Source organism: Saimiri boliviensis, chromosome 4 (assembly GCF_048565385.1).
Source record: "Saimiri boliviensis isolate mSaiBol1 chromosome 4, mSaiBol1.pri, whole genome shotgun sequence".
Classification (NCBI taxonomy): Eukaryota; Metazoa; Chordata; class Mammalia; order Primates; family Cebidae; genus Saimiri; species Saimiri boliviensis.
Window position 1 is genome coordinate 143,471,776 of NC_133452.1, and position 59,897 is coordinate 143,531,672.

Here is a 59,897-nt window from a genome sequence, read left to right on the forward strand (position 1 = left end):
TTAACTATGTATGTTTCTATTTAAAGAACTTTTCTTGTAGGCAGAATATACTTGGGTCATATTTTTTCAATCCAGTCTGAAAATCTATGCCTTTTAATTGGGGTGTTTACACTATTCACATTTAATGTGATTACTGATATGGTTGAGTCTCTCATCTTGCTATTTGTCTTCTATTCATCCAATCTATTCTTTATTCTTTTACCTCTTATTCTGTCTTCTTTTTTATTAATCAGGTTTAAAATAATTCAATTTTATCTTTTGATAATAGCTATGATTTTTTAGTATGTCATTGTAGCCGCTGCTTTAGGGTTTATAGCATACATCTATAACTTACCAGTCTATCTTCAAGTGGTGGCGTATCCCTTTATGTATAAGAACTTTACAATAGCACAACTGTCCTTTCCTAGTCTTCAAGTTATTGTGGTCATCCATTTTACTTTTACATTTATTATAAATCCCACACTACTACTTTTATTTAAACAACTGTCTTTTAATGAGGTTTAAATAATAAATCCTACATTTACCCATGTTGCTACTATTTCCAGTGCCCTTCATTTCCTTCAGAATACAGGCATTTTCCTTCTGCTCAAAGGACATCCTTTAACTTTTCTTGCAGTGCAGACCTGTGGGTGACAGTCTTTCAGCTTTTGCAAATTTGAAAACATCTTAATTTCTTCATATTATCCTATTTTCAGTGGCATCTAGTCTGCTGTGAAAGCAACCAGTTGAACTTGCAATTTCAATGATATTTTTCATTCCTACCTTTGGTACTTTTCCCAATCTGCTTCATTATTTTTATACTCATGCCATTTAATCCCCCTTATTTCTGTAAGTATAAAGCATACTTTATGAATGTGCTTGCTAACTTTAACATCTTAAATCTGTCTATGACCTCAGGGTCTGCTTCTGCCCCTTGTTTCTGCCAGTTCTTGTCTATTTTACATTTGTGATTTTTTTTTCTATTATATGCCTTGAAACTTTCCAACTTCCTCCAAAGACAATCTGTTTTGCTTCTGCCAATTACCCGTAAGGCACTAAAATCCTGTTATCACTTGAAATTTCCAGCTTGAGATTTCTTAAGACTACCCAGGTTGTGCAAACAAACCACCCTAAAAACTGCTGGTGGTTATATATAGGCTCTCAAGCAAGATGTTTTCCCCCAAGACAGAAATCTTCCTTGCTGTTCATAGGAGTTGAGGGGATGGGTGAAGGTGGATTTATTCCTAGTTCACCCTTACACTACATCTATCCTTTTGGGGTCTCACTTTATGAGGTCTCTTCTTAGTTTTCCTGTCTTGGGCAGGCCTTGAGCTTTGTGTGCTGTTCTGTTACCCCTTCCCACCTCAGGCTATGAGAAAAAAAATTCAATTTGACATTTAGCAGATGCACTAAGGGTGAAAAGTGGCATCAGTACTCCAATTACTTCTTTGGGTCTCTGCTTCCATTTTAAAATTTTTTTTTATTTTTTTTTGCCTTTAAGAACTCTTACTTTGCAGCTCTTATTTTTTACATTAAAAAAATGGTTCTTCATATGTATTCTAAAGTTTTAGTTGTTTTCCACTGGTCCTTATCAGCCTTACTGCTGGAAATAAAATTCTTTCAACCTGTTCTGTAACAATTCACAGTATCCATTGATCCCTCTGATCCAGAGGCATGAAAATGAGAACACACTTAGGAACTAGGCTGACCTGAGATCAAGTCTCAGGTCCACTAGCACTGTAAGCTCAGTAGCATATTTACACTGTCTCAGTTTCCTCAAAGGGTTGGTGTAAGAATCTAAAGTGATAATATATAAACAGCACTTAAAACAGGAACCGGCCCTAGTGAGGATGCGATTTCTTTCTCTTATCTGAAAAAGTTGTAATGAACAAAATACATCTCACTCAATGGTCTAATACCCCTGGTCCCTGGACATCCTGGCCTAGTCTACCACGTAGTAACCCACAACCCTGTGATTATGTTGACAGAAATCAATTGTGAGCTATTCATTGGACAGCAGGCCCTGCTGCCATTACAGATGGGTCCCAAGCCCAGTGCAGACTGCTAGCAAATGCTGACTTGACAAATGCCACCATCACACAAGCCTGAGTGAACACACAGACCTTTTACCACTAAGAAATCTGAAAACATGCATAAACAAAAGTACACGTGATTTTTAATTTTGTATTTTTTAGGGTGGACAGTGATCATTTGCCCCAACAGCCATCTGAAGCCAATAGTCCTGATTATTAAAAATCACGAAGTTGTACAAATGTTCTCCTCCTTTTCGAAAACCATGTTCATTTTTTCCCCAGGAAACAGGGCTGTCTGCAAAGCCTTGAACGGACAATGTAACCCATGGAGCTAATTTTGGTTCATCATAGTAGTGACTGGAAAAAAAACAGGTAATTGTCAGGAAGAGTTAGGAATGTGCATTTTTTAAAACATTTATTCAGGATAAGTAGTCTTTCTGATATTCTAATAAAGCTTAGATCTCAGCTTTAACTTATAAAAATCAAGAGGTGTGTGATAAATTCCTGATCCCACATTGTGAATTCCATAAAGATCAACTGATATACAACACCCAAAACAAATCTCAGCTTTTCCCACCCTCATTCTGGGAGGTCTTTAAGATGAAAAGAACTCAAAACGAGGCAGGGCACAGTGGCTCACGCCTATAATCCCATCACTTTGGGAGGCCGAGGCGGGTGGATCACGAGGTCAAGAGATTGAGACCATCTGGTCAACATGGTGAAATCCCGTGTCTACTAAAAATACAAACATTAGCTGGGCATGGTGGTGCATGCCTGTAATCCCAGCTACTTGGGAGGCTAAGGCAGGAGAATTGCTTGAACCCAGGAGGTGGAGGTTACGGTGAGCCAAGATCGCGCCATTGCACTCCAGCCTCGGTAACAAGAGCAAAACTCCATCTCAAAAAAAGCAAGCAAAAAAAAAAAAAAAAAAAAGAACTCAAAACAAAGAAGCCCACCAGGTTTTAAGGACAGTTTCCCTCCTATTAAGAGTACTGTTCTCGGAGTCTCCATTAACTGAAACATTCCAGGATAATTCACCAAATATTTAAAATCCAGCCTTCTTATTGAAGAAAATCAAAGTACTAAACCAATAAATGTGGAAAAGGATGTTGGGCTTAAAAAGCAAAACCTTCGAGACTTAAATCTGGCATTTTAAAAGGGGAGATTGAGGAGACGTGCTTACTAAATAGGATTATACTCAATGTACAGTCTTTGCAATAGGGGATTTGAGTTTCCTTTCAATGTACATTTTATTTATGTATTATCTCCTAAAATGAAAAAATCAGTACCATTCTACATACTGTTCTATAGAGCACTGATGAGCACTATAAAACGCAAAGAGTTCTCACCAGAGATGTTCCAGCAGGAGACAGATCTTCTCTGGAAGTATGAAGCCAGTGATTGTACACGAATAAGCTTTTGCCACCACTGTGCTTGGTTGAGGGCAGCAATAGGTTGATATGAAATTATTAGGCTCATTATTTCTGTCACCAAAAAAAAAAAAAAAAAAGAGAGAGAACACATTTATATCCATCACTTGATCACTTCCAAAGTATTCAACTCCTATTAAAAACAAACTGCAGGCCAGAGCCATAGAACATGCCGGGAGTTCAGATACCCACAGGTCGACATTACTGAAGACGGCGCCGAGCCAGTCGAAGAGCTCCAGAGCCCGGCAGGACACGTCCGGCGTTCCCTCGAGCTCGCTGCTCTGCAACACCGGGCACTGGAGATCTCTCAATGTGCTCAGTGCCACTTTTGGCTGATGCTCCTGAATTTGGTACTTGGAAAAGTATGACATCATTGTTGACTCTTCTGACCCTTAAAAACACACCACACAAGGCCATTTGAAGCCATCTGAATATCATAAGCAAGTTTAGTGACTCCCTGAACCCACCCGTTCCCATTTGAGAGCTGCAAGATTAAGTAAGATGCAAGCTGTGGGGAGCTGCATTCAAATTAAAATCATTTAAAGCTGTTTTCAGCTCCTTTTGCCCAAGTTCTGTCAATGTTCATCTTTTTTTCACACTTTTCCTGGAGAGGCACAATAGTTTCTAATCAAATCCAAACTAGTTTCACTGTTGGTGCTAATAAAAAAATTCAACTTCACACTTAAAACCAAAAGCATTCCTGATGTGTGAATATTAGTGAACTCTAGAGAGAAGGAGCCTATCTGCACAATCTCCATTAAAGGAAAAGAAGAGGAACTCAGTGGTGACGAAACCTCATTCAAGCCTGACTGTGAAAACCCAGTAAAATCCAGCCTATCTTTTCAGGGATGTTTGTGTAGCCAATGGCCTTGGAAGACAGAGATAGTACTCCCTCCACAGCAAAGGGCAGGTTTGCTTACTTTCCATTGTAATAGAAATACTGTCTCCCTCCCTTTCTCCAGGCAGAGATCAGCTGGCTTACTGCCCCTTATAAGGATTTGAGTTCTGTTAACTTCAGGTTTCTCTCCTGTAATGCAACCTACTGCAGTACCAGCATCACTTGGTGTCACTCTATGGCAAATGGAACTTGGTGAGCTAGTACAAACGGTGATATTCGGTGTGATGGTTAATTTTAGGTGTCAACCTGACTGGACAAAGGGTCATCTAGATGGCTGGGAAAGCATTATTTCTACTTGCAGACAGCCCATCATGAGACTTCTCAGCCTCCATAATTGCATGATCAATTCCCCTAATAAACCAACTCCCTCTTCCTTCCCTCTCCCTCTCCTTCTTCCCGTTCCCCTGCCCCTCTCCCTCTCCCTTCCTTCCTGTCTTTTCTCTCTGGAGAACCCTGACTAATATATTCTGGCTGCTGCCCAGAGGAATTAAGTCCTGTGTCTCTAACCCAGAGCTTGTGTGTCTTCTGCCAGCATCCCTGAGAGTGTGGCAGGCTACCTTGTTAGTCTGCAAGTATGAGGAAATCTCAGGCCTTTTACAGTTTTTGACAAATCCTTAAAGTAGTTAGGAGCTTTAGGAACAGGGAGCTATCCAGAACCCAATGCCTAGATGATGCAGCACATAAAAGACTTATGCATCAAAACTTCAATAAGCCTTTCTGCCCTCTTTTCTATCTACCATATATAAAAGGCACCAAAGGCCGGACCGAGGACTCATGGAAGCAACTTGGAGCACCCAGTGACCAGAAACTGTCCATGAGAAGCAGACAGATGGCTTTCCTTCTAAAACAAACCACTATGCCTCCTATCCTCCAAAAGAGAGTACTACCCCATTATAATTCCTGATTACTTGATCCATTATTATCTGGGCCAAGGATACACTTCTAAAAGGAACAACCATCATGCAAGTTTTAGGCAGATCACCCCGCTTGATGAATAGTAAACTTCAAACTAAATTTAGTGTCCTAATCAATTAAAAGTTATAACAAATCAGTCTGACATTTAATGGTAGGTCTGAGTTAGGACCACGTGATAATGAATAAGCAGATTGTATATATAACTATAATTGGTGCTACTTCAAAAAAAATATAGCCAAGGCTGTTTGAGGTAAGCTGGAGAGAAGAAAGGGAAAAAAAACAGATAAAATCTGGCTGCTCTGAAGCCACTCTCAAGATCTCTGGATCTGCATATAATTCAAAGAGACTGAAGCAGAAGGCTTGCATGCCTAGATTATCCTGAACTATGGTTTGCAGACATGTCAGAAGGGCTAAAGTGGTTTCCTTAGTAATATTTTATATATACCTATACAATATTCCTTGACTATAAGAGTCACCATTCAACCCTCCATTACTCCTCTTTGGTTAACAATCATTTCAAAATCACTGTATCATTACATAACTTATTTTTCATACCTGTATTATGCCAAGCCAAAAGAAAATCAAATTTCAATGGCTTCTTTTCTTTGAAGGACCAAGATATTCTTTCATACTTCTTAGAATCCAAGTTTAGAGATAATTCCATCAAATCAATGGAAACAACTTGAAAAATGAAAAAAGGAATATATATTTCATTCATATACATACAGCTGGTACTATGGAAAAAGTGTACATTTTTAAAAATTAGAATCTTGGGAAGTTTTATGGACACTAAAAACGATTTTCTGCTTCTTGTACTCCCTTTCCTTTACCAAATAAGAAAGATCCCTTCAGTGGGCACTTCTAACCTCGAGAGCTAATAAAAACAGACATTTTAAATTTATATATTTCCTAGGTCAAAGACCAAGGGCAGAGAACCTTGAGAGGTCAAGTTTACTCTACTTATGGATGTGGCAGCCTTAACTATTGATGTTTGAGACAGACACTGGCAGTAAAATATCTCTTCACTCATAGCTGACTTTCTACTAGCAATCATAAAGACCTGGGGAAACCGAAGGAAATTCCTTATTAAGAACAAGTCGTAGACTTGCAGATTCTTATGTTGGATTCGCTACTTTGAATTTTTAACCCACAACGTATCTATTTAATTGACCAGTCCAAGTCTACAATCTTTACCAAACAAAGTCTACGGCTGATAAGAAATGGACTTAAAAGCAACATCATCCTATCCTGTGTGAACCTCGAGTCAGAAGTTTGACAGATATTTTTTAAAAGCCACATTTTTCTGGACAAAGAGATTAGAAGCAATTCAAACATTTTAATTGAAATTGCCATAGGAAGATTATGGACTTTTTAGAAACCGATGAAGCACACATGATACTTACTAAATTTCATAATTTTTCTGCCAGAAAACTGAGATGGACGACCCTGAAGTCCAGTTTCTTCGTAAGTGTCTTTATCCAATGACAAAAGTAATGTCCCTATAAATCAAATATTATCTCCCATAAGATATAACACAGATATGACTTATGTTGTCTGACTAAAAGAAACCAAGGCAAATTGAGCAGTTAGGTATTGATGTAACAAACTGCATACAAAGATCTTATTTATCTCAAAAGAATACTGTTTATATATATTCATGTCATGTAACACAGATATTATTTACACATTATACATCCAAGGATATTATTTATAATAGTGAAATCGGAAATAAGCTGAATTTCTACTAAAGATGAAATAAACAAGTCATGGTATCATCATTCTTTTGAATATCTTTTTTTTCTTTTTTAGACAGAGTCCCACTCTGTCACCCAAGCTGGAGTGGGGTAGCGTGATCTCAGTTCACTGCAACTTCCGCCTCCCGGGTTCAAGCTATTCTCCCACCTCAGCCTACCGAGAAGCTGGGACTACAGGCACCTGTCACCACATCTGGCTAATTTTTGTATTTTTAATAGAGGCAGGGTTTCACCATGTTGGCCCGGCCGGTCTCAAACTCCTGACCTCAAATGATCCACCCACTTCAGCCTCCCAAAGTGCTGGGATTACAGGTGTAAGCCACCGTGCCTGGCTTGAATATCTTAAGCCATTAAAAATAGGAAGTTGGAACTATATGGACTAATAGGGAATGATGTCTATCATATAAAGCTTGGGAGAGGAAAAAAGCACATTGAGACACAATGCAGCATGATACAATTCAGGTTAAAAAAAAGAAAAAAAAAAAAAAAAAGACCTTGGCTGGGTGCGGTGGCTCACACCTGTAATCTCAGCACTTTGGGAGGCCAAAGTGGGTAGATCACGAGGTCAAGAGATCGAGACCATCATGGCCAACATGGTGAAACCCCCTCTATACTAAAAATTAGCTGGGCGTGGTGGTACATGCCTGTGATCCCAGCTACTCAGGAAGCTGGGGCAGGAGAACTGCTTGAACCCGGGGGGTAGAGGCTGCAATGAGCCGAGATCGCACCACTGCACTCCAGCCTGGCAACAGCGCAACTCTATCTCAAAAGAAAAAAAAGAACTTGTATGTGTGTTTATAAACTCACATAAAGTGTCTAGAAGAATAAACACCAAAATGTTAACAAAGGGTCCTTCTAAGAAGCGGAGTGAGTTTGGAGGGAAGAAAATAAAAGCACCTTTGCTTTATTCTGTATAGATCTGTATGATTTGACTATTTGTGTGTGTGTGTGTGTGTGTGTGTGTGTGTGTGTGTGCATGCGTGTGCACATGAGTGATGGAATTTTCCTCTTGTTGCCCAGGCTGGAGTAAAATAGCTCAATTTTGGCTCACTGCAACCTCTGCTTCCCAGGTTCAAGCAATTCTCCTGCCTCAGCCTCCCAAGTAGCTGGGATTATGGGATTACCACCATGCCCACCTAACTTTTAGTATTTTTAGTAGAGATGGAGTTTCATGATTTTGGCCAGGCTGGTCTTGAACTCCTGACCTCAGGTAATCAGCCTGCCTCGGCCTCCGAAACTGCAGGTATTACAGGAATGAACCATCATGACTGGCCAACTATTTTTTTTTTCCACAGTATGCGTTTTTTTAATAATTAAAGATGAAAAAATAAGTGTTACCATTTGGTAGCAGGGCAACAGTATTATCTTCATCAATATTTGTATTGTATGTTAGTGCACAGCAAGAACCTGCAAGAGAAAATCCAGAGGAAAAATTTAAAAGAAGAAATTATACTTGCAAGATGTTAGTGGTTTGTTTTCACAAGATAACGAGTCTTCCAGGTAATTAAAGGTCAGTTTCTACTGCCGCTCCAGGTCACTCAATAAACCCAACACCTGCTAAAGGTAAGCCGAAGCACACAGAAGACCAATCTCCTGCTAGTTCACTCCCTGACCAAGGGCCTATTTGTGTAAGTTTACTATCATCAGGCAGAAAATTGACTCAGAATGGAGCGTGACCCTTGGGGATGCGGGAAGAGGGGCACAAAGTAGAATTCTAGATAAATATACACATCTTAGAGGCAGAGTTCCAGGTGAAGATTCAAAAGCTACTCAACCTCTCCAAGCCTCAGTTTCCTCACCTCTTAAGTGAGGATCATAGGCCTGCTTCATAAAGTAGTTGCAAGGGTTAAGTTCGGTAAGATATTTAACAGTGTCCACTACGGCCAGTTTCCATGTTATTCACAGAGTGGTATCTAAATAGATGAAAGGAATAACGCTAATGAGACCAGACAAGACGCCCAGCTCGTAAACAGCTCCAGCAATGCCAGAATGAGAGGAGCTACTGGTAACTAGACTTCTTCATATCTTCCCTGGAGAGGAGACACGTGAGGACTACCACAAGGTCAGCATGTGGCCACTGTACAGGTTGTCACCTTATGTAGTGTGGGTGGAATCCCTAAAGATCCTCTAAAGTAGTTTCAAACAAACGGCTCCCAGGAAATAACCGAAACAAACCAGTCCCACCCAGCAGACTATGGGCAGAAATGGGGTGAGCAGAGGGGGGTTATGGCTACAAAATCTAGGCAGAAGACACTGGACCCCAACCACTACTTGGCTCTGTGAACAGTAGCTGTGGCTGCATCTGGAGACCCACCCCCTGAGACAGCTGCTGTGGGACCGCTGACAGCATAGTGTCTTTGCTGCCACATCAACAGCAGTGCATCAAACACAGATTGCAAGTCTCTCCTCTCCATTAGTCCTCATTTTAAGGGGATGGATATCCTCGTGTTACAACATCCCGATCCAACACTTGTGGGCAATTGCAATCAGAAACCACCACCTAAAGGGGGCTTAAGAAAGAACAGGGTAAGAATGGTGGAGGGGAGCGTGTGTGTGCAGCTGACCGCAAAGGCTCTCCCACAGGCCCTGTTCAAAACTTGAACAGCCCTAGTATTGTGATGTGGTCTCCCTATACTTCCTCATCTTGCTTTGTTCACAGACATTTCAGGTTTTTCTTACCTTTCTTTATAAAGGTACTGATGAATTCGTGCGTAATTAATTCATGAAGAGGTAAACTCTTCACAAAGTAATAGGGTCCAGTTTGCATGACCAGGTTTTTCAGTTCTTCCGATAGTATCCCACATTCAGGAATGAGAAATGAAACCTATCAGAATGTGTAATACAAACAAGGTCTTACTTCTATGAAGATGAACACCCAGGTTTTTAGGAATGAAATAAGATCATGAAAATTGTTATTTCTCCACCAGTTTCACTGGAACATATAAACACAGGCAACAAAACTCTTACACTAACTTATCTATCTCAGGCAAAGAGAAATCTGACTAAAGTTTTTAATTTCTGCATTCAAATGCACAGTACAGGAAAGGGATTGAACAGAAAACTTTTTTTTTTTTTTTTTTTTTTTTTTTTTTGAGACGGAGTTGCGCTCTTGTTACCCAGGCTGGAGTGCAATGGCGCGATCTCGGCTCACCGCAACCTCCGCCTCCTGGGTTCAGGCAATTCTCCTGCCTCAGCCTCCTGAGTAGCTGGGATTACAGGCACGTGCCACCATGTCCAGCTAATTTTTTGTATTTTTAGTAGAGACGGGGTTTCACCATATTGACCAGGATGGTCTCGATCTCTTGACCTCGTGATCCACCCGCCTCGGCCTCCCAAAGTGCTGGGATTACAGGCTTGAGCCACCGCGCCCGGCCCGAACAGAAAACTTTTAATGGAAAACTCTTTCTTGCATTTTATCTTTTGCAAATTAGCAATGCTGCATATTTTATGTCCTGTTCTTTGCACTATTTTCCTTTCAAGGAAATACAGTATAATTGAATATCCCTTGATTTGTTTACCCTGGTGCTACCCTGGAATGAAAAGAACTATCTGTCAGGGGATAAGGAATTTATGAACATCCAATTATTAAGAGTCTATGTGCAAGCAATGGTGCTCCTGTATGTTTCCATTTTCGAGCCAGAAAAATGCAACAGGTGAGTTAAGGTATACATCCCTGACAGCTGTGATGAGATTTCCATCCAAAACAAGTGTTAAAAGCAGGACAGGCTTCAAATGTTGCCACATTGTAAAAGTCATCGCTGTCCCAAGGATCAAACACCAGCCTGTTCTGACTGATCGGGTCATCTCTTAAAATCTCTGAGACACTGCTCAGTCAAGTCTGAGTTATTAAGCCGAACAATTTAAAGTGTAAAATGTTTAATCCCCCATTGCAAGGTTGGTTTCTTGAAGTTTTTCGGATATCAAATTAGTTTCCGCAACCAATTTAGAAAAGCAGGTCATTTCCCGGGCCGGGCCTAGGCAGGATGCTCTGGAGAGATCCACAGGTAAACAGGCGGGAGAGGGATTGAAGCCGGGGAGGGAGGCGGTGGTGGGGAGGAGGCGTGAGACCCGTCCTGATACGGGGGAAAAGTGAGGTGCACGTGCCTGCCCGCAGCTGCACATCGCAGTCGTCACACCGCCCTAACAACCTAGTCTCGGCCCTGGACTCACTCCCCGTTTCGCGGGAAGACACAAGTGAGCAGCTGGGACACTCCTGCTAACGGAACCCTCCAGGACTGGGTGCCGCCCCCACGCCCTGCGCATCCTCGGAGTTGTAGTCCCGCAGCCCTTTAAGCCGCTGGCCTGGAGAGGTTAAGAAACCACAACTCCCAGCATGCCTGGCGGTGCCCCGCCCCCTCGCGCACTCTCTGCCCCGCGAAGCCTAACACTCTCCCAAAACCTCTCTCACACGCGGGGACCGAGCACAGCCCGAAAAGCTGAGGACAATCGGACTCACCCTGTAGTTATAATAGTGCGTCTGAATGATATGCCGGTGGCGCGACTTGTGGTTGCCGAAGTTGGATTTCTCGCAAACCAGTAAGTGCCGCGGCACCTCCCGAAGCCGGCGCAGCGTGGCCATGCTCTCCCTGGTTCCTGGTCCTCCCGGCCTCCGCGGGTGGGGAAACGCCCCGCCCCTTCCCCGCCCCGCCCCGTCCGGCCCCGCCCTTTCCCTCCGGCTGCCTACCTGCTGCCGTGCGCCCCTGGTGGCGGTGGAGTGGGGCTGTCGGCGCCGGATTTCTAAACAGTTTTTACACTTCTTAGGAGCCCACGCAGCAGCTCCCTGGTGGATGTCTGAAACTGCAGATTCACTGCCTCAAGGGGAAACATCCATCGCTGGGAGCCTGACTCTTGCCTTTTCAACTTCAGCTTTCCTCCGTCCCCGCCACCCCTCCGAGCTGGAAAACCCTTTCTATGGGCCCCGCCTTGGAGCGCCCCTGGGACCCTGGCCTGGCGCTGGCGCTTACCTCGGTCAGGCCCCTCAGAGGGACTGCTTCCTGCCACCGTTATAAAAGGAAAACATCACATGGAAAGGCCCAGTTCCTTTATTATATGGTCAAGAAATGTAGCTGCACAGTTTAGTAACCGCCTAAGCTGCTTTGGGGGATCACAACCAGCTGCTTTTCTGACTCCTCACACTGTTTGGTTCACAGGACTCTGATACCCACTGGGGACCTCTGGCCATCCTTAACACAGGCCAGCAGGACTAAAAGTTTGCGTTGATCCTCTCCAAAACAAGAAAAGTTTGTACGGCAAGGTAAATTTTGCCTCCTTCGAAACTAGTATTGATTTCCCTTTTTAATAGCCCTTCAGACCCACTTTTAATAGTGTGTTGCTTCTGGGGGTTATGTTGATAATTCTCTTAAGTCATTTTTCCATTTAATTTTACTGCCACAGGCTTGGAGTGGTTAAGAGACTGCGGCTCCAGGTATGCCATACGTTACTGATTCAGAGCAAAGTCAAGTATGTTACTACATGCTTCTCAAACTAGAGAAGGCACAGCCCCATTTCTGCACGGGCAGGATACAAAACAGCAGAATAGTGGTGATACATCTTCCTGGAGCATCAGTTTTTTTGTGTGAGATGGAAGAAATGGAATTAAGTTGTTTACAAGGTAAATAAGAATTTAAAACTAAGCCTGTCACAGTGGCTCATGCCTGTAATCCCAGAACTTTGGGAGACTGAGATGGGAGAATCACTTGAGCTCGGGAGTTCAAGACCAGCCTGGGCAATATAATGAGACCCCATCTCAAAAAATAAAAATAAAAATAAAAAACTAAGACAAGGCTGGAAAGTCATCTGCCATTAAAGACATCAGTAATCTGGCCAGGCGCTGTGGATCATGTCTGTGATCCCAGCACTTTGGGAGGCTGAGACAGGCGGATCACAAGGTCAAGAGATCGAGACCATCCTGGCCAACATGGTGAAATCCTGTCTCTACCAAAAATACAAAGATTAGCTGGACATGGTGGTGTATGCCTATAGTCCCAGCTCAGGAGGCTGAGGCAAAGAATCACTTGAACCCAGGAGGCGGAGGTTGGAGTGAGCCGAGATAGCGCCACTGCACTCTACCTGGCAACAAGAGTGAGACTCCATCTCAAACACAAAAAAACAAAAACAAAGAACAGTAATCTGGCCAAATGCCCATGGCTCACGCCTGTAGTCTCAGCACTTTGGGAAGCCAAGGCATGGGGATCACCTGAGGTCAGGAGTTCAAGACCAACCTGGAGAAACCCCATCTCCACTAAAAATACAAAAATTAACCAGACATGGTGGTGCACGCCTGTAACCTCAGCTACTCAGAAGGCTGAGACAGAAGAATCACTTGAACCTGGGAGGCAGAGGTTGCAGTGAGCCGAGATGTGCCACTGTACTTCCAGACTGGGAGGCAGAGTAAGACTTAAGTCTTACTCTGTCTCAAACAAAGAAACAAAAGAGTAATCTATGACTGCAATGTCACGTTTTTTTTTCCAAGAGGAAAACCTAACAAGAACCTGTTTCCCATTATTTTAAACAGAATTATAAGGCATGGCAAGTTAATCGGAAAAACCTTACCAATTTCCAAGATCACAATATGGCAGTTAGATATTTTATGAATAACAGCTACGAATAACATGTGAAGATGTGAAAGGCTTAAAGCATTGCTTCTTGGTCACCTCACATTTAATGTGGCTGTCACAGACAGTTGCTTTGTGTGTGGTAGCAGTGCCCCAAGACTGAAACATCACGCATGCACCTCTCCTTCGACCACATTCCAGAACTCCACAAAGTGACTGGCATAATCCTGATGCTCTACCAACTGTATTTGGAAGCACTATGAAGTTTTTCCAGCAAACCGTTTAGTTTAAAATGTTGCGTATTTTGAAGATGCAAAATAAATTTTATCTATATAAATATCAACTGAAAAATGTATTAGAGATACAAGATGCACTCTTCTCAGAGCGACCCCACAGAGTCTCTCAGCCCTAGGTCCTTCTGTCTGCCTGCTGACAACCCCTAGGTGTGGAGCCTCTTCCCTGAGTGGAGCACCCAGATGACTCCAGCACAAGGACTCACCCCTGACTCTCTTCTTCCCTTCTCACCCGCCATGCAATCCCACAGCAAGTCCTGTGGCTCGGCCTGCAGTGGGCACCCTGATTGCAGCCTCTTCTTGCTGTCTGCATTTCTATAGTCAGTTTCAGTCACCTTCATCACTCCCTGGCCTGCTGCCCAAGTCTGCCTCCAGGCCTTCTCCCTCCTGCCTCTCTTCCCCTCCCACAGTCCATACTCCACTCGGCATCCAGAGTGATCTCTAAAAACATGAAAAACATGATATACTCCTGCATCCCCGTTTAGACCCTACCACTGGCTTCTCCCTGCGATCGAATAAAAGCTTACACACTGGCCCATGCCTGCCTCTTCAGCCTCATCTCCTTCCCTTGCTTGTTCATACTCTTGTCTGCTAGACTTTCTGGTCTCTAGAGCTGAAAGCAGTCTTAACTGATGAACAGATATTAGATTATAGAATCTAGAGCACAGGATATAGAAGGAAAAGTGGAAGAAGGAAAGGCCAGAAATGATTAAAAAAAAAAAACATGAAACTGAAAACGTAACTGAGCTATATGTATACCCAAAATAGTAACATAATTTTTAAAAAACTGAGCTAATAGACTTGCAAAGAAATAGAAATATCTTCGATTATATTCTAAGAACAAAAAAAATACAGACTTAGTAAATATAAAAGGACAAAAACTTTACACATTCCATTTCTGGGCCATAATGCAATAAAGATGCTCAACTCTTTGACATTGTTAAACTATTAAATACATGAATGCCTGGGTTAGGGTGCAAATCCAAAACGCAATGACTGTGCACATAAACATATGTGCTTGTAAATATACCATAACCATATCCATGCAGTATTGGTGAAAGGAGAGAGCTGTCTCAGAAACACAGGGAGTGATCAGGTTATGTTCATTAGGATCCTAGCACTGCCCTGGGGTCATTTAACATCTTCTCTTCACAGTTAAGAGCAGCACTGCAGGGAATTGTAACCTGCAGACACCTGTTCTAAATCAGGATGCCCTCCTCCTGAACCTGAACTTGACCTCACAGTTCTTATCTGCACAGGGTTCCAGGCAGCTGCTACAGATCAGTTGATACTGGTTTACAGAGGGAAACTGCCCTCAAACAGCAGAGTGGTAACTGGCACCAACAGCTCCAATGGAGAAAAGTAATGGCCCATGGGCTGGGCAGGGTGGCTCACACCTATAATCCCAGCAGTTTGGGAGGCCAAGGCAGGTAGATCACTTGAGGTCAGGAGTTCGAGACCATTCTGGCCAACATGGTGAAACCCTGTCTCTACAAAAAATACAGAAGTTAACCAGGCATGGTGGCACACGCCTGTAATCCCAGCTACTTAGGAGGCTGAAGTGGGAGAATCCCTTGAACCCGGGAGGTGGCGGTTGCGGTGAGTCAAGATGGCGCCACTGCACTCCAGCCTGACCTGCAGTAATAATAATAATGGCTCCTGCTATGGTCTGAATGTTTGTGTCCCCCCAAAACTCGTGTTGAAACCCAGTCACCAGTGTGATGGTATTAGGAGGTAGGGCATTTGGGAGGTTAGGAATGGAATTCATGCACTTACAAAGGAAGCCCCAGAGAGCTTCCTTGCTATATGAGGACAGAGGGAGAAGATACCATCTATTGAGGAAGAAAGCCGCCCCTCCCCAGACACTGAATCTGCCAGTGCCTTGATCTTGGACTTCCCAGCCTCCACAACTGCGAGAAAGAAATGTCTGTTGTTTGTAAGTTACCCAGTTTATGTTATCTCTTATAGCAGCACAAATGGACTAAGATAGCCCCCAAGAAGAATGTATGACCCACCTAAGAACCAGACAGCTTCATTTGTCTCCTGGGCTGCTCTCTCTGTGACTGGTGTGGAGATCAGTGAAGGACACAGACATTAACCATGGCAGCTACATAAGCCATATCACTACGTGGAGGTGTGCAAATGAAGTCATTCTTTAGAAGCAGAACATGGCTGGGCACGGTGGCTCATGCTTGTAATCCTGACACTTTGGAGGCTGAGATGGGAGGATTGCTTGAGCCCAGGAGTTTGAGACCAGCCTGGGCAACATGGTGGGACCTTGTCTCTATAAAAATAAATTCTTTGGGCCTGATGGTGCATGCCTGTACTCCCAGCTACTCAGGGCACTGAGGTGGCAGGATCACTTGAACCTGGAACTTCGAGGCTGCAGTGAGCTGAGATCACACCGCTGCACTCCAGCCTGGGTGGCTGCGTAAGACCTTGTCTTAAAAAAAAAAAAAAAAAAAAAAAAAAAAGGAACACAAAACAGTTTGTGATCTGATTAAAGCTTTGTCACACATGTTCATAAACAAATTTGGAAGAGAATTTTAAAATGGCTGACTTTTATTTTTAAAAGTCATTCTTTTAATTTGTTTAAATTTAAAAACATACATTGCTACATAAATGAATTGGTACATGAAAAACTCAAACCTTAACTGTATAGAAACTTTCAGTATCTAGAATGAGGCATTTCCCAAAGGCCTGCTTAACTTGGATTTTACTACATTTTGAAAATATTAAGGGCTAATGTGGTTGATTAAATAATATTAATACACATTCACAGAGAAAGGAGCGATTGCTATAATATATGCAATTTTAACAATTATGTAATATTTTGCATATGTAATACCTCTAATGAATCAGGCACTGCTATAAGCATATTATACTCATTATCTCACATGAATCCTCTGTGAGGTAGATTTCAGTATCTTCAATTTAGAGTATTGTTTTTCAAAAACAATACACAAAATTGAATAAAACACAGAAGGCTCTTAAAAATGCAGTGTTGACTGAAAAATGCATTTTGCCAGTGTAGCAGATACATTTATAGAAAAGTTAAAAAACTTACGAAGTTAAACTATATTACTTAGACACACGTACATATATAGTAAAACTGTAATGATAGTCAAAGGAATAATTTTTTTTTTGAGACAGTGTCTCATTCTGTCACCCAGGCTGGAGTGCAGTGACACAGTTTCGGCTCACTCTAACCTCCACCTTCTGTCTCAAGCGATCTTCCCACCTCAGTGCCTCCACCCCTAGTAGCTGGGACTACAGGTGTGCATCACCAGCCTGGTCAGGAATAATTTTTTAAACTTTAGATGAATGGTTCTCCTAGATGGGGAGGCAAAGGATTATATTTGGGAAGGCCATGCAGAAGGCTTTGTGGATTGTGGTGAGATTGTATTTATTAGGCAAGTGATAGTTACAGAGTATTTATTTTATTTTTCTTTATATCATATATGTATACATATATACATATATACAATTTTGTCTTTAGGATATAGTTCATAATTAAAATTTAAACAGCTGTCTTGAGATATATAGTTAACAGACCTTATACTTTGCTTATTTAAACTTGTACAGTTCAGTGGCATTTAATATATTCACAGATATGTGCAACCAGCACCAGTCAGTTTTATAACTTTTTTTTTTTTTTTTTTTTTTTTTTGAAACAGAGTCTCACTCTGTCATCCGGGCTGTAGTGCAGTGACACAGTCTTGGCTCACTGCAGCCTTGAACTCCCGGGCTCAAGCAATCCTGCCTCAGCCTCCTGAGTAGCTAGAACTAAAGGTGCACACTACTCAGCCCGGCTAATTTTTGTATTTTTTTTTTTTTTTTTGGTAGAGATAGGGTTTTGCCATATTGCCCACGCTGGTCTCGAGCTCCTGAGCTCAAGGGACCCGCCCGCCACGGCCTCCTGAAGTCCTGGTATTACAGGTGTGAATCATGACGCCTGGCCTAGAACATTTTCATCAACTCAAAAAGAAACCAGTATGCTTTAGCTGCCACCTCCTGTTCCTCCAGTCTTAAGCAACCACTAATCTGCTTTCTGTAAATTGGTCTTTTCTGGACATTTCATGCGAAAGGAATCGTATACTATGTGGACTTTCGTGACTGGCTTCTTTCACATAGCACAATATCTTCGAGGTTCATTCAAGTTGCAGCATTGTGTCAGTACGTTATTCCTTTTATAACCATCATAATTTTAAAAAGTTTTTTATTTTGAATACTAGTGCTTGAGGGAAAATAGTTTAATTAAAAGGAAATTAGAAAGAAAGGTTTTCTTTGAGATCCTAAAGGACTTTCAATTACTTCCAATATCTCTGGAGGTGGTTGACACTGGTTTTTGTTCCAGAATGTGACTTTTTTCCTTTTTCTTTCTTTCCTTTTCTTTTTTTTTTTTTTTTGAGACAGAGTCTTGCTCTGTCAGCCAGGCGACTTTTTCAAAACTGGGGATGTCATGCCATGGGGTGGATATTTGGTTTCCAATGAATGAGACGGGGAGTGGAAGAAGAATTATTTTACTGAGGGAAGGAAACAAACATATTGAAAGAAAGAGACACAGCAGGAGGAAGGAGGGAGGGAGGGGAGCTGCTTGGAGTGGAATGAGCAGAGCTGTGGGCAAGGAAAGGCTGGTACTGGCCAGTGCAGGCACTGAGGGGAAGGGTGAAGGGAATGTGGGAGGATCATCAGGCCATAAATCCCCAAATTCCAGCAGCTGGAGTTGTGGGCCCCAGGGTCCTGGTGATCCCCTCACAGGTGGGGGATTCGGCTAGGGGCCGCTCAGGCTCAGGCAGGGAGTCAGGACACAGTAGGCATGGATGTGCACATGGAAATCCACAGCACTAGGTGTGTGACTTGAGGCAGAACCAGAGATGCAATGTCACCCCGTTCCTATCTTCCAGGGACTTTCCATCTCATAGGCACATTTGTCATCTCTTTTCCATCTCATCACAATTCCTAGTTGCTGGAAGTGTATTTTGCATAGACTGGGAACATTGCAATTATTGATTAATAAGTGAAGAAATGAAGCTTTTTACATTCAGGGTTTTTTTTTGAAACCAAAAATGCAGTTTCTGAATGGATCGAGAATTTCAGCTTTTCAAGATGAAAAAGCTCTGGAGATAGGTTGTGCAACAATGTGAATACCCTTGACACTGATGAACTGTACACTTAAAAATGGTTATGATGGAGGCCGGATGTGGAGGCTCACACCTGTAATCCCAGCACTTTGCAAGGCTGAGTGTGGTAGATTGCTTGAGCTCAGGAGTTTAAGACCAGCCTGGGCAACATGGTGAAACCCCGACTCTACAAAAAATACAAAAATTAGCTGGGTGTGGTGGTGCACACCTGTGATCCCAGCTACTTGGGAGGCTGAGGTGGAAGGATCACTGGAGGCTGGGAAGTCTAGGCTCCAGGGATCCTCCCACCTCAGCCTCCCAAGTGAGGGAAGTCAAGTGAGTTGTGGTCATGTCTGTGCACTCCAGCCTAGGTGACACTGAGACCCTGTCTCAAAAAAAATTGTTAAGATGGTAAATTTTATGTGTAGTTTACCACAATTAAAAATAAAAAAAATGTGATATCTCAGATATAAAATTATACATCTTTGGCTTTTTAAAAGATGACAATATAGACAAAATGGAAAATGAAAAAGAATCTAATTTTCCAGTATTAATGTTCACATTGATGTTAACAGGAGGTATTCTGTTTTGGGGCTTTTTCCCTCCATAGAAAATAATTACATACTTTAGATGTTTGAAAAACGGGAGGGGTTGAGAAAAAGAAATACATAATAAGTGACACATATTGTAAAATTTTCTTGCATTCCAAACTACTATGATGATTAACATAGTAGGTATATAGTGGTCTATATACATAGACTTTTGGATCTAAGGTTTTTTTCCAGGGACACATTTGTTTACAATTAAAATGTGTAATTTATCTCCTTTGTTAATCTTGAATTCAGTCACGTTCCTGAGCAGTCATCAAAGCATTCTTCATCCAGCCTGGACTTCTCTTCCTGAAAATGTTTTTTATTGGAAAAGAAAAAGGAAGTTGCCTTGAGTCAGCTAAGCTTCGCCATCCCACTGCTGTCACTAGAGCTGTTTTTATTTAAGCTTTGCTCCCTTCCTAATACTGTAGCCTCTGTCTTCCTGAATTCATCAAACCAGTCCCATTTTAATCCCAGTAACAAGTAGAGGGGCACCTTCTCAGTGCCCCTGGTGTGGATGATGAGTCTTGGGAACTTACTGGCATTGTTGGAAGACATGTCACTGTTTAGTAATGTGCATCCCTATGAATATTAGGTGAATGAGACTTAAGGCTCAGTTCATCGTGTTCTTTGTCCCCGTTGTGTCCTCCAATTAGTATTTCTTTGTTTTTTTGAAACAGGGTCTCACTCACTCTGCTGCCCAGGCTGGAGTGCAGTGGCACAATCACAGCTCACTGCAACCTTGATTCCACAGCTCACTGCAACCGTGATTCCCAGGCTCAGGTGATCCTCCCACCTCAGCCTCTCAAGTATATGGGATTAAGGCACATGCCACTACATCCAGTTAATTTTTGTATCTTTTGCAGAGATGACGTTTCACCATGTTGCCCAGGCTGGTCTCAAACTCCTGGGCTCGAACAATCCATCCACTTTGGCCTCCCGTAGTCCTGGGATTATAGGCGTGAGCCACCACACTGAGCCACAATTAGTGTTTCTGATGCTAGAAACTAAAAGTGCTGGTAAGCCTTGGAAAGAAAAATCCTGTGGTCTCTGCGAGCTTCAGATTTAATCTTGGCCTCATCCCCTAATAATCACATCAGAAGAAGAGAATCTGTGAAAAATGGAAGTGATCAAAGAACGATGGGGTCCCAGGAGAAGGGAATCTCATGTCTTTCAGATCTATTCACAGATTTGACCTGCAGACTTTAGATATGGAAGGAATAGACTAAAAGTAAACTTTGTCATTGTTGTTATTGTTTTGGAGACAGAATCTCACTCTATCATTCAAGCTGGAGTGCAGTAGCTCGATCTCAGATCACTGCAACCTCTGCCTCCCAGGTTCAAGTGATCCTCCCACTTTCGCCTTCTGAGTAGCTGGGATTACAGGTGTGTGCCACCACACTTAGGTAAATTTTGTATTTTTTGTAGAGACTGGGTCTTGCTATGTTTCCCAGGCTGGTCTTGAACTCTTGGACTCAAGTGATTCCCACCTCAGTCTTCCAAAATGCTGGGATTCCAGGTGTGAGCCATTGCACCTGGCAAAGCATATTATTTTGCAATTTGGCCTTGGGGCCTGAGTGGCCAGGTTTTGATTGTCTGTTTCCTCTTTGGAGTGGGGAAATGTGTGATTTGAAGCACCAATCACATACACACATATCTATATAGATTTCCATACAACCCAAGACATCCAACTTTAAATAAGGGGAAAAGGAAATCAGAACATAGAGGGGGCCTGCTCTTTACCAGGTAACTTGTAATCAACATGTCATTGAGTCCCATCTGCAATGGATGTGTATATGAGTTAGTTATTGCTGCATAATAAACCATCCCAAAACTTAATTAGGTCATAATTGAGCCAGTTAGCAATTCAGGCTGGGCTCAGCTGGGCCATTCTTCTGGTCTCAGCTCGGCTGTGTGTGTGTTTAGCTCTGCTTCTGGCGGTAAGCTGGCTGTCAACTGGGGTACCTTGGTTCTCCTGCTTATGGGATCTCTTTCTCCAGCAGACTAACATGGATTTGTTCTCATGGAGATGGCAGGGTTCTGAAAGAAAAAGCAGAAGCATATAAGCTCTTTTGAGCCTAACCCGTCATACTCTCTGCATTCTGTTGGCCAGAGTAAATAAGGCCAGCCCAGATACAAGACGATTTGGGGAAACAAATTCTGTCTATGGGAGCAGCTATAAAATCTCGTTGTAAAGGATATAGATGAGGAAGTATGAAGAATTGCTATAATTTTTTCTATCAGTATCATTATGCCTTTTCTTGCAGGTGAGGTTTCCCTGATTATTCCAAATCAAATTCAAAACATTGAAGTTACTAAGTGACTGGGCTGTAACTCAGTAGTATGAATTATACTTGACTCCAAAGCCCAGACACCTTTATAGACTACAGTACTCATGCAGCTTCCTTAGGCCTTCAAGGTTCTGGAGTGTACTGCTTCTGTTAATGCCCATCCAGGTCTCTTCATTTATACTCGTTGGATATAATTCCCTCTAGAGAATGCTGAACTTTCTTGGAAGAATTTAAAATAACTTAGGGAAACAGCTGAGAGCTGAGTTTAGGAATCAAGGCTCTAGCAATATATTTTTTATTTCTAATTATAGGGGAAATTTGAAAACACATATAATGTGCTCCATATGTTTGCAAATTCTTTTCATCCATTTTTGGTATTTGTAGGCTATTTATGATTTTCAGAGCAAACTAAATAAAACTGTGCCTGAAACAACCTCGTACTTTGAAAAGCAAGCAACATAAAGATAGATCTGCTGAGAAGACATTTCCTCCTGCTGCAATTTAGCCAAACAGCTGACTGTATATTGAAGCAGTCCTTTGATTTTAACATGGCAAAGCTGTTTCCAAGACCCCAAACAGAGGAACTGCCATGAGGGCACACATGGAAATCACACACAGCTAATGCATTCCTCACCCTGAACCAGTGGTCCGTATCCATGGCTGCACATTAAAATCACCTGGGGAGCTTTTAAAACTCCCAAAACCCACGTTACAACAGACTTATTAAATTGGATTCCCGGGAGTGGGACCCAGGGCAGCAGTGTTGTTTAAAAGCTCTCCACATGATTATAGTGCGTGGTCAAGGCTGAAAACCCACTGCTTTAAACCAGTATCTTTTGATGAACTCCTTGCAAATAATTTCTCAAACAAATGTAAACTGCTGAGTTGTGGGCTTTCAGTCTTATCTGCAGTACCTAATATCTTTGCACAAATCGCTCTCTGCTACTTGTTTTGTTCCTGGTTCAACCCAGTTCCATGGATACTGAGGGCATTTTAGGTGCAGGACAGTGTGCTAGGTGCCATGGCCTTGGTGAGCATCATCATTGGGGGAGGACTTTGCTGGGAAAAACAAATTGTACTATAAAAACTCCAAACCATGCCATTTATAATCCTTTGGATATATACCCAGTAATGGGATTGCTGGGTCAAATGGGATTTCTATTTTTAGGTCATTGAGGAATCGCCACGCTGTCTTCCACAATGGTTGAACTAATTTACATTCTGATCAACAGTGTAAAAGTGTTCCTATTTCTCCACAATCTCTCCAGCATCTGTTGTCTCCAGTTTTTTTAATGATCGCCATTCTAACTGGTGTGAGATGGTATCTCAATGTACATTGTTTTGATTTGCATTTCTCTAATGACTGGTGATGATGAGCATTTTTTCATATGTCTGTTGGCCTCCTGTATGTCTTCTTTTGTAAAGTGTCTGTTCATATCCTTTGCCCACTTCTGAATGGGCTTGTTTGTTTTTTTCTTGTAGATCTGTTTTAGTTCTTTGTAAATTCTGGATATCAGCCCCTTGTCAGATGGGTAGACTGGAAAAATTTTTTCCCATTCTGTTGGTTGCCAATTCACTCTAACGACTGTTTCTTTTGCTGTGCAGAAGCTGTGGAGTTTGATTAGGTCCCATTTGTCTATTTTGGCTTTTGTTGCCAGTGCTTTTGGCCTTTTGGTCATGAAGTCCTTGCCTACGCCTATGTCCTGAATGGTTTTGCCTAGATTTTCTTCTAGGGTTTTTATGGTGTTAGGTCTTATGTTTAAGTCTTTAATCCTCTGGAGTTAACTTTAGTGAAAGGTGTCAGGAAGGGATCCAGTTTCTACTTTCTGCACATGGCTAGCCAGTTTTCCCAACACCATTTATTAAACAGGGAATCCTTTCCCCATTGCTTGTTTTTGTCAGGTTTGTCAAAGATCAGATGGTTGTAGATATGTTGTGTTGCCTCCAAGGCCTCTGTTCTGTTCCATTGGTCTATATCTCTGTTTTGGTACCAGTACCATGCCGTTTCGATTACTGTAGCCTTGTAGTATAGTCTGAAGTCCAGTAGTGTGATGCCTCCTGCTCTGTTCTTTTTGCTTAGAATTGACTTGTCTATGCGGGCTCTCTTTTGGTTCCATATGAAGTTTAAGGTGTTTTTTTCCAGTTCTGTGAAGAAGGTCGTTGGTAGCTTCATGAGAATAGCAATGAATCTGTAAATTACTTTGGGCAGTATGGCCATTTTGACGATGTTGATTCTTCCTAACCATGACATGTGCACACGAATGTTCGTTGCAGCACTGTTTACAATAGCAAGGACCTGGAACCAACCCAAATGCCCATCGATGATAGACTGGACAGGGCAAATGTGGTACATATACACCACAGAATATTACACAGCCAGAAAAAACGATGAGTTTGTGTCCTTTGTAGGGACATGGATGAACCTGGAAACCATCATTCTCAGCAAACTGACACAAGAGCAGAAAATCAAACACCGCATGTTCTCACTCATAGGTGGTTGTTGAACAATGAGAACACGTGGACACGGGGAGGGGAGCACTACACACTGGGATCCACTGCGGGGAAATTGGGGAGGGATGGGGGGTTGGGGAGGTGGAGAGAGGGAGCATGGGGAGAAATGCCAGATATAGGTGAAGGGGAGGAAGGCAGCAAATCACACTGCCATGTGTGTACCTATGCAACAATCTTGCATGTTCTTCACATGTACCCCAAAACCTAAAATGCAATATCAAAACAAAACAAAACAAAACAAAAAAACCCATGCCATTTACCAAACTGAGGCAAAAATGCAAATACCCAGGTGGTCAACTGAGAGAACATGAATAGATACCTTGGAATTTTAAAATCCGTCTGATGACACCGTAAGTAAATGTATTCCACTTTGAAAAAATGCTGCCATTATTCTCAGATATGGAGTGAGGATTTTTGTGTCAGCATGATGCTGGCTGGCCTCATAACTTGGGTTTAGACGTGTTCTCTTCAATTTTTGGGGAGAGTTTGAAGAAGATTGGTGTTCCCCATTAAAGGTTTGGTAGAATTCACCAGTGAAGCCAATAGGTTCAGAGCTGTTTGTTTTTGGTGAGGAGGTCTGATGACCGATTTAGTCCCCTTGATTACGGATCTATTAAGATTTTGTATTTCTTTGCAATGCAGTATTTTTTGTCTCTAGGAATTTGCCCATTTTATCTAGGTTGGCCAGTTTATTAGCATACAGTTGTTCGAAGGGTGCTCTTATAATCCTTTTTATTTCTCTAGAATTAATAGTAGTCATGTCCCCACTTTAATTTTCATTTTAGTAACTTGTTTCTTCTGTCCTTTTTCCTTAGTCAGACTAATGGCTTGTCAATTTTGTTAATCTTTTTGAAGAACTGACTTTTGGGTTTGTTGATTTTCTTGTGTTGCTTCTATTCTCAATTATTTATCTCTGCTCTAACCTTTACTACTTCCTCCTTCTACTAACTTTGGATTTAGTTCTTTTCCTCGTTTCTTAAGTTGTAAAGTCACGTAGTTGGTTTGAAATCTTTTTCCCTTTTTAGTGTAATATAGCTATAAATTTCGCCATTATCATTTCTTTCGAAGTGTCTTACAAGTTTTAGTGTGCTGTTTTCATTTTCACTGGTCTGCAGTATTTTCTAATTTCCCTTGATTTCTTCTTTGACCTGTGGTTAAGAATGTATTGCTTAATTTTTTAGTTTTCCTTCTATTATTGATTTATAACTTTATCATGTTGTGGTGAGGGAAGGTACTATGTATGGTATCTTTTTTTTTTTTTTTTTTTTTTTTTTTCTGAGACAGGATCTCACTCTGTTGCCCAGGCTGGAGTGCAATGGTGCAATCTCAGCTCACTGCAAATTCCGACTCCCAGGTTCAAGCAATTCTCCTCCTTCAACCTCCCAAGTAGCTTGTATTACAGGCGTGTGCCACCACACGTGGCTAATTTTTGTATTTTTAGTAGAGACAGGTTTTCACCATGTTGTTCAGGCTGTCTCGAACTCCCGACCTTGTGATCCACCCACCTCAGCCTCCCAAAGTGCTGGGATTTCAGGCATGAGCCACTGTACTTGGCCTGATCTCTATCTTTTTAAGTCTATTGAGACCTAATTTGTGGTCCAGTATATGCTCTATCCTGAAGAATTTTCCTTGTGCACTTGAGAAAACGGTTTATTTTGTTATTGTTGTTGTTGGGCAGAGTTTTCTGTATTTTTATTAGATCTGGTTGTTTTATAGTGTTGTTCATGTCCTCTATTTCCTTACTTATTTCTGCCTGACTATTCTATCTATTCTTGGGTAGGATACTGAAGTCTACAATTGTAGATCTGCTTCTCCCTTCAATCTGTCAATTTTTATTTCCTATATTTTGACGGTATATAATAAGGTATATATATGTTTGTAATTGTTATCTCTTCTTCCTGTATTGAATATTTTGTTAGGTAATATATTTCTTTTAATTTTTAAAATTTAAAGTCTATTTTGTCTGATATAGTATAGTCACCCATGATTTCTTTTTTTTTAAATGTATTTGCATGGAATATCTTTTTCTAACCTTTCACTTTCAACTTATTTGATTGGAGGGACTTCTGTCATTTTGTTATTTGTTTTCTATCATGTTGGTTTGAAAATAGTTGCAGTTTTCACCATTACTTTTATTATTTTATTTAATTTATTTATTTTGACATGGAGTCTCTCTCTGTCATCCTCTGTCACCCAGATTGGAGTGCAGTGGTGCAATCTCAGCTCACTGCAACCTCCCCTCTTGGGTTCAACCAGTTGTCCTGCTTCAGTCTCCCGACTAGCTGGGAGTATAGGCACCTGCCACAATGCCCAGCTAATTTTTGTATTTTTAGTAGAGACAGGGTTTTTCCATGTTGTTCGGGCTGATCTCGAACTCCTGACCTCAGGTGATCCACCTGCCTCAGCCTCCCAAAGTTCTGGGACTACAGGCATGAGCCACAGCGCCTGGCCTTTCACCATTACTTTTAGTATATCCCTGAGAGCATTGTGTCCCACATTTCCTGCATTCTTGTCTTCTATTGTATTTAGCTGACTATTTTGTAGTGAAAATTTTAATTTCCTTCTCTTTTATTTTCGGTGTCTATAGTTGTCTTTTTTTTTTTTTTTTGGAATGGGTTACCACCAAGGGGATCACATTTAACATTCAAGTCTTTTCATTTAATTATTGCATAGTATTTAATTATAGGAATATACTGCAATTTGTCCATTCTAGTCTTGATGGTTATCCATTTTGGTTTGTTTTTTTTTAATAGACTTTTTTTAGGGCAATTTTAGGTTTATGGAAATATTGAATAGAAAAATACACAGAATTCCCATGTAATCCCTACCCCCAGCAGTTTCCCTTACTATTAACATCTTATGACAGTGTGATACATCTGTTACAGGTGCTGAACCAATTTGAAAACATTATTATTAACTGAAGTTCATAGTTTATGTTAGGGCTTCTTCTTTGCATTACACATTCTATGGGTTTTGACAAATAGATAATGACATGACATGTATTCACCATCACAGTTTTATTCTCTTAGGGTACTTGGTGCTTTATGCATTTATTCCTCTTTTCTCCTCTCTGAACCCTTGGCAACCATTGATCTTTTTCTTATCTTCATAGTTTTGCCCTTTGCCAGAATATCATATAGTTGGAATAATATGTATGATCCTTTTTAGCATAGCTTCTTTTATTTAGCATTATGCTAAAGATTTCTCCAAGCCTTGAAGGCTTGATAGCTAATTTTTTGTATCACCAAATAGTATTACATTATATGCATATATCATAGTTTATCCATTCACCTATTGAAGGACCTGTTGGTTGCTTCCAAGTTTTGGCAGTCATGAGTAAAACTGCTGCAAACATTCATGTATAGGTTTTTGTTAGAGGTAAGTTTTCAATTCATTTGGGTAAATACCGAGGAATGTGATTGCTGAATCGATAACCACATATTTAACTTTGTAAAAAACTGCGAAAGTATCTTTCAAAGTGGTAATACCATTTTGTATTTCCACCAGTAAGAAAGGAGAGTTCTTGTTCCTTCACATCCTCACCAGTATTTGGTCTTTTTAGTGTTTTACATTTTAGCCATTCTAACTAGGTGTGTAGTGGTATCTCATTGTTTTAATTTCCAATTCCCTAATACCATATGATGTTGGACACTTTTTAATATACTTATCTTTTATCTGTATCTTTTCTTTGGTGATAGGTCATTTGCAAATGCCATATCAAAATGTCATTTTTCTCCCACTCTGTGGTTTATCTGTTCATTCTCTTAACAGTGTCTTTCACAAAGGAGAACTTTTAATGCAGTCAAGCTTATCAATTTCTTTCTTTCATGGATCATGCCTTCGGTGTTCTATTAAGAAGTCATTGCCAAACCTAAGGTCGTATATATTATTTCCTATGTTATTATTTAGAAGTTTTATAGTTTTGCATTTTTCACTTAGATCTGTGATTCATTTTGAGTTAAATTTTCTGAAAGATATCTGTCAAGGTTCATTTTTTTCTTTTCTGTGTTTTGTTGTTGTCTGTTTTTGACATGGGGATGTTTGGTTGGGCCAGCACCATTTTTCGGAAAAAAACTGTCCTTTCTCCATTGAATTGCCTTCACTTCTTTGTCAAAGACCAGTTGACTCCATTTGTGTAGGCCTGTTTTCCAGCTCTCGATTCTATTCCATTGAGTTGTCTTTCTGTTCTCTCACCAGATTGCCTTGCTGTTTAGGGTCTTTTGTGGTTCCATATGAATTTTGCAATTTGCCACTACCAAGCCAACACTATAAATTTATAAAGCAATTACCAGCAGACCTAAGAAATGAGATAGATGGCAACACAATAATAGTGGGGGGTTTAATATTCCGCTGACAGCGCTAGACAGGTCACCAAGACAGAAAGTCAACAAAGAAACTATGAACTTAAACTATACCCTACAACAAATGGACTTAACAGATATATACAGAACATTCTACCCAGAAACTACAGAATATACATTCTATTCATCAGCACATGGAACTTTCTTTAAGAGAAACCACATGATAGGCCACAAAACAGTCTCAGTAAATTTATGAAAATCAAAATTATATCAACTATTCTCTCAGACCACAGTGAAACAAAGTGGGAAATCAACTCCAAAAGACACGCTCAAAACTATGCAAATGCATGGAATTTAAACAACCTGTTCCTGAATGATCATTGAGTCAGCAATGAAATCAAGATAGAAATTTAAAAATTATTTGAACTGAATGATAATAATGCCACAACTATCAAAACTTTTGAGATACAGCAAAAGCAGCACAAGAGGAAAGTTCACAGCCTTAAATGCCTACATTGAAAAGTCTGGCTGGGTGTGGTGGCTCACGCCTGTAGTCCCAGCACTTTGGGAGGCCGAGGCAGGTGGATCATGAGGTTAAGAGATTGAGACCATCCTGGTCAACATGGTGACACCCCATCTCTACTAAAAATACAAAAAAATAGCTGGGTATGGTGGCGCGTGCCTGTAATCCCAGCTACTCAGGAGGCTGAGGCAGGAGAATTGCCTGAACCCAGGAGGCAGAGGTTGCAGTGAGCCGAAATGGCGCCATTGCACTCCAGCCTGGGTAACAAGAGCAAAACTCCGTCTCAAAAAAAGAAAGAAAAGAAAAGAAAAGTCTGAAAGAGCACAGACAATCTAAGGTCACACTTCACAGAAACAAGGACAACCAAAACCTGAATCCAGTAGAAGGAAAGAAAGAAAATCAGAGCAGATCTAAATGAAACTGAAACAAAAAATACAAAAAATGATAGATAAAACAAAAAAACTGGTTCTTTAAAAAGATAAATAAAATTGATAGATAATTAGCAAGATTAACCAAGAAAAGGAGAGGGAAGATCTAAGCAAGCTCAATGAGAAAGAAAACAGGAGCTATCACAACTGAAACCACAGAAATACCTAAGATTAGCCACTATGAACACATTTACACACAAAACTAGGAAACCTAGAGGAGATGGATACATTCCTGGAAATAGGCAACCATCCTAGATTAAACCAGGAAGATACAGAAATTCTGAAAAGACCAAAAGCAAGCAGTGAGATTGAAATGGTGATAAAAAAAATTGCCAACAAAAAAAATTCAGGGCCAGACAGAATCACAGCTGAATTCTATCAGATATTCAACTCGAAGAATTGGTACCAATCCTATTGGCACTGTTCCAAAACACTGAGAAAGAGGGAATCCTCCCTAAATCATTCCATGAAGCCAGTGTCATACTAATGCCCAAACAAGAGAAGAACATAACAAAACATAATGACAGACTAATATCCTTAATGAACACAGACCCAAAAATCCTCAAAAAAATCCTAGTGAACTGAATTCAACAACATATCAAAAAGATAATCCACCATGACCAAGTGGGGTTCATACCAGGGATGCAGAGGTGGTTGAACATAGAAAAGTCAATAAATGTGATACATCACATAAACAGAACTGAAAAAAAAATCACATGATCATCTCAATAAATGCAGAAAAAGCATTTGACAAAATCCAGCATCCCTTTCTGAATAAAACCCTCAGCAAAACTGGCATAAAAGGGACGTACTTTCAGGTATTAAAAACCATCTATAACAAACCCACAGCCAACATTATTCTGAATGCGGAAAAGTTGAAAGCATTCCCTCTAAGAACTGGAACAAGACAAGGATGTCACTTTCACCACTTCTATTCAACATAGTACTAGAAGTCTTACCCAGAGCAATCAGACAAGAGAAAGAAAAAAGGGGCATCCACATCATTAAAGAGGAAGTCAAGTTGTCGCTGTTTGCTGATGATATGATTGTATACATAGAAAACCCTAAAGACTCCTCCCAAAAGCTCCTAGAACTTTTCCTAGGCATTTTCTGTGTGTTCTTCTCTTCATCAACTAACAACTGTGTAGATTTCTGATTGGATGATAGAATAAATGTGAAGTAATAACTGTGCTTGCCTTAGCGCAGTGCCTATTGAATGAAAGATAGTAATTTAACATCAGTTTGTTTTCCTTCTTTGTGTTTTTAGGGGAGGTGGTGAGTAGGGGTTAACTCAGCCAACTGTTATAAAGGTACAATTTCCCTGGAATTTGTTAATCAAGCTATCACTCCAGTATAAGGAATCAGGTTTATGAGTAGCTATTGCCAGCTGCATTTGTGAGGGGCCTAAGCTGAGTTACCATTGTCATGATGATGACTTTACAAATCTGTTCAGTATTTAATGTATCTAATGCCCTCAATGCTGGATTGGGTTACAATAGTAGATAGCTCTAATAACTAACTCCAAATACTCTTCTATGAAAATACTCTTCATAAATACAAAGAATTGGTATCAATCCTATTGACACTATTCCAAAACACAGAGAAAGATGGAATCCTCCCTAAATCATTCCACGAAGCCAGTGTCATCCTAATGCCCAAACCAGAGAAGGACATAACAGAACAAGACAAAGACAGACTAATATTTTTGATGAGCATAGATGCAAAAATCCTCAAAAATTACTATGAATTCATGGAAGAGTATTTGGAGTTAGTTATTAGAGGTTGATTTGTAATTTGAAACTAAGTTATATAAATAGGTTTCTAATTACGAAAGTTACCTCTAGAGAAAAAAATCCATAGCAAAACTGTCCTGTGATCCCCATTCCCCACTCTATCCATGTGATGACACTTGCACATGAGGAAGCCATTCAGCATGACAGAGCAGACTGACTCCAGAGCGTGTTTTGAGGAGGGTGGAGGGAGAAGGCTGTTGCTCCTGGAACTTGAGGCTTTAACGAAGGTGACACAGGAGGAAGGAAAGGAGGAGCCTTGCTGTTTCTCTGGGCCCCAGGCCACTCAGTCTCTAGTCCTGGCTGGTGCCAGTCAGGGCAGGAGACCAGACCTCCCCTGACTAAGCACCTGCAGGTAGATCTCAGAGCAGACATGCTGAGTCCTGGGGAGAGCAGCCACATGGGCCAGGCTCTGTCTGCAGAGATGACACAACTGCCCTGTGCTGGACGTTAATGACTTGCTTCAGGGAAAGGCAAAGTGAATGCTCCTAGCCAAGTGGCAGGGCCCCTGCTCTAGAATCTGTGACTGTTCTACCCGGAACAGAAGAAATGGCCTTTCAGTCACCAGCTGGGTACCTTGAGCTTGCTCTGGGGCTGTGAATAAGCCCTAAATCTAGTGAGTTGCACATCAGAGGGAACAGGAGGCAAAACAGGCTCTCTACTGACAGCACAGGAAATAAATCACGCTGCACTCAGCCATCCTGGGCCAGTCTCCCTTGGGGTTTGTCTACTTATCTTAGGATCAGTTAAGTAAGAAATTCTCATGTCAGAAAATGAGTGCGCATATTCCAAACTATCATCACCTGTTGTGAAACAGCTTTACAAAAACATCCCTGGGAGTGCTCCGCCAATAATATGTGAGAAAGGACATTTCCCAGTTCCTTCTTGCTATAGTGTGTTGTGAGTTTTTTCTATCTTTGCCAATATGATGCTTAAAAAAGTATGCTTTCATATTTACCTATAATATTAGTAATGCTTAAAATCTTTGTTAAACTTTGGTACTTCATTTTTGTTAACTGTCTATTCATGACTTTTTGCTGTCATCATGTCGACTGTTTTCTTATAGTAATTTAAGTACAGTATAATTTATCCATCATATATATTGCATATATTGAAAACATTTGATCACTTATGTTTCATCCTTCCTTATGTTCCTTAATAATTAAGATTAGTCATTTAACATCACCAAAAAGCATAAATTCAGGCATCTTTTTAAACAAATGGCTTGCATTTTTTCATGGCTGGCTTGATCATGTATGCAAGTAGTTCTACCTGACACGTGTTTAGGAGTCTGTTGCTTGAGCTGTAGGAAGGTTACTGGGCCCACAATAAATTACCACAAATGCTTGTGGCTCCTGCTCTTCAGTGACTGAGTGATCCTTTGTGCTTGAAGTTTGGAGGCTGCACACAGCTGAAAATAACCCCTGCACAGACAGACAGTCGAGGCAGCCAAGCAGTGGGGACCATGCCAGTCCCTGCCACCACTGGATAGCAGGAGGGGGCAGTACTCAGCATGCCTACGAGGTGTACTTAGCACCAGGGAGCAAAATTAGTGATATATCACTCTGGCAATTTCCTTACATGCTCTGTTCAAGCTAGGAATAGATTTGCTTCAGGTGCTCCGGCTTACAGGATGTCAGCAGTTCCTCTCCCCTTTGACTCGAAAAAGGAAAGTAGATTTGAGAAGCACCCAATAGAGCTCCCAGCTCACAAGGGGGTGAGGGATCCAGAAGGAGCTGCTCTACCGTGCATCTGTGGAGTAGCCAAGAAATGATCACCCATTCTTCTTAACTAAGAGCTGAACAAAACCAAAAGGGAACAATTTAACACGGAAAGCTATCTTTGATAAATGCTCAAGTTTCTTGAGATCTGCAGCTGTGGGATCTATAGGAAGCACAAGTAACCAGATGTTTGCCAGAGCTTGCTAACAAACTTCATCCTGTGACAGGGATGGAAAGACAATCTCAGGAGGCCGGGATGAGGCAGGGGAGGGAGAGCCATGTGACTCTCTGTTTTTGGTGGAGAGCCATGTGACTCTCCCTCCCTGTACAGGGTGATCTTGGTGCACTTCTTCCTAGAAGGGGACTGAGACTCAGGGGCTGCCAGCAAAGCCCGGAAGGGCTCAAGTCCAGCATTCATTTCATCAGATCGTGGTAGGAAACAGCCAGGTTTCCTCAAACACTGTCCGCAGTTCATAGTCTACCCATATTTGCAGAATGTGTTCTCTTCCTATGTCAGTCAATGGAAGCTCATCTCACAAAATGGCTCAACTGCTTCTTCACCGACATCTTCAAAAAACTTGCAAGAAGCAGAGCAAGAACTGAGAAAGGGAAGGGATGATGGTTGAGAGGTGGGAGCATCCACATTTTCCCAAAATAATAGGATGGAGTTGTAACCAACACCTTGGTAGAAAATGACAGGCTCTTCCTCACAACAATCCCTAAAAAGAGCAATGGTTGGCAGGTAAAGAGAGAGAAAGATGGAATAGGTTATAAAGCAATTGGTAAAAAGAATAAATCCCTAAAGTAAATTGTCAGCCAGTTTCAAGCACATAAAACGTACCTGCAATTATCCCCACTCTTCTGAATAATTGCACAGCCCTGTGCTATAGGAGCTGCTGTCACTGCAGAACCAGAGTGAGCTGGGGAAAGTCCTCGGTGAAGCCAGCTTCCTTCCAGCTCTTCCCTCGGGCCCAGCGGGGATGAGTCCTTCCCCTACTGGGTCAGTCCACTCTGTCCTCTCAGGTGGTGGCAGGAACCCTGGTAAAATTCGGGGATGGCAGCTGCATTTTACTCATTTGGGGTGTAATGAAAGCAGTAAGAGGTTTTTCAGCATCTGTCAGTCATAATGCAAAAACATCCCCATTTTCAAAGGCTTACCTATTGTGCAAAGGAGGCGCAGTCCAAGATGGCATAAAAGACAGCCTGTGCACCGTTTTCTTCTAACAGGGATCCCTCACCTTAAGCAATACGGCGGGTCTTTAAAATAAGCACATCATAGAGCATAGAATGACAAACTAGCTTGAAAGAAAATTTTGCAGATCAGAGAAAAAAACCTTTTAGAATTTTCACATTGTATAATGAATTATATGCCCTATTCTATTCTTGTGGTTATATCATCAGTACCTTCATAATAAATACTTTTGACTTTAGGCTCAAAAATGCCCAGCTACTTATTTAAAAAAGGCACAGAAATAGGCTTAAGCAGCTGTTAAAAGTGGCTTTTAACATGCCAGGGACTTCCAAAGGAAATGTGGAAGATGGGAGCCATCACTGTGAAATGATGAAACGAATCCAGAACAATGGAGATATTTACTAATTACATAGGTGTTTAATCAGATGCTTAGGAACACTCACTTGAAAATCAAACTCTCATCAACATCACTGGAAACATTTCTTAGAACATTCTCCTTGGACACACGTTTTTGCCTTCAAAAATGGCAGACAATGCTGGGCATGGTGGCTCATGCTTGTAATCCCAGAACTTTGGGAGGTCGAGGTGAGCAGACCACTTGAGCACAGGAGTTCAAGACCAGCCTGGACAACATGGCAAAACTCCATTTCTACGAAAAAAAAAAATACAAAAAAATATTAGCCAGGCATGGAGGTGCACACCTGTCGTCCCAGCTACTTGGAAGTTGAGGCAGGAGGTCCTCAACCTGGGAGGTCAAGGTTGCAGTGAACTCTGATCATACCACTACACTCCAGCCTGGATGACAGAGTGAAACCCCGTCTCAAAAAAAAAAAAAAAAAAAGCGCAGACAAAACCCATAACCAGACAACAAACTATTGCCAGAACCACACAACCCAGCTCAACAAATGCTTGGCGACCTTCACCTTACTCCTGCCCATCAGAGCCTAATGGAAAACAACTGGAGAAAGAATCCATGCTAAAGCTTTAAATCCTCATTTAAAGCATGTGAAGCGTCTAATTGTAAATTTAAACAATGGAGAAACAAATCCACTTGCCTCTTGGCAAAACATCCATCCTTAATCAGAACATGCTCTATGCTTCCTAATCCATCACCAGGGAAAACCACTGTTCATTGTGTTTATAACCAGTTTTCCTATCATAGGCAAACATGCATTTATTTTTATAAAATAGAGATTATATTCTGTATTTTGTTATCCAATTTTTAATATACCAGTGTTATTGTAATAATTTTATGATTCTTTGAAACAATTTCAATGTCAATATAGCATTAAAATAAAAGAACATGTCACAGTTTATTTCACCATTCTCCCGTTGGACATTTAGGTTGCTTCTCATGTACATTTATATTTGTTTCGTGATTTTTTGGTGAGCGTTCATCTGCCTCACCAGATTGTAAACCTTTGTATTTGTTTTTGGTCATCATTATTTCTGATTCTATAGCAGAACCTAAAATATACCAGGTGGTTATAGTATCTGGTGAATGCACCTGTCCTTCAATTCTTGGCTCAAATCAGCCTCATCTACAAAACATTTCTGATCCTCACTTCGGCCACACATAATTGTCTCTGTTTCTTCTAAAGTTCTTTTTACACCCTTGAAAGGAAAAGAGGTAAAATGCTATTAATTGAGTACTATTATGTGTCAGGCACTACACTAGTCATATCAAAGGAGAAAGTGCCAAAAAAGGTTGCAACTTAGCCTTGGGGACAGGCCAAAACAACTGCCATGAAACGTTCAATTAAGGACCTTTCTAGAACTTTCCAGTGGCTCTATCAACTAGTCTGGCTCTGGAAAAAGCTCCAGAGTCCCACCACTAATGAGGTCTCTGTCCCCTCTGTGTGAGGACAGTCTGAGAGGACAGAAGCTTAGGGTATTTTCCCTCATCTTAGAAGACTGTGGGCACTAGAGTGAGTTCTGCACAGCTCTGAAGATCACAGAGGGTGTTAGCAGAACCTTTTGACATCATCTGCAAAGAGAAGGGGAAAGAAAAGGCGAAAGCCTGGACGGGAGGTCGTCAGCCCGCTATGGAGAAAGCGAGCAGCCAGCAGTTATTTTGACTTTCTTGCCTTATTAACACATGATACTTCTACTCAGAGGTTCCTGCCCAAAGTAAAGATGATTCCCTTCCCGCTTCAAACTGCAAGCCAAAAATAGTTGTGTGAGGTTTCACTTGCTCAAGTGCACAGAGGTCTCTCTTTTCTTCCTCCTTTAAATGACACTTTTTAAACTAATGAATTTCCCACGTTTTTTCCCATCTCACATATTGGAGACAAAAACACCCACAAGACTTCAGTACCAACAGCTAATTGAAAATAATACAAGACATTTACGTTCCTCCACACATACACATTTGTAGCTTCATTTTTGTGTGTGTCATAACACACGTGTGAAAGCAGCTGAGCAGCCATCGAGTTCATCTTGACTAAGGATTCTGGGAAAAGCTACTTCATTTCCTAAGGACAGCAATGTATGAGAGGTATGTAGGGAGGGAGGGAGAGGGGGTTGAAAGCTGGAGGGTCCCACATTTAAACAGATTTAATTTTAGAGACAACATAACTTTTCAAAAGTTAAGCAGTTATATGATAGATTCCAATGTGAGTGAAAAATGACTCTAGGGTATGAGCTAAACACAAAAGAACCCAGCCAAATGGGGACAAAGTAGACACAACAAAGCTTAGTGCAAAATCTTGCTCTCTACACATGGCCCTGTCTGAACACCCTCACTTCTTCACCCCTGCACAGTTCTAACCCTGTCTGCTACAAGGCACAGAGGCCACGTTCAATTATGACAAGAGAGAAAGATAAATAAACACAGGAACGCCCCCCCCAACACATCCCACAGGCCACACTCCACCCTCTACTCACACTGTTTCCTCCCTTCTGCTCATGCCCAAGTCCTACCCATCTTTCTAGACCCACCCTAAGAGCTACTTCTACTAACAGTGCAAGAACACATCAAACCCAATGCATCATCTGCTATCCTCCGTAAAGACTTTTTTTAACCCATAGAATTTTAGAAGTCTATGAGCATCACGAAAGACACAAACCAAATACTCACTGAAATTAACACCTAGAAGGCATATTGTGACATCAGGAGAGTGACTGCGGCAATGATAACCTTTTACAGGTGACCTGGGAGCAGAGGCTCTTCAGAATCCAGAGAAATCCATTGCCTTTTTTCCTATCATGTCTGAGAGTAGGTCAGATCCTCTCTGAAAGACCAGCCCTCACTGATAACGCTGACATTTCTAGTATAGATGAGAGATAGCTCTGAAGTACTTTTCACTAAAAAAAAGGAAAGTTATCTTGTGTTGACTCTCAAAACCATATTTATCAGAAAGCACAATTTTCTCGAGTGTCAAAGAACCCAAACAGATGAGATTATTTCCCCATCAACCTCTCCTATCCCTATCAGGAATTTCTTTCTCCCAACCAATATTCCAGCTGTAAAAATAGCTATTACTCCACTGTTCATGTGAGTCTCTGTTCCACCTTAAGAGGTCAGAAGAATGCAAAGAAGTTGAGAGAAGAAAGGAGCAGATTTTTTTTAGCCACAGCAGAAAGCCAGCACTTGGGTAACTGAATGGCTCAGTCCCCAGTACAGAACAGATGAGCAGTTGGTAGAGGTGAAACTCAGTCAACGACAGCTTCTCTTAATCTGTTTTTGGCCTCCCATTATTAACACATCTGCAGTCTCCCCCTCCAGCCGCTTCTAGCTTGTGTCCATCCCTCAGAAGAGCAGTGGGTCTTCATGGAGATCCAGACCAATTAGACCAGCCAGGGAGCATCCTTGCCACTGGAGCACTGGTAAGGCATTTCCCAAGGCGTGCCCAGTTTCTCCAGGTGTGCAGGTGAAAAGCTGTCCAAGCATTCTGGAAAGCCATGGAATTTCCCCTTTTCAAATTCCCAATGGACATTTGCATTTTTGAACCAATTTTACCGTGGGACCTATTTGTCAAGTAGCAAACATTTATCTTGTGTCACACAGAATGTGTTCTGGAAAGCATCATGTTTATGTATCTGAAATCTTAATCATAGCCTGCATTCCCGGCAACCCAGTAAGGTGAATAAAACATGTCTGTTGCCTCCATTGATCCCCAACAGCCTAAAACTCATTTCCTCTGCCCTATTTTTCCAGGTGAAAGAAGTGCTGGCCGGGCGCAGTGGCTCAAGCCTGTAATCCCAGCACTTTGGGAGGCCGAGGCAGGTGGATCACGAGGTCAAGAGATCGAGACCATCCTGGTCAACATGGTGAAACCCCGTCTCTACTAAAAATACTAAAAATTAGCTGGGCATGGTGGCGTGTGCCTGTAATCCCAGCTACTCAGGAGGCTGAGGCAGGAGAATTGCCTGAACCCAGGAGGCGGAGGTTGCGGTGAGCCGAGATCGCGCCATTGCACTCCAGCCTGGGCAACAAGAGCGAAACTCCGTCTCAAAAAAAAAAAGAAAGAAAAAAAAAAAAGAAGAAGTGCTGTTTTTACCATCCACTTAGCCCTGTGCTCACTGCTGGAATGCACTTTCTACTGTCTTTCTTGGTGCTAGGTCTCTGAAAGCCTGCCCTCTTCCTTCCCTGGTCAGCTAACTTCCACCATCCAGCTATTCAATCGTCACTCCCTATAGGAATCTAACTTCCCCCCTCAGACTAAATTAAATGCCCCCCGCTGTACTTATCTCCATTATTCAACAAAGAAAAGCAGAGAAATGCTGCCTTATTACTTGCTTGTTGCTAGGCACGGAAAGGTGCTGAATAAATACTTGTGAATGAATTTCCAAGTGCACAGGTGTGTTTGCTCCACAAGGACAAGTATTCCATTTTACTCATCTAGCTCTAACACCATGCAAGCACACAGTAGCTGCCCAGAGACCCGAGCCAAGGGCAGTGGATAGCACAAGCTCAGAGCATACGCTCTGCTACTGATTCTGCCCAGCAGGCGAGGGGGAAGTCCTTATAGTCAGGAGGTAGCTGAATGGAAGGTTTCAGTTGCTCTTCATCGTCCATGTTCATCCATGATTTCCTCGAAAGTACCTTATCTCACTAGGGATGAGGATGAGGTTTTTGGTTTTGGTGGCTTTTTTTTTTTCAAATTTTTAAAATATGGTAAAATACATATAACAAAATTTACCATCTTAGCCTTTTTTGAGTGTATACTTCAGTAACATCAAATGCATTCACAATGTTGTACAATCATCCCCACCATTCATCTCTAGAATGCTTTTCATCTTTTCATACTGGAACTCTATCCATTAAGCAATAACTCTCACCCCATCTTCCCAGCCCCTGGTAACCAGTATTCTTCTTTCTGTCTCTATGAATATGACAATTCTAGGTACCTCATATGTAGAGTTACACAGCATATCTCCTTTTATGACTGGCTGATTTTATGTCCTCAAGCTCCATACATGTTATAGCACACTGCAAATTTTCTTGCTTTTTAGGGCTAACATTCCATTTTCTAGATGTATCACATTTTGTTTATCCATTCACTCATCAGTGGACACGTGGGTTGCTTCCACATTTTGGCTATTGTGAGTAATACTGCTAGAGGTTTAATTGACTCACAGTTTAGCATGGCTGGGGAGGCCTCAGGAAACATATAATCATAGCAGAAGGGGAGGCAAACATGTCCTTCCTCACATGGAAGCAGGAAGGAGAAGAATGAGAGTTAAGCAAAGTGGGGAAGCCTCTTATAAAACCATCAGATCTAGTGAAAACTTACTATCACAAGAATAGCATGGGGAAAACCACTCCCATGATTCACTTACCTCCCATTGGGTCCCTTCCATGACACCTGGGGATTATAGGAACTACAATTCAAGGTGAGATTTGGGTGGGAACACAGCCAAACCATATAATTCTACTGCTGGCCCCTCCCAAATCTCACGTCCTCACATTTCAAAACACAATCATGCCCTTCCAACAGTCCTCCAAAGTCTCAATTCTTTCCAGCATAAACTCAAAAGTCCAAATCCAAAGTCTCATCTGAGACAAGGCAAGTCCCTTCTGTCTATCAGCCTATAAACTCAAAAGCAAGTTAAGTACTTCCTAGACACAATTGGGACACAGGCATTGGGTAAATACACCCCTTCCAAATGGGAGAAATTGGCCAAAACAAAGGCGCTATAGGCCCCATGGAATTCCAAAATCCAATAGGGCAGTCATTAGACCCTAAAGTTCCAAAATGATCTCCTTTGACTCCATATCATGCTGATGCAAGAGGTGAACTCCCATGGCCTTGGGCAGCTCTGCTCCTGTGGCTTTGCAAGGTACAGCCCCACTCCCAGCTGCTTTCACAGGCTAGTGTTGAGTGTCTGTGACTTTTCCAGACACATGGAGCCAGCTGTTCGTGGATCTACAATTCTTGGGTCTGGAGGATGGTGGCCCTCTTCTCACAGCTCCACCAGACAGTGGTCCAGTGAGGACTCTGTGGTAGGGGCTCTGACCTCATATTTCCCATCCACACTGCCCTAACAGAGGTTCTCCATAAGGGCTTCACCCCTGCAGCAGACTTCTGCCTGGATATCCAGGTGTTTCCATACCTCCTCTGAAATCTAGGTGGAGGTTCCCAAACTTCAATTCTTGTCTTCTGTGCACCTGCAGGACCAACACCACGTGGAAGCTGCCAAGGCTTGGGGCTTGCACCCTGCAAAGCCACAGAGCTGGAGCTGCCCAAGGCCATTGGAGCCACCTCTGAAGCAATGGCCTGAGCTCTACCTTGGTCCCTTTTAGTCAGGCTGAGGCAGTTGGGACACAGGTCACCAAGTCCTGAGGCTTCACACAGTCAGGGTCGGGGGTTGGACCTGGACCTAGCCCTGGAAACCATTTTTTCCTCCTAGGTCTCCAGGCTATGATAGGAGGGGCTGCTGTGAAGATGTCTGACATGGCTTGGAGACATTTCCCCATTGTCTTGGCAGTTAACATTTGGCTCCATTTTACTTATGCAAATTTTACAGCTGGCTTGAATTTCTTCCCAGAAAATGGGGAGTTTATTTTCTATCACATTGTCAGCCTGCAAATTTTCCAAACTTTTATGCTCTGCTTCTTCTTGAATGCTTTGCCATTTAGAAATTTCTTCTGCCAGATACCCCAAATTATTTCTCTCAAGTTCGAAGTTCCATAAATCTCTAGGGCAGGGGCAAAATGTCACCAGTCTCTTTGCTAAAGCATACTAAGCATGACATTTACCCCAGTTTCCAACAAGTTCCTCATCTCCATCTGAAACCACCTCAGCATGGACTTCATTGTCCATATCGCTATCAGCGTGTTGGTCAAAACTATTCAATAAGTCTCTAGGAAGTTCCAAACCTTCCCATATCTTCCTGACTTCTGAGGCTTCCAAACTGTTCCAACCTCTGCCTGTCATCCAGTTTCAAAGTTGCTTCCAAATTGTATCTTTACAGCAGCACCTCACCGCCCAATAACAATTTACTGTATTAGTCTATTCTCATACTGCTAATAAAGACATACCTGAGACTGATTAATTTATAAAGAAAAGAAGTTTAATCGACTGATAGTTCAGCATGGCTGGGGTAGCCTCAGGAAACTTACAATCATGACAAAAGGGGAAACAAACACATCTTTCTCCACATGACAGCAGGAAGGAAAAGAATGAGAGCCAAGCAAAGGGGAAACCCCTTATCAAACTATCAGATCTTATGAAAACTTACTATCATGAGAATAGCTTGGGGGCAGCTGCCCCCAGGATTCAATTACTTCCCACCACATCCCTCCCATGAAATGTGGGGATTATGGGAACTACAATTCAAGATGAAATTTGGGTGGGGACATGGCCAAACCATATCAAGTATATATCCAGAAGTAGAATTGCAGGATCATATGGTAATTCTATTTTTAATTTTTTGAAGAACCAATCTTTTATGCTGTTTTCCATAGTGACTGTACCATTTTACCTACCCAGCAACAGTGCTCAAGGGTTCCAACTTCTCCATATCCTTACCAACATCTGTTTTTTGATAGTTGCCATCCTAATGGATATGAAATGGTATCTGACTGTAGTTTTGATTTGCATTTCCTAATGTTAGTGATGCTGAATATCTTTCAACATACTTATTGGCCATTTCTAAATCTTCTTTAAAGAAAGGTCTATGCAAGTTCTCACCTATTTTCAAAACTTTTTGTTGTTGTTGAATGTTAGGAATTCTCTGTACATTCTGGATATTAATCTCTTATTATGAAGGGATTATGAGATTTTGTTGGGTTTTTCTTTTGAAAGAGGTGGGCTCCCATAGCCTTGGGAAGCTTATTATGAAGGGATTAATATCTAGGATGTTAACAACAAACTCCCTTATCACTTATCAGATATGCCATTTTCAAATATTTTCTCCCATTCTGTGAGTTGCCTTTTTACATTGTTGATAGTGTCTTTAAAAATTTCCATTTTAACTGACAAATAATAATAGTATACATTATGGGATACAATGTGCTATTTTGATATAGTTTACAATGTTTTAATATATGTAACGATGTTTACAGTGTTACAAAGCAAGTTCTCACATTCCATGGACATGAAAAAAGAAGCACCATACGTTCTGCTCAGTGCCTGCTCCTGCAGCTCCCTAAAGTTCATTCCATTAAAAGGCAGGTAACCATGGTGTAAAGAATAAGCTTCAGGCTGCCCCCTTCCACCACGGAGCTATGCTGCTTTTGGTCCTAGAAGAGTTCCAGGGCAGCATAAGGGGAACTTCCACAGAAGGTATCTAGCTTGTTTCCAAAGGTGAACTCATTGTTGAAGCTAACATCTGCAACCTTGATGTTCAGGTCAGCATCCAAAAGTAGGTTCTCTGGCTTTCAGTCTCTGTGAACAATCCTGTTCTGGTGGCAGTACTGCCCAGTGGATGCTATCAGGTGAAGTCTGTCTCTAGCTTCTCTCTCTTCATGTGGTCATGGCCCAGTACATAATTGAACACTTTCACTTTCACTAGCAGCAGCCATAACCAAGGAGAATGTTCCTGGGTTTCCAGAACCTCCAATACTTTCACAGTGTTGAGGTGATTCAGGGCCTTCATGCTCTGTACTTGAAAGTGTCATCTCTGGAAGCTGGAGGAGCTTTGCCAACTCTTGTTCATGACCTTCACAGCCACCTCAGTCCCAGTTAGAACTGTGCTAAGCCAACCTCACCTTGAGAAAGCTGCTCTGACCAGTGGTCTGGAGATGCCATTTGCTGTCAGTAAGAGTGTCCTTAGCAGAGATGGCCATGACGCCCTATGGCATATGGTTTGCCAACTATACTAATCAAAAATACTAACAACTAAAATACTAAACATTAACTATTGTTAATAGTACTAGCAATCTAAATGAAAATATGATAAATATAAATTTTAAAATGGGAAACAAGGAAAACAAAAAATACAACAAAGAATACAGGAGAAGCTGAGAAACCAAAACCAAAGAATTTTCTTAAAAGACTGAAAAACACAGGAAAAGAAAAATGAGAAAATAGAAATAAAAAAATCAAGAAAAAATCAAGAAAAACATAAAGAAAATGAGAAAAGCAAAAATAATAAAGAAAAAAAGGAAACAAAGTGTTGGGCTTACAGAGCTATCATATGCAGTGCAGCAAAGTCATTCGGAATGCCTTATATCTCTAGGTGGGAGACAAAAAAATGTTCTGTCTCCTGTCTCCAACCCTTTTTACCCTTCAATGTTTACTAGATAAACTCTGGTGGTTCTGAGTGGAGTGGCCCTGCCTATAGGCAGTGCCCTTCCTTTCTAGAGTGTCCCAAGAGATCTTGCTAGGGTGGGGTCAGCATCTAAGAGGGCTACTGTGGCCTTGCCCGAAACTTCTAGGCTGCAGGCCCTTGTTGAGTTCATAGGCAGTAGTGCTCAATAAAGTCTGTGACACTGCTGGGTGTTCTGTACTCCTAAATGAACTGCATGACCCCCTCGGGGGTTTTAGGAGGAGCCAGAAGGAAATGCTGTTTGCTCTCTTCCCTTTTTGCATAGACATAGTGCCATGGCTCTGCAATGATGGGATCTCATATCATGGTCAAGGATGAATACAGACAGCAACAACATGAGACTAGGTCCAGAACAGCACCTTTGTGGGGACTATGGCCCAAGGCGGATGCCTCACACTGACTCCATGTAGGGCTGGAAACGTGTGAACGGCTCCCAAACACAACCTCCCTCTATTCAACATGGTGGCCTGAAATGTCCAGAGCAAGTTGTGTCGAGGATGTGCTTCCAGGTGCATGGGAAAGCATCAAGTTCACAGACATGACCAATGAGGTCCCCACACCCCAGCCTGGGTTGCTCCCTCTGCACCTGGAGCCAGGCTGCGCTGCAGCGTGAAGACTCCGTGCCCTGATTTACTCTCAGTGTGGTTGGGCTGGTGACAAACGGGATCGCTTCAATCCTTTAGCCACTTTCTCTTGAATTCCCACAAGCCCCGGTATGGGTGGTTCTGATCCAGAGACACCTCCAGCCTTCTCAGACTTGGGGCTGGGCTGTCTCATGCTTGCTCTGACTAAATGGCCTGCTGGCACAGGCCATTTAGTGGCCAAAGTGACAACACAGTGAGTGCCCTCAGCCTGCTACACACAGAGGCTCTGGAGGAGGGAGGGAGGAAGTCCTTAAGCCAGGGTCTTTGCTCCCAGGTTCTGGGGTTCCTGATCTGCCAGAGGGAGAATAGGCAGAGGTGGGCATGGAGCTGAGGCCAAGCCTCCCATGGAGGTGGAACAGACAAGCTCCCCTTGAGCAGAGCCCCACAAAGATCAAACAAAGGAGGGGCAAAAAACTTCATATATTTACTTTTGAACAGTTTTCCTCCTCCTCGCTCTTCTGGTTACTTCCAACTTTCTTGCTAGATTACTTCCTGGTTTCTGGGATGTACTTTGTGCAGAACCCAGGTGCTAGGAAAAAATTTTTAAAAAAGAAAATTATAGCATCCAGAAAGGTTAAATGGATAATAGAATAAAGAGATAGGCAGAGGCCAGGTGTGTTGGCTCACACCTGCAATCCCAGCACTCTGGGAGGCCGAGGTGGGAGGATTGCTTGAGCTCAGGAGTTTGAGACCACCTGGGCGACACAGTGAGACTCCTGTCTCTACAAAAAAATTAAAAGATTAGCCAGGTGGGTGGTGCATGCCTGTAGTCCCAGCTACTCAGGAGGCTGAGGTGGGAGGATCACTTGAGTCCAGGAGTTTGAGAATGCAGTGAGTTATGATTGTGCCACTGCACTCCAGTCTGCTGGGTGACAGAGTGAGACCCTGCCAAAAGAGAGAGAGAGAGAGAGAGAGAGAGAGAGAGAGAGAGAGAATGAGGAATGAAGGAGATAGAGGAGAGAGAGTGGGGCCTTGCGGGCTGGGTCTTAAACAGTTGAGGGTGTCAGAGGCAAAGTCTTCAGGAGGCTGCTATGGTGGGGGCAGGGGAGTGTGGATGGCGGGAGAGATCAAGAGACATAATTTTTAACAGATGTTTTGCTGTGTCTTTAGAACAACTGTTCTTTCTTTGAGTTCCCTCAAAGGACTGCATAAAGATTTGCGCTGCTTTCAGCCCTCTTTTTGTCAGGCTATCATTTTTTGGAGGGTGACACCAGGCAAGGATGGGCCATGTTGGGGTTCCATGTCTACATGGATAACATTGCACTGACAACAGTCGGTGAGGATTCTGCTGCCACCCCATTTTTACAGAGCGGAAGCACTCCTGCTTTCCTGTTCTGGAAGACAGAGGTGGGTGTGGGACCTGAGGACAGCAATGCTCTGACTTCACCTCTTCCCCAACGGCGAGGTCAGAAGCCCAGATCTTCCTCTTCTGATCTCAGGCTCTGAGATAAATCAGGTACATCGGGCTTTTTTTTTTTTCTGAAGAAACATCCAAACATGCCAAACAAACTGGGGGACACTGACCGGTTTGGTCTACAAGGGTTGCAGAATAACCCAAGACGTTTGGCTCTTCGGTCTCTGCTTCACTCCACGCGTTTGTTTTCACTCAATTGCAGCTGAGGGAGGATTGGCGGTTTCAGCTCGTGCGCAAAGTCTTTGTGGGTTTCTCAGCCACAGAGACTTGGTTCTCTCTGTTTTGCATGGCAATGTCACACCGATAGCAATTTGGAGGAGGCTCATTGCTGGAAGCAGGACAGGCCTGTGCTGGAGACAATGGGAATGGCGAGGAAAACCTATCGGCCTGCAGAGAGTTCAGGCAGCCGGGAAGCCGCGCGCTCCGTGGAGAACCTCTGGTGAAAGAGAGACAGCCCCTTCAGCAGTTTAAAATCTAAAGGGTAGCTGCGGCTACTTGTGATTTCCTTAAAGGGGATCGGTTCGAGCCCCCAGATCGCGTCCCCCAAGGTCCCGGTCGGTGCCTGCTGACTCAGGAGAGGCCGACAGCGCTCCCTCCTGGGACCGAGGCACTTCTCCTTAATTGGTTTGAAAAATTGCAGCTGGATCCCGACAGCTGCGGCCCCCGGGCTGGCTCCCGAGGGAGGGAGCGAGGAGGGAGGGGGACAGCTCAGCCTCCCGCCTCGCAGAGCCTCCCGGGCGGCTCGCGCCCAGCGCCTTTCTTTCCTCGCTTCCTTCGTTTCTGTCTGGGACCCCGCCTCCAAACTTTCCTTAAGGCCTGGTCACGTGAGGTCTCCTCTGAGGTGGGATGGCATTTCTGGAGGCGGCACTTCCCGAGTCGGTGGAGAGTCACTTTCCGGGTCTCTGCCCCGCCCGAGCAGGCGGCCGCTGCTGTGTCGAGCTTTGGTTGGAAGCGCCGTGTCCTGTTTCTCTCCAGCGTACACTCTGTGCCCTGGTGTCCCGGAGCGCTGACCCTGCTCTGGGGACTCCGTAGGCTTCCCGGGGAGGGCAGGCCCAGTGACTGCCAAGTGTCGGTGAGTCGCCGGGAGAGGCAGTGGACAGCAACTCCTCGCTTCTGGCCTGGAGAAGAAGGAGCTGCGCTGGGCTTAGCCTCGGTTTCCTCCTCTATAAATGAAGAAGGCTGAATTAAATTCATCTGTTCTCAGATCCTCTTTTCTTTTTTAAAATTTATTTTTTATTTATTTTGAGACAGAGTCTCTCTGTAGCCCAGGCTGGAGTGCAGTGATGCCATCCCCGCTCTCTGTAACCTCCCCCCTCCTGGGTTCGAGGGATTCTCCTGCCTCAACCTCCCAAGTAGCTGGGATTACAGGCACCGGCTACCACTCCTGGCTAATTTTTGTATTTGTATTTTTACTTATTTATTTATTTTGAGCGAAAGTCTTGCTCTGTCACCCAGGCTGGAGTGAAGTGGCATAATCTTGAGTCATTGTAACCCTCCTCCTAGGTTCAAGCGATTCTCCTGCCTCAGCCTCCCGAGTAGCTGGGATTACAGGTGCTCGCCACTACACCTGGCTAATTTTTTAATAGTATTTTGCAGAGTCAGGGTTTCACCATGTTGTCCAAGCTGGTCTGGAACTCCTGACCTCAAGTGATCTGCCTGCCTTGGCCTCCCAGAGTGCTGGGATTACAGGGGTGAGCCACTGCATTTGGCTTTTTGTATTTTTAGTAGAGACGGGGTTTCCCCGTGTTGGCCAAGCTGGTCTCAAACTCCTGACCTCAGGTGATCTGCCGACTTGGCCTCCCAAAGGGCTGAAATTACAGGTGTGAGCCACCACACCGGCTCAGATCCCTTTTTCTTTCAGCTGATAAAAATTCTGTTCAAACAAAACTGCCAGAAAACACACCCACAGAGCCCTGGGACTCAGCGTCACTCCCTGGTTTCCAGCTCTGACAGGTTCCCAGCACCACTGGAGCTGCCTGGGGCACAGCTGGAAAGCCAGCCTGGCTGGGTGCTCCCCTAGGCCCTCTCAGCTCTAACCTTCAGGGTTCTTGTGCCTTGGAGTCTTCAGGAGGGGCCCTGGGAGAGAAGAGGTACCATGGCCTTTCCCTTTCAGGTAGCCGAAGTGCCCTGGGGGATGGAGGACTGGGCACAGGAGAGAGGCAAGTGGCAACAGTGTTCATGCTGCCAAGGACTGTAGCCGCACTGTTCCCCAAAGCGAGCTGGTGGAAACAGAGGGGTGTTCCCAGTCCCATCTTCCACTCCCCTGCCACATGCCCCAGAGACGGGGTTGAAGAGGAAGGCCAGATGAAGCTTTGGTGTTTTTTTCTCAGTGCAATGCAAAGGTATGGAAAGATTTTACATACAGGGCTCAGCATGATACAATCTGCACATTTAAAAGATTTACATGTTAAAAATACTAAACTATTTCGGTCGCAGTAGCTCATGCCTGTAATCCCAGCACTTTGGAAGGTCGAGGCAGGCGAATTGCTTGAATTTGGGAGTTCGAGACCAGCCTTGCTAACATAGAGAAACCCTGTCTCTACTAAAAATACAAAATTTAACCGAGTGTGATGGTGCAAGCCTATAGTCCCAGGTACTCGGGAGGCTGAGACAGGAGAATATCTCAAACCCAGGAGGCAGAGGCTGCAGTGAGCTGAGATCACACCACTGCACTCCAGCCTGGGAAACAGAGTGAGATTCTGTCTCAAAAAATAAAACAAAGAAATAAATAAACTTGACTAAAAGGTTGAAGAGCGGGTTGAGAGAATAAGTCGGGAGGCAGGAAAAACAGAGGAATGTATTCACCAATCTTATCAAGAGATGGAGGCATACCCAAGCAAAGTGAAACCATATGTCCACACAAACACCTGAGCAAGAATTGCTGTAGGGTGAACATGTGTGTCACCCCCAAATTCCTATGTTGAAATGCTCACCCCCAAGGTGATGGTATTCGAAGGCAGGGCCTTTGCGAGGTGATTGTATCTTAAGGGTGGAGCTCCCGTGGATGGGATTACTGCCTTATAGAAGAGGCCCCAGAGTTCGTTGGCCCTTCCTGCCATGTAAGGACATAGTGAGAAGGTGCCATCACGGACCGGGAAACAGGCCCTCACCACACACCGAATCTGCTGCTACCTGCATCTTGGACTTGCAGCGGGGGGTGGGGTGGGGGGAAAGCTCAGCTCTAAGGTCCCCGCCAGCTTTATAACACCACTTCCTGTGTCTTCTCTACACAATCTTTCCTCTAGCCTGTTGTTTTTAAGTTTTTACGTAGGAAAATAGAAAACTCAGAATATATTTCATCAGGTTTTTGTTTGGCAAAGTGTCTACATGTTTATATATATATATATATATATATATATATATATATATAATCATATTTTAAGTTCTGGGGTACATGTGCAGGATTGTTACATAGGCATACACATGCCATGGTGGTTTGCTGGCTCCATCCCCCAGTCACCTACATTAGGTATTTCTCCCAATGTTATCCCTCCCCAGTCTCCCCACCCCCTGTTATCCCTCCCTTAGCCCCCCACCACCCAACAGACCCCAGTGTGTGACGTTCCCCTCCCTGTGTCCATGTGTCCTCATTATTCAATACCTACCTGTAAGTGAGAACCTGCAGTGTTTGGTTTTCTGTTCTTGAGTCAGTTTGTTGAAAATGATGGTTTCCAGATTCCTCCATGTCCCTGCAAAGGACATGAAACATGTTTGTAATGCAGTTAAAAATAAAGGGAAGCCTTTAGTTTGTTGTTTTGGAGAAATGAGGGCAAAACAAAAGGCGCCCTAGCTGCAGGAGCTCTGAGAGGGCCTGGCGCTGTCTGTGAACAGATGAGATGTGCCTGTCACCCCAATTCTGCCAGGGCAGCATGCAAACAGTCCCTACTGCACCTCCACTTTCTGCCTGGAGGTCCTAGCGACCGAAAGCTGGCACAGCAGCCCAGCTGCTGGGAAATGCCAATTTGGAACCCCAGGACTTTCTGCTGAACCTATGGGCCCATCCCCAGCACACATAAAATTACACCCACCCCTGCATGAACGTGCTATTTATAGGAGTGTTTCTCAGCTGGGGGCCATTTTGACCCCAGGGACAAATGAGGCAGGGGTGCTACTGGCATCAAGTGGGCAGAGGCCAGGTAGGCTGCTAAAGCTCCCAGAGCCCACCAGACAGCCCCCACAACAGAGTTATCCAGCCGCCCCAAACCTCAGTAGTGCTGAGGTTGTGATACGCCGATTTATAGCAACGTTTCCTCTAAAAATTCAGAGTTCTATTATTTGGGTCCTTGGAGCAGACGTAACTTCTAAATTAACAAAATGGCTTATTTTCAGACAATTTCATCATCTGATTTTCTTTATTAACTATGAATAAAGCCAGCAGTTCTTATAGTTTCCTGCTATTTACAGCATATGCAATTTTATTAATATCTCAGGAAGAGTGCAAATGAAATAACCAATTAAATGAAAAAAAAAGAATCATCACAAAATTTTAAAAATTATATTGATCAATGGAAACAATCTTACATGAAAGGCATATTTTCCTACCTTGTTTTTGCATAATTTTGACTTTCTTTTCCTACATGCATAGGAAAATATATATATGCATATATTTGTATATATTTTAAATGGGCTATATTTTGTAATTATAACCTGGCTGTAAAAATGCTACTATTTATAAATGCAGTTAGATAATATTTACTAGATAATATCATCAAATATTTAATATTTATATTCAAGAACTTCATACATGTTAATTAACTATGAGCAGTCTTGCAAGATGATATTTTCTGGTTTTCACTGAGGGAAACCAAGAGATAATAAGGGATAAGTGAATCCCTCAAGGGTGTAAGAAGGATCAAGTTCCAAACATTATTCCTATTTCTTGGGTCTCTTCTACAAATTAGCAAATCATTACTGTTTAGTTTCAATAGCTCAACTTTTTATTCACTGTTTTTTAAAACTAAGTTTCACTGAGGCGTAATAGCATATATTAAAAATTAAAATATACATTTTAATGAGTTATGACTATTGTTTTTAAGCTTATTGTTTACAGCAAAATCTGTTACATGTAGAATAAAAATAGATTTCAGAGGCGCGGTTTGACTACACAGCATCTTAGCACATGGCAAAGTTAACGGTTATTCAGTAAGTCAATAAAATCTCAATAGTTTTGTCACATTGAGAGAAAGTCCAGTGTGACCAAACAGGAAGAATTTTGAATTTAGAAAGTCTGTTAAAGAAATGGAGTTTTGGCCAGGCACAGTGGCTCACGCCTGTAATCCCAGCACTCTGGGATTTCCCTCCCACCCCATATACTGCTTCTTCCCCATTTCCCTGTTTAGGTGAAAAGCACCAGCACTCATTTCAATCTCAGAATAACTCCAGGGGGTATGTTCTTCCTGGCACATGGAATCTTTATACTAGAGATAAAACCACAGAGGTTTAGGGAAGAGGAGGAGCATGTCTAAGCCACACAGCCCACCAGTGGTGGGGACTGGATTTAAAATCAGCGGTGTCTGACTCCAAGGCTAGGGTCCTTGATCACTGCCCTACACCCCAGGATGTGCCCAGTGGGGGACCATGGTGCTGTCCTCAGTGCCTCCCCCTCGCCACTCATGGCCGCCCCATCGCCAGGACCCGAGACTGACAGAGCGCTCAGGTCAACTCCTCGGAGGATCTCTACCCCTGGCTGCATTCATCCCTCATCCTCCCCTGGAGACATCCTTCTCTTAACCTTTCATCTGCCTCTCTTCAAGCCACACTTTATGTTGAGAGAAGGTGCTGTTCCTACAACACAGATCAAGCCACTCCCTTGCTTAAAACCCTCCGGTGGCAGTCCACAGCTTCTAGGACAAGAGCCAGCCTTCCTATCGGCAGCAGCCTCTATCTTGGTCTCCAGTCCTCCAGTCGATCTCATTACGTGTGGATTCCATGCCTGCGAATTCACCTCTTCACTAAAATGTGTTTGTAAACCAAGTCAATACTTGTTGTGTCACAGTCATTCACAGACTTGTACAGAGATGGGGGAGAATCTGAGTGGTCCAAGGCACCTGTTCCCACCTGAGGCGAAGCAAGGCGACCCCTCTGCCTTCGTGTCCCAGCTGTCATACTGTAAACAAGTGGTCCTTCCTGCTGTCTATCCGAAGCCATCCTTTTGCATTTTTGTGCTTCTGTTGGTGATTTTGCTGTGTAAAACACCCCCAGGCACGGTGCTGAAGTACTGTTTACTGTCTCTGAGTGCAGGAGGCTGTGATGTGCCTGTGGAGACAGTACCTGTGCTGGACAAGCTGCCTTCAGCCTGACTGGCAGTGCCGTTGGCAGTAAGTTCAGTGTTAATGAATCAACAGCCAGATACATCGAGGCAATGGAAGAGGAAATTCACTTCTGCAGGCCCCTCTAGAAAGTGCTTCTGGGCCAGGTGCAGTGGCTCATACCTGTAATCTCAGCACTTCGGGAGGCCGAGGAGGGTGGATCATGAGGTCAGGAGATTGAGACCATCCTGGCCAACATGGTGAGACCTCGTCTCTACTAAAAATACAAAAATGAGCTGGGTGTGGTGTCAGGTGCCTATAGTTCCAGCTACTTGGGAGGCTGAGGCAGAAGAATTGCTTGAGTCCGGGAGTTGGAGGTTGCAGTGAGCCGAGATCGCACTACTGCACTCCAGCCTGGAGACAGAGCGAGACTCCATCTCAAGAAAAAAAGAAAAGAGAGAGAGAGAAAGTGCTTCTAGAGTAGGTGGTGAAACTACAGAAAAGAAGGAAAAGCAGTTAAATTTCTGGATTCGTGAGATGATGTCTGATACAGTTTAGATGTTTGTCCCATCCAAATCTCATGTTGAAATGTGATCTCCAGTGTGGGAGGTTGGGCCTGGTGGGCGGTGTTGGGGTCATGGAGTCTGGTCCCTTAAGAATGGCTTGGAGTCATCCTTGCAGTAATGAACGAGTTTTGAGTTCCCATGAGAACTGATTGTTAAAAATACCCTGGTACCTCTCTTGTTTCCTCTCTCACCATGTGACTCACTGCCTCCCCAGCGCCTTCTGCCGTGAGCGGAAGCAGCCTGAACCCCTCAGCAGAAGCAGATGCTGGTACCGTGCTTCCTGTACAGCCTGCAGAACCAAGAGCCAAATAAACCTCTTTTCTTTACAAATTACCCAGCCTAGGTATTCCTTTATAGTAAAGCCAAGACTGACAGTAAGTGATTATTTTTTCCAAACAAGTGTGGTAGCAACATTGTTGTGAGTCTGAAATCCAAAGAAGTTTACAGTCAGAAAAATGTTAAGCCCCTCTCAGCTAGTGCTGACTGGCCTGCTTGTTCCAGATGGTGATACAACATGAAAAAGTTTAAACCTGCTGTCAAGGCAGGGTCTGCAGACCAGGGGGCTGCGGAAGACCTGTAAAAACACCCTCTGAGAACCATGCAGGGAAAGGGTTATGTGGAAGGGCAGGTTCGCAATGCTGATGAGACCTGCGTGTTCTACTAGGATGTTGATAAGCCAACCTGTGTAACACAGGTGGTGTTTCAGCTGATGCAAATGTGACCAGAGGCTCATAGAACCTACCCTGCGCTTTCTCTGGGAGAAATAGCTCAGTGTTCGCTAGTTCAGGGTTTAAGGCATGTTCCTAGAACATAACCACCTCGAATAACAAGAATCAGCCGTGCTTCCCACTATCCTTACCCTGAGAGCTCCAGTCCCTTTGAATTCTCTTTGGTTGCCTGAGGATTCTTTTCCTGGGGTGCCCTCTCCTCTCTATCTGGTCACCAAGATCCATCCTTTAAGCTTCAGACCCAGTGAGAGCCCCAGGCCCTCTCTGGACCCTCCCCTAAGATGGTTGAGAATCTCTTCAGTGCCCGGTGACACACCCTGCACACACCTCTGGCTCAGCATGCATCACAGCAGCGAGATCGCGCACACACTCATCTGCCTCCCCCACCAGCTGCTTCAAAGCAAGGCTCTTTGTCCTTCCTTCCTTCCTTCCTCCCTCCCTCCCTTTTTTCCCTCTCTCCCTTCCTTTCTTCCTCCCCCACATACATATATATGTAGGTATATTTGTATATGTGTATACATATAGACGTGTTTGGGGAGCTGGTGTCAAATAATACTTCAAGATATTTCTTATGTTGCACTTTTATTTTTAAATGAACCTACAGTATCATGCCTATTTAATTGATTCCATGTTGTGTTCTGGAACTTAGCACACAGCCTGGCCCAAACAAACGACAATAAATACTGGCTGAGATGAGAAAAAGCAAAAAGCTTGACTATTCTATTCATTTTACCTAACTGAAGTTCCTTGTGTCATGAATTTTTAATAAATAGTTTAAAATTACCGTGTTAAATTAAGAGCATGTTCCCTTATATATTTTAAGTAATTCCTTTGCCCCCTCTCTTTTTAATTCGAGCTATCTGTAATAAAATTTTGTGGAGCAAAATAAACTCCAGCTTGGTCCAAATTGAATAATTAAACATTTGGAAGAAGTGGTCCGAATTCATGAGTTTTCTCAGTGTAATTCTAGAATATGGAGCCAGAGGAGCTCTTAATTTACACCTGTGTTAATTAGGCTCCTCCAGGTTAGCCAAGGAGACAGGAGGGAAAGAACAGAGGGAGCGTCTGCTGGGACCTGAAAGGAAGGTCATTCACAGACGGCCCGGGGCAGCTTCAACAGCAGCTCTGACATGCAACGCCAGCTGTCTCCTCGGAGCTGGCATGTGCTGCTCCGGGAGCCGGCGCTGCTGTCACAGAGCCCTGGCCACTTCAGCCCCTGCTCGGGGCATGGTTTGTCCTGACTTGCTACTTAGACCACTGCTTTCTCTGCCTGCCATCTGCTTCTGTCCAGACTAGTGAGTGCTGATGGTCTCTACCGTTTCCAGTTCAAATCCCTGCAAAGAAAGCATCCGATTGGCCGGGCGCGGTGGCTCAAGCCTGTAATCCCAGCACTTTGGGAGGCCGAGGCGGGTGGATCACGAGGTCAACAGATCGAGACCGTCCTGGTCAACATGGTGAAACCCCGTCTCTACTAAAAATACAAAAAATTAGCTGGGCATGGTGGCACGTGCCTGTAATCCCAGCTACTCAGGAGGCTGAGGCAGGAGAATTGCCTGAACCCAGGAGGCGGAGGTTGCGGTGAGCCGAGATGGCGCCATTGCACTCCAGCCTGAATAACAAGAGCGAAACTCCATCTGAAAAAAAAAAAGAAAGCATCCGATTGTTTCAGAGTCACTCTCCTTCCTGCCGGACTGAGATCTTGCATCAGTTTCTCTCCCGAGATGGGGCCTCCCCCTAAATGAGCTGCCCTTGGCCCAGCACCTTCTCCTTGGGCCCGGACAGTGAGAAGACGGAGTTTTCTCAGGACGCCTGTGGGCCCAGGACACGCTCAAGTCACACCACTGGGAGCTCCATTCCGAGTCAACAGAGGCAGAAACCGATGCCTGAAAAGTTAGAGGCTACTTCCTAGGAGGGTGCCCTTCAAAGCCCTCTAGTATCTAGGTCTCTAAAGCACATCATTGCCCCAGTATTGAGAAGCCTTGTCTCTTTGGCTTGTATTTTTTTTTAAAACTGCTTCAAATGTTTGGGTAAAGCCTGCAAAATCTGGCTGAACAGCCACACCTGGTTTATGAAATGTTTACACATATTGTCTTTTATCCAAATTATTTATGGTTAAAATTTAAGGTTGCCTGATATCACTAGAACACGAAGAATTGGGCCCACAATATAGTATTTACTTTCATTTGTTTTTATTTAATCTACATAAATGAGTTGTTGCTTTTAAAATAAATATGTAACATTACAAGGGAAACTGGTATGACACCAGAAGCCACCATTATTTAAAAGCTATTAGTATTGTTTTGCCTTAGAACTTCAAAGCAAGGCAATGTGTAACACAGCATTTACTCAACTGATATTTATTGAGAACCAACTATATTCCAGGCACTGTTCTAAGTGCTGGGAATGCAATCATGAACAAGACAAACACATTCCTGCTTTCAGGGAACTTAAACAGTATGCATTCAATCCACCTGTTTCTCCACTTTTTAGAACAACGAAGAGCAGGGCAAGGGGTGGAATAAGGGTCAAAAGTCCTAGAGTCCTGCCCCAAAGTTTTCCAATTACAGTATGAAGGAATGACCTTATGCCACTAAATTAACAATTTGAACATTGAAAATGGCAATTTAATCTAACTTGAATCAAGAGGTGAGTCAGAATCATGCCTAATATGTGTGATAATTAATGATCTTACAGCCACTAATTGGTTTCTTTCTTTTCCTTCTCTCTCACTTTCATTTTTCCTGACTAAAAAGGAAAGAAAACCCAAAACTCTCAGCAAGTAACTGGCAATTGACAGTTGGTTTCTTCCTTACTGGATAGACTGCAGTCTCTCATAAACCAGTGCTGTGTGATGAAATCTCAGCTCTACAACCCAGTTTCCATCACAGAAGACTCATCAGTGCCTCAGCCAGTGTCCATCTGGCCCCTTAAGGGCATGAAGACCCTGGTGTACTTCCAGCTCTGATTTACTTTTTCTGCAGTGGATTCATCACTGCTCACAAAGCAGTTCATTTAACACAGTTTCATTAGGCCGGGTGCAGTGGCTCATGCCTGCAATCACAGCACTTTGGGAGGCCAAGGCAGGAGGATTGCCTGAGTTCAGGAGTTCAAGACCAGCTTTTTTTTTTTGGCAACAAAGTGAGGCCCCAGTTATACAAAAACATTAAAAATTAGGACATAGGCATAGGCAAGGACTTCATGGCTAAAACACCAAAAGCAATGGCAACAAAAACCAAAATAGACAAATGGGATCTAATTAAACATAAGAGCTTCTGCACAGCAAAAGAAACTGTCGTTAGAGTGAACCAGCAACCAACAGAATGGGGAAAAATATTTTGCAATCTACCCATCTGACAAAGGGCTAATGACCAGAATCTACAAAGAATTTAAACAAATTTACAAGGAAAAAAACAACCCCATCAAAAAGTGGGTGAAAGATACGAACAGACACTTCTCAAAAGCAGACATTTATCCAGCCAACAAACATATGAAAAAAAGCTAATCATCGCTGGTCATTAGAGAAATGCACATCAAAACCACATTGAGATACCGTCTCAAGCCAGTTAGAATGACAATCATTAAAAAATGTAGGGACAACACATGCTGGAGAGGATGTGGAGAAATAGGAACGCTTTTACACTGTTGGGGGGAGGGTAAATTAGTTCCACCATTGTGGAAGACAGTGTGGCGATTCCTCAAGGATCTGAAGCTAGAAATTCCATTTGACCCAGCAAACCCAAAGGATTATAAAACATTCAGCTATAAAGACACATGCACACGTAGGTTTATTGTGGCACTGTTCATAATAGCAAAGACTTAGAACCAACCCAAATGACCATCAAAGATAGACAGGATAAAGAAAATGTGGCACATGTACACCATGAAATACTATGCAGCCATAAAAAAGGATGCATTCATGTCCTTTGCAGGGACTTGGATGAAGTTGGAAACCATCATTCTCACCAAACTGACACAAGAACAGAAAATCAAACACTACATGTTCTCACTCATAAGTGAGTGTTGAACAGTGAGAACACATGGACACAGGGAGGGGAACATCACATACCAGAGCCTGTCAGGGGAGTTGGAGAGGGTGGTTAGGGGAGGAATAGCAGAGGGTGAGGGGATTGGGGAGAGCTAACATTAGGAGAAATACCTAATGCAGATGACGGAGGGATGTATGCAGCAAACCACCATGGCACGTGTGTACCTATGTAACAAACCTGCCTGTTCTGCACCTGTACCCCAGAACTTAAAGTATAATAATGTGCACCTGCAGTCCCAGCTACTTGGGAGCCTGGGGCAGAAGGATCCCTTGAGCCCAGGAGTTTGAGGTTGCAGTGAGCTATATGATCACTGTACTCCAGCCAGGGTGACACAGCAAGACCCTGTTTCAAAAAATAAAAAACAAAACCAACAAATAAGAGTCCCATTAAAATCCACAAAGTACAGACCCTGAATGGGGCTCTCCTCCCGGCAGTTACTCTCAGCACCAGAGAGGGCACGCTGCGGGAGTGGAGCTCAGTAGCAGATTTCTGGAAAGCATGGCAAATATAACTTGACATCTCCCAGCTCACTGCCTAGAACCATCAATGGCCTAGATTCCTGGGGGAAGACCTTGCTTTCAGAGCATTACTGCTCAGGTCAGGACCAACAGATCATGCCCACATCATTCCCCAAACCCAAAGGATACTGAGCCCAAAAGTCAAACCCCAGCCTGTGCCTGAGCAATATTAGTCTCACTTTATTTATTTTCACCTTTTATTTTAGATTCGGGGGGTACACGTGCAGATTTGTCACAAGGGTATATTGCATGAGGCTGAGGTTTGGCGTACATCTGAGCCCATCACCCAGGTAGCAGGCACAGTACCTAATAGGTAGTTTTTCTTTTCTTTTCTTTTTTTTTTTTTTTTTTTTTTTTTTTTTTTTTTTTTTGAGACGGAGTTTCGCTCTTGTTACCCAGGCTGGAGTGCAATGGCGCGATCTCGGCTCACCGCAACCTCCGCCTCCTGGGTTCAGGCAATTCTCCTGCCTCAGCCTCCTGAGTAGCTGGGATTACAGGCACGCGCCACCATGCCCAGCTAATTTTTTGTATTTTTAGTAGAGACGGGGTTTCACCATGTTGACCAGGTTGGTCTCGATCTCTCGACCTTGTGATCCACCCGCCTCAGCCTCCCAAAGTGCTGGGATGACAGGCTTGAGCCACCGCGCCCGGCTCCTAATAGGTAGTTTTTAAACCCTTGCCCCTTCCCTCTTTCTCCCATCTAGGAGTCCTCAGTGTCCACTGTTCCCGTCTTTATGTCCCTGAGTACCCAATGTTTAGCTTCCACTTGAAGTAAGAATATGTGGTATTTGGTTTTCTGTTCCTGCATTAACTCACTTAGGATAGTGGCCAGCAGCTGCATGCATGGTGCTGCAAATATGATTTTGTTCTTTTTTATGGCTGTGTAGTATTCCACTGTATGTATGTACTACATTTTCTTTATCCAGTCCACCACTGATGGGCACCTAGGTTGATTCCATGTCTTTGCTACTGTGAATAGTGCTACGATGAACATGCAGGTGTATGTGTCTTTTTGGTAAAATGGTTTATTTCCCTTTGAGTAATGGGATTGCTGGTTGAATGGTAGTATCAATTATTGGGTTGGGTGCAGTGGCCCACACCTGTAATCCCAGCACTTTGGGAGGCCGAGGCGGGCAGATCACTTGAGGTCAGGAGTTCAAGACCAGCCTGACCAACATGGAGAAATCTGGACTCGTTGAGAATATGTCTATAGATCCCTGAGAGTTTCATGAACCCTCACATAGTTTGTTTCTGCAGAAGCAATTAAGAGCTCCATCTATACCTCCTACTCCTCCCAGGATATGGAGCTTCCCATAAAATGCTAGATTGTTCCACCAATCTTGACTGCATGGCTATTCGAACACATCTATTGTGAAAACCAGTTATAAACTTTAAAAGGGCTTTCTTCTTGAGGATATGTTTAACATTTAAATATATATATATATATATATATATATATATATATATATATATATATATACTGTCCCTGCTTTCTGATATTTTGTAATCCTGCTATCATTCTCTATGAAACATCATAATTTAAATAATAAAAGTCAGAAACAGAAAAAGGGAGCAGTCTGACATCCAGTGAAAATTTAACACCAAATAAGTCAAACTCCCCACAGGGTTTTAGGCAGGAAAATTGAAAATCTGATCTAAAATTTATATGAGGTGCAAAGAACCAAGAAAA

The 59,897-nt window shown here is 42.9% G+C and overlaps 1 protein-coding gene and 1 long non-coding RNA gene across 2 annotated transcripts; one reads left to right on the plus strand and one right to left on the minus strand.

Moving 5' to 3' along the window:
• Positions 1 to 2,133: 2,133 nt before the first annotated feature.
• Positions 2,134 to 11,622, minus strand: RPP40 (ribonuclease P/MRP subunit p40). Its single transcript, XM_003927382.4, has 8 exons — positions 11,466 to 11,622; positions 9,689 to 9,833; positions 8,348 to 8,416; positions 6,659 to 6,754; positions 5,811 to 5,936; positions 3,635 to 3,833; positions 3,362 to 3,496; positions 2,134 to 2,369 (listed from the first exon to the last, which is right to left on the minus strand). The coding sequence occupies exons 1-8, from the start codon at positions 11,586 to 11,588 to the stop codon at positions 2,171 to 2,173; spliced, it is 1,092 nt and encodes a 363-aa protein (XP_003927431.1). The 5' UTR covers positions 11,589 to 11,622; the 3' UTR covers positions 2,134 to 2,170.
• LOC141584384 (uncharacterized) lies at positions 11,455 to 14,386 on the plus strand. Its single transcript, XR_012517416.1, has 3 exons — positions 11,455 to 11,545; positions 11,771 to 12,263; positions 12,404 to 14,386. It is a non-coding gene; the product is annotated as an uncharacterized LOC141584384 (long non-coding RNA).
• The last annotated feature ends 45,511 nt before the right edge of the window (positions 14,387 to 59,897 follow it).

What these genes read in the sequence shown, in the direction of transcription:
- RPP40 (XM_003927382.4), bottom strand. Translation starts at nt 11,588, where the DNA reads ATGGCCACGCTGCGCCGGCTTCGGGAGGTGCCGCGGCACTTACTGGTT. An exon ending in CGCACTATTATAACTACAGG is followed by an intron (nt 9,834 to 11,465) that starts GTGAGTCCGATT and finishes ACATTCTGATAG; the next exon opens with GTTTCATTTCTCATTCCTGA. An exon ending in GTCTTCAGTAATGTCGACCT is followed by an intron (nt 3,497 to 3,634) that starts GTGGGTATCTGA and finishes TTTTGGTGACAG; the next exon opens with AAATAATGAGCCTAATAATT.